The sequence below is a fragment of the Bidens hawaiensis genome, unplaced genomic scaffold (assembly GCF_021521415.1).
Source record: "Bidens hawaiensis isolate Kalapana, Puna unplaced genomic scaffold, B.hawaiensis_p1.1 tig00005179_1, whole genome shotgun sequence".
NCBI classification, from domain to species: Eukaryota; Viridiplantae; Streptophyta; class Magnoliopsida; order Asterales; family Asteraceae; genus Bidens; species Bidens hawaiensis.
In genome coordinates this window covers 178,411-239,358 of record NW_027491332.1, presented here as the reverse complement: position 1 = coordinate 239,358, position 60,948 = coordinate 178,411, and the positions used below count along the sequence as shown (strand labels likewise).

General features: G+C 38.5%; 2 protein-coding genes across 5 annotated transcripts; one reads left to right on the top strand and one right to left on the bottom strand.

Annotated features, from left to right (window-relative positions):
- The first annotated feature begins 7,767 nt into the window (after positions 1-7,767).
- On the top strand, positions 7,768-9,793 carry LOC143629187 (putative transcription factor KAN4). Of its 4 annotated transcripts, none has more exons than XM_077098526.1 (5): positions 7,768-8,273; positions 8,388-8,464; positions 8,584-8,623; positions 8,735-8,837; positions 8,915-9,793. In XM_077098526.1, exons 4-5 carry the CDS (start codon positions 8,797-8,799, stop codon positions 9,474-9,476), a joined length of 603 nt encoding a protein of 200 aa, XP_076954641.1. In that variant the 5' UTR covers positions 7,768-8,273; positions 8,388-8,464; positions 8,584-8,623; positions 8,735-8,796; the 3' UTR covers positions 9,477-9,793. The 4 variants fall into 4 exon arrangements, with proteins under 4 accessions (XP_076954641.1, XP_076954644.1, XP_076954642.1 ...); XM_077098529.1 differs by having other exon boundaries at positions 8,915-9,153; XM_077098527.1 differs by having other exon boundaries at positions 7,768-8,464.
- Positions 9,794-11,846: 2,053 nt separating this feature from the next.
- On the bottom strand, positions 11,847-24,196 carry LOC143629186 (large ribosomal subunit protein uL11c). Its single transcript, XM_077098525.1, has 4 exons — positions 23,921-24,196; positions 12,930-13,102; positions 12,778-12,841; positions 11,847-12,144 (listed from the first exon to the last, which is right to left on the bottom strand). Exons 1-4 carry the CDS (start codon positions 23,955-23,957, stop codon positions 11,936-11,938), a joined length of 483 nt encoding a protein of 160 aa, XP_076954640.1. The 5' UTR covers positions 23,958-24,196; the 3' UTR covers positions 11,847-11,935.
- Between the last annotated feature and the right edge of the window lie 36,752 nt (positions 24,197-60,948).

The following is a 60,948-nucleotide window of genomic DNA, read 5'->3' as shown; positions in this document are numbered from 1 at the left end:
ATTACAGTTTTCTTTTTTGGTTGGAAATTGACTTCCTTTTAGATGAAGGTAATGGAATGAAAGGGAAGAAGGAACTGAAGGAACAAGAGAAGGAAATGACTCATAGCTCCTTTGTCATGTTTGGTTAACTTATAGAAATGTAATGAATTATTATTTTATATTGTTTGTTAGCAAAAAAATAATTATTAATTAAAAAAATGTATGAATGAACTAGAAATGATAAAAATACTCACATCTCAAAATTAATAAATACAAAATAAAAATAAAAATCATAATGACGATGATGGCGCAGACGACAGTGATGGTGGTGACGACAGCGGTGGCGGCGACGATGATGGTGGACAATAATGGTGGCAGTGGTATGGCGGTGACAGTGGTGGTGGTCAAGTGGTGATGGTGGCAGCGGCGGTGGTGATTGTCAGGTGTTGTTATCTAGAGAGTAAGATGGAAAAGGAATAAAATGAAAAAAAAAAAGATGAGAAGAAATGGATTTGATGGAATGAGATTCCTTGTGTAATAGTTGATTTTATTATATTGATCAACCAAACACCATTTTTTTCATTACCTCATAATGACTCATTCCTGATTTTATTCTTCATTACCAAACGTTACCAAGTATTTCAATATGGTTAATTAACATCTCTTTTGTGTTCATGTCATTCATAACGTCTTCGGCTTAAACCCATGTACTAACACTGTAAATAATAAAAACCATGATATAATGAGTTAATATATGGTTAAAATTTAAAAACAACTTGTAAGTTGTAAGAAAAATGAGGGTTAGTGGGTTACTTTTAAGACAGTGACCAAACAGCAACACACTTAAATCGTATTTAAAAAAAATCAGTTTAAAAACTTGTGACACGTGTTTTAATTTTTTTAAAGGGGGCAGTTGTCATTAAATTAATACTATAATACCTAAGAATATTCGTAGAAATTCGATTTTTAATTATATTAATAATTTCATAATTGATAGTTGAGCCAAGCCATGCATGATGCACATGCATGACATGGATTATACTGTATTAGATATCTGGTGAATAAAACAAACACATTGACAAACATCCTTTGATGATGTATCCGAGAATATATATATTTTGTTGCTAGGCTTGCAATTCTTCAATAAAACCATTTTTTTAAGGTTGGCGTTCCGTCACATAAAGAATTATTTGGTTATTGAGAATAAATTCAAACGTTGTTTAAAAAAAATGTATATATTACAAGTCAAGAATTACATTTTAGAAAAAAGAGATATACTTGTTAATTGGGGACATATAAATCAAATAAGGTGGCCGGTAGTAATCTTTTTGCATCCTAAAGATTTTGTTTGATAACAATTCATGTCATTAATTCAGTTTATATATATGCATTTTAAACGTTTTATAGACAAATGCAAACTCTGTGGGCCGCCGAATTAAGATCAAGTATCTTAGACATCTTTTGATATAAAAGAGTTGAGAATGGTAAAGCGAAGAGTTTCATTTATGAAGTAAGTAAACAACGAAAACTATAGCCTAAGCATGTAAACTAACCAAGCGTTTATTGTCATAATTCCAGAAACTAATAGTCTGTGATTGTTGCAAGAGTTCACATCAATTACCTTGATAGGTTTTATTTATATAGCAATTGCAAAATTCTCGCTATTAGACTTAAAAAGTGACTGATTTGATAATTTTTGGTGTCTCTTGTTCAGGCTGTCTTTATAGAAGGACAAAACAATTTAGACACGCTTCTTATAGTAAATGAACTCATACCTTGGTTCAAGAAAACAAAGGGCAAGACGCCGGCGAGGATGATGCTTAAGTGGTCTCGATAAAGCTTATGGCTCTTTAACTTGGCCTAGCTTACACGCGAAATAGTGGTGGTGACATAAGGAAATCTTGTATCAACTTTACACATGAATAAATTGCTACATTCTAATTCCAATTGGTTTGAGTTGGTTCCAGTTAAAAAAGGTCTTGTAGGAACAATGAAAAACGTTGGCAATATCAAAAAGGTTTCTTCTAAGTTCAACATAAACATCCATGGAAATCTGAAAGGTGTATTGAGACATGGCACGAGGATAAATTTATTGTCGGAATTTTTGGGGTGGAAATAGTCTTCTATGCGGCATGTGTTGGAATAATTGGATAAAAGCACGATATTATGTGAAAACTCCTCACGACTCTTTTCAATATTATTAAAAACTAAAACCACAAATTACAATTACTCCTAGACTCTCTATTTATACTAATAAAGATGACTTGATAAACAAGTAACCCAAATCTAATTCAAACTCATATAAACAATTAAAATAAACTAAACTTTTCACCTAACCCCTTTAAGCTTTACTTTAAGCTCGTTTCAAGATTAACTTCCAATAACTTGCATGTTTCCGAAGATGTTCATTTGTCTAGAAAAAACAAAATGTAGTACGTCGAGCAAGAGAACATGGAGAGCCATGATTAGAGTGGAGCTATATGTGGTGAAGGAATCCATCAACAAATGAAAAGTTGAGAGAAAACGGGTCAAATATGAGGCTAAAGAACCAGGTGAAAATCCGCAATAGGATATAGTGGATAAATTGTTATGGGTTACTAGTGAAGTTACAGTTAAAACAATAGGTCAGATATGAAAATGGCAAGTAATACAATGGGGTTTTCTAGGGACATCACTATTTTTTACTAAAAAACCCAACAATAAGCCCTGTATAGGGCTATATGAGGTTATACGCCCCGTATAGACCTATATGGAAGGTATAAGCCCTCGTATAACACCCCCCCCCCCCCATATAACTCTACACGGGACGTATAGGGAGATGTGAGGTATCCTTAGTAGGACCCAATACAAAACTGGATGTTCGCATGGACACGGGTTTTCATTTTGGTTTTAATAACAGTCGTTAAAACTTAAAGGTTTAATAGAAGATGGTTTATATTAGGGATGGGCAAAGTAGGTACCTATTTGGTACCACCAGTATCGAATCTGTATCAAAGTTTTGAATTTCGGTATTGCTACGGTATCGGTATTTCCCGAATTTTATCTTCAATACCACTACCGTCCCAGTACTGAAATTAACGATTTTCAGTACCGGTATGGATACATTACCGATCTCATCCCTAATTTATATATTTTAGAGAATTACTTTATATATATAGATAGTGTTTTTATGTATTCTATAAATTCATCGGAGTTTGGATTTACATCCTTTTTAAAGACTACTACAAAATAAGGTTTTTATCAGCAAATATTATCCAATACAATATGTTCTTTTTTATGAACGACCAACTAAGATAAATATATTAGAACTAGCAAGAAGCTAGAAAAATACAATACCAAAATACCAAACAAGAAAGAACACCCAAATACAAAATCATCCAACTTTACAATTTAAACCGACACCAATTCTCTCAATAAGATTCTTCATCTTACCCCTATTTTTGACTCATTGGAACCCCAAAACTTTTATTTTGTTCATCATGCCCGATAGATATATGGGAACCCTGTCATGGTCAAGGGCATTTCTTTTCTTCCACGAGCACCACATCATTATTAAACAAACCCTTTGAAAAACAGTAGCTTTGTCCTTAGAAAATTCCAGAGCTTCTGAAGCTAACATGTTCTATGAACTAATGTATAAATGAATTGTATATTATCTTAAATATATATAAACGAAACATTTAAAAGCTCTCTGCTGGTTGCTTCTTACATTCTCTCAAGTAACAGATTGTTTTATTTGTATATGGAGGTTTCTCATGCATCTGACCCGAATTCACAGGTATGAGTTTTACCAAACTCAGATAACCTTTAAACGGGTTATAACATCCCAATAAATTAAAAGTTAATCTCACCAAATATTTGATGTGAAAATCCTATAAAATAGGGATATACCAAAAATTAATATATGATATTTTTTTCAAAAAGATATTATTTAAAATTAAGAAACAATTTTACAGCAAAAAAAATTAGCGGATCTTGGTTCTGCCCCAAACCCAAATAGATTTTAAACCGAGTTATAACATCTCAATATATTTGTGAACTCTTTTATAATTAAACCCTAAGTATATATTAACTCCTTACAATAAATAAAATTAAAGTCTAAAAAAATATATAAATATTATAAATAAATAATGTAAAACAATTCTTATAATATAGAGAATAAAAACTAGCATATTATGTATTGTTAACTTATTTTATTATTCAATAACAAAACAGTTTAGTAGATTATAAGCATTTTTTTTACCAATAACAGAGAAAATTAACCTCTTTTTCTAGAAAAAGAAATAAAAACGTATTCAAGGTTGACTTTGAAAGATAAGCCAAAAGTGGGTGCTGGAGACCTACCTCTTCTTTTTTAATGATATTCACAAGCAAATACTACAAACACCACACCAGGAAAATGTTTATTTATGATCATTTGTAACAAAAAAGTATATAACATATATTCAATGAAACAATATATTTATATATTACTAAATAACATATTAAATTCATGAATAAATAACCAAAGCAGAATTATTGTATATTTTATTTCAATTTCTATTAGACAAAATTACTATACTACTGCAAAACGAAACATTTTGTGTTTTGTTCTATAACGACGTAGATAGAAATTTTTTCTGTCTTTCGTATAAAATCTATTTTTCAAGTTTTTTTAACTTAGACTATTTGCTACCGGAAAACTCAGGGGATCCTGTTAATACTATGCTAACTTGCAGATCAAGTAAATCACAATTAATCATATCAGACATATATAGAGTTGGTCTTCAAGAGATTAAGGTATGCTTTTATATTTCTATAAAACATGTTACAACCAAAGAGAATCATACCATTTGACCGGTTATTTGCATTGTCCTTAAAACTATGGGTGTTCAAAACGGATATCCAGAGTTTTGATATCCGAATATTTCGGATTCAGATGCTTTTGAACACTTATGTTTACAACTTAAAACTACCGTGTTATAATATCACGTCGGTAAACCCAGAACTACCATGAGTCCCTTTTTATTCTTTTTTTTAAGTGAGTATTAATATATATATATATATATATATATATATATATATATATATATATAAGTCGAGAAGAGGCTATAGCATGTATTCAAACATGTTACAACGTTTGAGAGAAAGTTGAGGAATTAAGGTTTAACCAAGGTTTCCGGCCACTATAATAAAGGGATTGACATTGACAAAATTTAAACGTTTATTTCACTGCTAGCTAGCATGACTTGCTAATTAATTGGTTAAAAATTGTCACAAATATTTGAATTGCACAACTATTTTTCGTGAGATTTGTATTAGCTAGGTTGATTAATCACGATAAAGAAAACTAGAATTAATATTCTCAGAAAAAGAAAATACACGAATCCGTTTAACCAATCATAATTTATTGTCAAAAGGCTGAAGTATTTTGTTTATACGGCTGTGATTTAGTTGCAAGAAGCTCGTGATTTGTTCACAAAAAAGATTGCATGGAGTTGTAAAGTACATTAAACCCATCCATTTCAATGAGACCCACACGAACAAAGAATTGTTGCATAGTTGGTTGATTTCTCTATGTATTTAATATCTTCTTTTTTTTTCAGGAGACTTGAACTTCTCGACCCTTAAGTGTTTTTGTAAATTGTAATGCATGTTTGGTATTAATTTAAAAAAGAGTACATGAACCTTATTTTGAAGTGTATGGACTATTACCAAGTAAAATATAAAAAAGAATTTTTTGTTTTTACGTGTACCGACTATTCTACAACTATTAAATCCACCAAATACCATAAGAATTGAACCATCATCCCTTCGAGATAAATTGAAGACACCAATACTGCTAGACCAAAGATCGTTTTTACAACATTCGAGTTTTCATCAAACTTTTATGTAACAACGAGATTTCACCTGAAACAAAAATATTAATGTACTTAGGATAGAAAATAGGAATTGTCATGCTAACCATTTCTTTTATCTTATTCTAACCGTTTTTAATATTTTCTTACTGGTTGTTGATGTAAACTATTAGCTTATTCTAATCACTTTTGATAAATATCTTCTTACTGATTATTGAAGCGCTTTGCTTTAAAATATGATACCACAACTTTTTTAGCTCTAAAGTTATGTAGATGCTTAATGTTAGATACACAAGAATACTTATAATATATTGGATTGTTAATCAAATTTAAATTTGCAACCATTGCAATAAATTGTTCCCTAAGTTCATTCTCATCCATAAACATTTTGTATTAAAATATATTAATCAATCATACCTGGTAAAATATATTAATCAAACATTTTGCATTAAAACATTTTGAATTATAAGTAATAACTCGTTAAATTGATTTCCTAGAAATATTATTAATGAAGAGCACATGTGTGATGTTAATCTCCTTGATTTTTATATACCTTAGGAGATACCAAAAATGATTAATGACGTATTAAGGACTAGAAGTCCCAACTCCTGTTATAAGTAGGGACAAATCCGTGATTTTCTACCTATCTTAAAATGTCAATTTTCTAGTTTCCCATGACTTTAAATCCCCGTGACGTGCATCACCTCCCCTAATTAGCTAACCCCAATTAATTCTCTATGCACAGGTGGACCTTCATAAAACATGCAAACACCAAAATGAATTGAGAATTGAAGGAAAATACATGTGCAACCATCAACAAGTGCGAAGCTTAAGCCTGGGCAGGGGTGCTTATTATTTTACTCAATAGTATAGATTTACTCTTTATATCTGAAAATTTTTATACGAAGTTTTAATCCACCAATTTTCGTCCAAAAATTTGAGCACCACCTCCCTCGTTTATGACTTTTTTTCATACATATTCAGTCCGGGCTCAAATATTGATTCTTTGAAAATATTATATTAAGTATAAATTTATCATTTTCATATGAAAATTTGAGCCCGACGCCCTCATTTATAAAAATTTCCGAAAATGTCTTTTAAAATATCCTTGATTATTTGAATGGTAGTTTTTCAAAAAGAAATAATATATATTTTTCATATCATTGTCTAATTAAATAGTAAACTATAGCCATGTAATTGCTGCTAAAATGCTAATATTAATATATTAAGCAATTTAATATATATCCTTACAAATATTGAAAGTATCACATTTATCTAATCAAAACTAAATAAAAATATCATATATACACATACTTATTTAGAAGGGCATATATGATGTTTTTTTATGTTTATAATGGCATATATGATGTTTTTTTTATGTTTATAATGACAAAAGTCTTCATAAACTTAACATTTTTTTGAAAAAATAGACATCACAACTGATAATCATCACCGCATTTTTCTGTTTCATGAACATGCAAATTAATTTTAGGACGTAAGAAAAGTAGTTAGATAGATTCATACAAATTAATTATAAGACGTAAGAAAAGTAGCCAGATGAAACGTGGCACATATATATAACAAAAAAACATGCACAATTAATTATAAGACGTAAGAAAAATAATTTATATTATTTAACTCTTTTCTAATTTAGTAATAAATTATAATTATGTAAATGCTGCTAAAGTGCGAATAAAGGGAATTTTATTTTTACAAATATTTAAAATATAATATATACCGCAATCAGAGTTAAAAAATATCACACATACACAATTTTAACTATTTTAGAAGTGCATATATGATATTACTTGGGTATATATGATATTTTCAATGTTTGTATGGATATATATATATATAGAGAGAGAGAGAGAGATCGAATTTTCTAGGGCAAGGTATTTTTTCTTTCCAATTCTAGCAAACTTTTGCTTACTAGAGCTCAGCTATAAGTTGTTATTTATAAATCTTGCACAGAATAAGTTCCAACTACTTGTCCTCTCACCTTTTTTGTGTATGTGTGTGAGAAAAGAGAGCAAAACCACGTCTATATCTCTTATCACCACACACTCCCTCAAAACATATAATTATCTCTCTCTCTATATATATTTACAACTGTTTCTTGATTTTTTTTCATGGTGGATCAAAGCCCCAAATTTGAAATGAAGAGAAGTAGCAACTTTTGTAAAGAAGATGACAATTATCCCAACAATCAAAACCCTAGTTTTCATGATGTTGAACCGGCCGAAGATTACTACGATGAATCAGAAGAGGTTGACCGCAAAAATGGATCAACATCAAGCAACAGTACAGTTGAGGAGGTCAGTGATCATAAGAAGGCTAGTGGTTCGGTCACAGGATCGGTTCGACCGTATGTTCGATCAAAGAACCCGAGGCTCAGGTGGACACCTGGTCTTCATCTTCGATTTGTTCAAGCTATTGAACGATTGGGAGGTCAAGAAAGTTAGTATAATTGACTTAACTTTTATAAATTTATGTTCTTGGTTTATTTATTTTGTGATTTGATATAATATTTATTGTTTGTTTTTGTAAGTTTAACTTTGATTATGATGGTAGGAGCAACACCAAAATTAGTTCTTCAATTAATGAATGTCAAAGGCCTTAGTATCTCTCATGTCAAGAGCCATCTTCAGGTACTGAATTGATTAATTCAAGAAAAAAAATATAAATTTAGGTATCATTTAATCAATTTGGGTTTTTTTTTTTATGAAAATGATTTAAAAATTCTGAGTTATGGATCTATTTCATTCAGATGTAAAGGAGCAAGAAGACCGATGATATTCCGAATCAAGGTATAATTATTATTCAAATTCATGATACAAATATAAGTCTTAATTAGGGTTTCATATTCAAACATTTGAATGTAATTAATAAGTTCTATGATTGTTCTCTTATTGTTTCAGAACAAGGGCTTCTTAGTGAGGGTGGTGATGATCATCATATTTTCCACCTTAGCCAACTTCCAATGCTCCAAAGCTACCATCAAAGGTCACTTTATAACTCCAGGTATCATCTAAACTTAAAAACTTATTAATTTTTCACATTACAAAATATAAATTAATGTTGTATCTTTCCATTTTTAGATGTCTAGATGAATTAAGGAGTCCCCAAGCGAACCAAAACTATAACCCGCTCATGTCCGGATTAAAACATCCGTTTTGTGGTTCAGCCGCGGAGAAATTTCTCAACATCAGGAACGGTCATTCGAGTTTCGGCCAAGATCATGCTAGTTGGAAAAACATGCCAACCAATAATATTGAACAATCCCAATTGGGATTATTCAAGAGTCTTGATGGATTAACAATGCTTAATCAAAATCAAATTCAAAGACAAACCACTAGGATGGACAATGTTACAAGCAAACATCAAGAGCAAGAGAAAAAGGTACTTAAAAGAAAGGAGCTTGAGCTTGATCTTGATCATGATCAATCCGAGCTTCTTGATTTGAATCTCTCATTACAAATCAAGATCCCGAAGACGGATGATCATGCGGACAGTAAAAAGGAGAAAGATGCCCTTAATGAAAATGGTTTATCTATATCTTTGTTTTCACCAAATTGTGACTCATATTCTAGCAGTATTACAAGATCAAAGCATGCAAATACAATGGGTAGTAGCAGTGGATCTCTTGATCTGACTTTGTGAAAGAGACAAAGATTAAGTGAGATTTCGTTTGTCCAGAAAACAATGCACAGAATATTGACTGTTGTTCTACATATGTGTATGTCTGTGCATGTGTCTAGTGAGTCTGTTACTTGTAATAATTAAATGTTATATATTATCGTTGATAACCAGGGTGTAAATGTCAGATTTTATGTGTTTTTAGGATCTCATCTATCGTCTCAAGTTCTAGTAAATTATTGGCACTTTTTGGGTTGACAAGTTTTTGGATATCCTTGAAAGTATTCATCTCATTCCCATTTCAACCCTAACTTCAGGGTTTTCATCTAATTAGAATACTCATTAATTTATTTCTCAAATTCACTTTCAATATTTTATGATTGTTTATAAACCAAAGAAAAGATAGTGAGTGAGTAGTTTTTAACCGAATAAAGATAGGAATATGAAATATTAGAAAGTATGAGTCGTTTTCATAAATGTTCAAAATTTGGAATAAAGGTAAATTTTAGTTTAGTTATAGGGTTGAAATAATTAACACTGGAAGTGTAATTTATAAGTAGCAAAAACACTCTCCAAACATAAAGCTAAGACCGCCTAGCTACAACACGCGCAGGGTGAAGGAACCATCCGTAACCTATGTGGCGCATGAATGTGGGGCAACGTTGAGGGTGGGCTGCTCTTAGAGGTATGTTCTTGGCTACGTGCAGCAACGTTCGGAATCCATAATGTTAATTTAATTTTGTCTCACATACACAAATAGTTACTCGTATAACTTAAAAAATAGACAGCATGTGAAAAGAATGAGTATGGTGGTGTTGGGAGTAAAAACATGTTTTAGTAAAAAAAAACTAATGAGACATGTTAATCACTAAAGGGTCATACGGTTGTGGATAGCCTAATTGGAAAAATATAGATGTCTGGTTTTATATTTATATAGTTCAGTACTAAAAGATATATATTTATTAACTGTCCAGAAAAATGTCCATTAACAAGCTTATTTCAAGACGATTTCAAGATTTTGAATTTGATTTATATATTCTTTGATAAATTACTAAAGATTTACAATGAAATTAGCTGTTTATATATATATATATTCATGGTGTTTGTGCAATTTGCATGGCAATTGGATGGAATATTGATTAGGTTTATCTGATCTGCACTTTGTGTTAAATTTAACATGTTGTCAGGTTTTGTATTGATATATATTAATCCAACGTCCCTGCTCTCTTCCCCATTCATCATCCAGTATATTTTATTTAAATCTAACCTTGTCAATTTAGTATTCAATTAATTAATATCGTTAATGTTGTCACCAATCAATTGATTCAATCAATATATATCTTTAAACTCATAATTTTTTGCTAATACTTCAACACAATTAAAAGGGATCATATTTATCATTTAATAAAAAGGCTAAATTACCAATTAACCTTATTTCATCAACTTCTACATTATATGTCATGAATATCTTTTGAAAAAGGATTAATTTCATATATAAAAATATTAAAATAAAAATACAATTTTTTTTAAAAAGACTATCATGAAGAACATAAATTTAAAATTAAAAAACTATGTGTGCCTATTTAATTAGGAAATTATGTGAGACTCATATAGGGAAAAATTATTGAGGCTCATTTAGATAAAAAAATATTTTACACAATATCAACACATGGTTTTTTTTTCTCTTTTAAATTATTTCAATGTTATAATTTGTTTCGTTCTTTTTTTTCACATTTATTTCGTTTGAGCCTTACGACATTTGCACATTTAGATGCTATTATCGCAGTATTTTCAAAAAGATTAGCCACCAAAGGTATCTAGGTAGTAGTAGATTCTCTAGATTCAACGTCGAGTATGCTACTATCCTGAATCGTCAGTGAAGAAATTATGCAACTGTACAACAGGTTAAGCAAACTTTACAATGTTACAAAGAATTTCAAGATATTATAGCTATTGTCAAATTAGATGAATTGTCCAAAGAAGATCGTTTAGCCGTAGAATATTTGTCTATTTCTCCTCTTCATCTCGATTTCTACATCTATCTCCATCTCCATTTCTGTCTCCAAAATTAAAGATTGAGGAACAAGTTGGTGCTTTAAAACTCGGCCACTAAGTTGCTGTGAGAGAATGCGATCGGAGCAATGTCCGGTCTTAATTACGGCAATATCCGTCTGACCATAAAATAGTCTTTAATGGCCAAATATGTTACATATGCAAGAATAAAAAGCAATTGTTGGCAGTCTACATATTGTGTTTTTAAACAAACATCTAATATATTTATAACAAAATGTGAAACTAATAGAAACGATACAACAGCCATTCAAAAATAATAATAATAATAATAATAATAATAATAATAATAATAATAATAATAATAATAATAATAATAATAATAATAATAATAAAACAAATACACATTATATTTGCATTCCAGATATTTGCAGCATTAATGACACCTGAATCAATGCTTCAAGAAAAGAAAATTATAGGATTTGTTTGAATTTGCGTTCAAGAGCTGGAGGATCAACATCGATGCCCATATTAGCAGCAGTTCCTGCCATGATTCTCATTGCGGATTCGATGGTCGTGCAGTTCAAATCTGGTAGCTTTTCTGTTGCAATTGCACGTAACTGTTCGATTGTAACTTTCCCCACTTTTTCCCTCTGCGGGTCCTTGGAACCTTTCTCCACTCCTGAGACAAAAAAGAAAGTAGCACGTAACATATGAAGACTGACAACATTGTTGCGGGTTACTAGAGGGCGGGTCTAGCTACGTTTTGGTAACACTATTTGTCCCTTTGAGAAAACGTTTATAGTTATAGTATGAGCAAAGTTTATAATGGTGTATATATATTATTACAATAGTAATAATCTAGATATATATAAAAAATGATTTACAATGTGACATTTAGCTAGTAATTTGAATTGACCCCTACACAAAATTCACAATGTGTTTTTTAAACGATATTAAACTTCATGACTAAAATGCCCCTCGTGTGAGGGGCGGCACATGACCTTATTTAACAGAAAAATGTAACTGGGTTAGCATCTGGACCGAAATGGTTATAAAATTAACCTTTAGGCTCTTATTTGTTAATAGATTCTTTTTAGGACTAAAACTGTTAAGGCAAATCAGAAGAACCAAAACCGTAATTTACTCTTTTGCTTATTATATTTGTGGAATGGCATTACCTTTATTTAATTTCTAAGTATATTTTATGAATTGTTATTACTCTTTTAATTGATCATGTAGATGTTATTTATAAGCGTGTTATAAAAATTTGGTAAAATGTTTAATTGATTTTAATGTATCATAAAAATAATACCTGCAGCTTTAAGAAGCAAGACTGAAGCAGGAGGAGTCTTCAACACAAATGTGAAGCTTTTATCCTGCAAATTCAAACACCACAAACTTATTGTAAACAGAGAAATCAACAAATTCGGATAAAACTTAACACGAAAGACAGAGGAAACAAACATCATAGACAGTGATTTCGACGGGGATAATATAACCGGCTTTATCAGCAGTCCTGGCATTGTAATCCTTACAAAACGCCATAATGTTTACACCTTTAGAACCCAACGCTGGACCAACTGGTGGAACCGGTGTAGCCTTCCCTGCTTCTAGCGCCAACTTAATCATTCCGGTCACTGTATGCAAAATAATAAAAATTGTTACATACTGTTTATTGCTAGTCTAACTGTATAGAGATTAGAGATACAATAAAAATAATTAAAAATAAACTAATCAAATTACAATAGAACCTAATTATTTTAAACGGGCTGTGTTCGCGGATCCAACCTAACACGAACCTGGACATCACTCGAATCTGAATATCGCGTAAGACAGTAAACCCGAGTATGATGTGTTTGACTCTAAAGTTTTTTAATTTTTAAATTTTTTAATTTTTTTCACATATTAATATTAAAAATTTACACTTTTGCAACAAAAAAAACTTATGTCATCTTTCTTTTTAGTTCTACATAAATTCTGGCATAACAAACCCACCGTTATTTAATTTATTACACAAAACACATTTTTAAAATATAAAACAAAAAACAAATGGGTTAAATGGGTCAACATGTGAACCCAACCCATTTAGCTAAACGGGTTTGCGGGCTCAACCTGAAATTGACCCATTTCGTGTTAGGTTAGTATTGGTTTTAATGTGTCAGAAATTCACACTCCTGATATCTAGAAATATAATAACAATTATTACAAAAGAAACCTTAGGCCACCCGTAGTGGGCGCGATCTTTGGGCGATGGCCGACGAGAACACCCCCCACCCCCCACCCCCCGGGAACTGTTTGTCGCCTTCTTCCCTTTTCTTTTTATTATTATATTTGTTTGTGTTATATATATATTAATATATTATATATGGATTAGGATCATGAGAGAACTTTTTTGAAATTGAGAACTATGAGAACCATTTTAGACCACAAAAAACAAAAAAATAAAAAAAAATCATATAATAAAAAAAACACAAAAATCAAAAAAGTAAAAAAAACCAAAATTCTTATTTTATCATCCCGGTTTCATAAAAAAAATAAATAAATAAATAAAAAAAAAAACCTTGATTTAGCTAAATTATATACACATATGTATAATATATACATATACGTACATTTATATGTTTTTTTATACACATGTGTATAATTTAAGATAAATGATACTGTTCATATGTGTATATTACGTAACTAAATATTATTTAAAATTATACATATGTGTATAATACGACATTTTTTATTTTATTTTCATTTTTTTAATGAAACCGGAATGAAATATAAGAATTTTGGTTTTTTTACCTTTTTAAAATTTTTATTATATTTTGTTTTATGATTTTTTTAAATATTTTTTTAAAGGTGTTTTAGTGGTCCAAAATGGTTCTCAAAGTTCTCAATTTACAAAGGGTTCTCTTAGGATCCTTACCCTATTATATATATATATATATATATATATATATATATATATATATATTAAGCAACAACACCATTACACCTCAAAAACAAGGGTTCTCTTAGGATCCTTACCCTATTATATATATATATTGAGCAACAACACCATTACACCTCAAAAACAAAAACTCACCCTTTGCTGATTTGACGTCACATGACGCAAAACGCCACATTTTGTAGCCCTCCACTACACATAGCCTTATCAAATTACAACAAGGCTTAACTAATATTCTTCTATCTAATGTATAATAAATAATGAAAGTAAATTCTAACTAATATACTGAAGAGGTAGGTCCCAGTAGAGCCCAGTTGGACCCGCAAGACTCACCTCAAAGAGGGACGTCTGCGCAGTTGAACACGCAAGACTCACCTTCAACAGGGACGTCTGCGCAAAGGCTAAACTCGCAACTCACCTTGAAGAGACGTCTGCGCAGAAACCAACTGGATCCGCAGGACCCACCATGCTCAGAGACGTGACGTCCTTACGCGCAGTACGCAAGCTGTTCCCGCAGGAAAAGCCTCCCAATGGTCGACGTACTCCGCCTGTTCCCGCAGCAACGGATACTAGCCATCAGGGAAGGCTACCCGCGCAGCAAGGCTACACGCACAAGGCACTTAACTCTTAAATAATTCAGTAATGTCACCTGAAGAAGGAGTGAGCAAGCCGGGAACACTCCCGCACAAAGCCGGGAACACTCCCGCACAAATGAGCCAGTCCGTACGATACTGGAGGATCTTTTGTACTGTACCTGACGAGGTATGGACAAAAGATCTGACCAAAGATACGACAGCTCACTGACAACAGTATGACGAGCAGCACGCTCTTGTACTGTATGTCACTATCAGCCGCTGCCTACTCACCAACCTGTCGGAGGACGTGCATAGCCTGCAGTTGGTGGAACAAGAATAGTACACAGCCGGCATGGTCACTATCAGCCGCTGCCTACCCACCAACCACCAGCATGGCACGTGCATAGCCCACAGTTGGCAGAACAGGAATACTATTCAGCCGGCTGTACCTGCTTGGAAACCTACCTTCGGCTATAAATACTCCAACACCTTGAAATGGTATGGACACATCACATTACATTACATTACATTACCTTATCACATCTTATCTTTTCTAGCGATATCTTAATATACACTTATATTCAAGAGCAATCTAGTCTGATTCTCACGCCGGAGGGTGATCACAAGGAGGTACCCCCCCCCTTCTAAGTGACGAGCTCACGGTGTCTGTTTTGCAGGTCACCAGAAGAACCATCTTTGCCGGACATAACCCCTCGTGGGAAACATCTATTTAACCCCCAGATTATCCATAATCTGCCCGGGGTCAATTAGTGTTTCTTCATTGGCGCCATCCGTGCATGAAAGCTAGAACTAATTCTCAGTTTTTTCAAAACCTCCGAAAAGATTGTTAACGTTACTCCGGTCCCCAGGCCAGGGAGTAACCAAGAAACCCCGGTAACCACAACCCCAGCTACTGGGGGGAACACCGGCGAATACACACATTTTACGAACACTACCCCGGTTACCCAAGCCGGGGCAAGTGCAGTAAATTTTACGAACACTACCCCGGTTACCCGAGCCGGGGCAAGTGCAGTATACAATCCTCCCCTGGGATTCATTGATACCCAGGTGGAAAGACAACAGACGAGGCCCCCCCGCCAAACACTTGAACAAGTTAAAGCGTGGGCGGAAAAACGTCAAAGGGAATTCCAAGCTGAGTTGGATGAACGCTTACGTTCACTCCAACAGGCTGACGAATTCGGAAGCACTCGACAACAGCTCAACATGAGCAATGAGTGCGAGTACTTGGACGATGATTCGGAGGAATCCGACATCGACGTAAACCCTCGCCATAAGGTGAAAGGGAAGCGTAAGGAAACGGACTTCCAACCAAGAAGGAATTTTGGAGAAACTTTCAAACCAAAAAACGCGGGTGGAAACCCACGTGACTTCTCTAAAACCTTCAGACCAACCGCTGCAAATGCGGGAACCTCCAAGTTTGCAAGGGACATTGCGGAAGCAATCGCCCCAAGAAGTGCCAAACAGATGTCCAACATCGGCACCTATGATGGTATATCCGACCCAGACGATCATTTGAACAGATTCATAGCGGGGCAACCGTCAGCAACTGGACGGAACCCACGTGGTGTTATATGTTCCAGATGACGTTGGTTGGAGCAGCTAGAGCGTGGTTTGACCGTCTACCGGTCCACCACATCTACGATTGGGCAGACTTCCAACAGAAGTTCAGCCGACACTTCAGTCAACAAAGAAAGTACACTGAAGAACAATGGACAATCCTCACCTGCATCCGAGAGGAAGATGAGTCTTTACTAGACTTCATCACTCGCTTCAACTCAAAGAAGCTAAGTCTGGGCAATATTAGCGAAGATCTTGTTCGCGCTGCTTTCATCCAGGGCGCGAAAGACCCAGAGCTCATCCGCACCTTAACGGGTAAAGATGGCATGCCATCCACATGGGATGCCATAATGACAGCAGCTAAACGTTTCGCGGAAACGGAAAAGCAACTGGGTAGAGATCTTCCCCAGAGCACAAATCTCTACACCCAGAAAACAAGAGAAAACAATGTCCTTACCGCCCGACTAAACAAAAAGAGGAAGCTAAGCATTTGGCAGTCAAGGGTAAACTTTGACACCTCATCCGGCTCGCACCCTCGGTTAGGCGGAAAGGATAACATGCTGTCGTCAAACTGGAACTCCAGATGGACGCCACTCACCAAAAGCGTCACCGAGATATTCGACACCGAGAGACTCCCATGGCCAAAGGCTCCAATAATCCGAGAGCGTCACAACGCTGATCAGAGCAAATTCTGTGACTTCCACAGGACAAGAGGCCACAACACCGACGAATGCATAGACTTGAAAGACATCATCGAGACATTCGTCAGAGATGGAGAACTCACACACCTCGTGGCGTAAAGGATGCTGAGCAGGCCAACGCGTGTAGAACCCCAGTTGGGAAAAACACGAAACTACAGCTTCAATGTCGGAGACTACATACTGCGTAAACAACGAGATTCCGAACCAAGTGCATATCGGCTCGAAAGGCTCGATGACACTTCCAAGAACATGGAAGGGAGCTCAATTACACAGTCTGCATGTAGATCAATTCCAAACTTGTAAAAGAAATGGCCCAGAGCCACTTCTAATGGAAATGATTCTCCTTATCACATTGACGCTGATGGTCTTACATTTATACTTAATGAACTTTCCACACTGATATGCCGGTCTTCACCGCATACATAAGTGGGAAAACAAGTCGTTGCATGTGGAAGGCGGCAAAACCCGCATAAACACAGAACGACAAATTTCTAAAGAAAATATAAGGAAAGCCTTAACGCAGGTCAGTCATAGGTAAAGTTGGGTCATCCCACTAAATGAAAGTGCCGGTCCTACCCGCACAAATCATGATAGAGGAAACCGAACTAACCTATTGACAACCGCGCGTCGAACGGTTAATTATTCAAAACACTGATGCCGGTTTTCACCGCATAAATAAGTGTGAAGAGAAGTCGTTGCGGGTGGAAGGCGGCAAAACCCGCATAAACACAAAAAACGGCAACAATTTCTAAGGAAAAGATGAGGAAAACCTTCACGCAGGTCAGTCATAGGTAAAGTTTGGTCATCCTACTAAATGCAAGTGACGGTCTTACCCGCACAATCATGATAGAGGAAACGGAACATTAACCTATTGACAACCGCGCGTCGAAAGGTTAACTTATTCAGAACACTTAGAAAATCTCTTAAGGAAAAAATGAGGAAAACCTCCACGCAGGTCAGATAGAGGTAAAGTTTAGCCATCCTACTAAGTGAAAGTGACGGTCTTACCCGCACAATCACGAAAGAGGAAGCAAAACTTTAACCTATTATCTGCCACGTTGAAAGGTTAACTTATCCAAAGTACTTAAGAAATTGCTAAGTTAAACTAAAGTATGCACAAGCGAATCATATATTGTTTATGCGGCAAAACAAGTGCCAAATTAAACTATAATATGCATGAGCAAGTCGTATAATGTTTATAAAGCAAGAGTGACGGTCCTACCCGCACAAAAGATTTACATTCCATAAAAATTCAAGTATTACAAGAATGGCCAGGTATCTACCCGCCTACAAGAGTGTAAATCTATACAAAAACATAAACCTATCCTAACAGTGGGAAGGGATCTAAAGGTTCAAGCTTCAGGACCACTCCCTCCAAACCCACTTGTACCCGCACCATCAGTTGGCTGTGGCGGTTCAAGGAAGGTTTTGAGAATGGTTAACCCATCATCAGCAGCAGCAACTTCGTTCACCTTCTCCACCACTGGATGCGGGAAGGCAGCATACTGGTTCACTGCTTGGTCATAAGCAGCTTCAGTATCCACATCATATAAAGGGAAGTTGGAAGGCGGGATGCCCTTCTCAACGAACCCTAGACCAAGCAGGAAGCCAGCCTTTTCCCCATCCTCATGAGAAGCGTTGAGGGCTGCGCTCATGGCATCGTCATATGATGTGTCCGTGAAGACCCGATGCACAACCTACAAAACAAAAATACAAGTATCAAAACATTTTCTAAGTATAAAGAAAAAGGTGAAGACATTATGCAGCTAAGCTTACCTGCGACAACGCTTCTCGTAGAAGCCATTCCTTGGTAACCAGAGCCTCCTGGAGGGCAGCTTGAGCTTGGTTACGGGTGCGTTCGGCTTCACTTTTGTTAAGGTTGGCAAGCAACACTTCCTTAGCAGCAGCCTCTTCAACGCCCTTTAGCTTACGCTCAGTATGGTCAAGCATACCCCTCTGGTCCAAGATTTCTTGAAGCTTCTTGGCGTCTTCCATGGCCAACGCGTCATGAGCCTGCTGGAGCCTCTCTAATTTGGCTTTGAGCTTCTCATTCTCGGTGCGTAGAGGCTCAGAAACAGCTTCAGCCCTGGTGGCCCTTTCAGTTGCGTTCCGAGCGGTTTCCTTAGCTAACCGAAGCTGTTCGTTAACAGCTTGGGCAGCCTTGGAACGGGCCTCGAGACGGGCCTGAACTTCAACCTCAAGGGCCTTGAAGGCCTTCTCCTTCTCCGCAGCAACGACGGAGAGCCTCCTGTTCTCCTCCCGGACAGCCCGCGCTTGAGCTACTTCTTGGATACGAGCTGCTTTTAACTTGTCGTTTTCACGACAAAGCAGCTCGACGCGCGGCTGCATCCGGGCAAGGAGAATTCGAAGCTCGTTTGTCAGCCTTCCCTCCTGGTAGCTTGACATAGCTTCTCCCAGTGCACCACTGGGGGCGGCGTGGCGCGCCCACTCGACGCAGTCCACAGCCGTCCGAAGGGTGGTTCCCCGGCGGATGTTCCACCGCGGAACAAACACCTCATTCGAATCCGACACTGCAAAAACAAAAGGCAGTTAGGAAAAGATAAAAAAAAAAACATAACAGGCCAAAATAACCCTACGCACCTGTAGGGTCGACGACAGGCCTGTAGCCGCCAAACCCATCACCCGAACCTAACGGATATCCATCCAAGAGGTCAGGCAGATGGGAAGGAGGCAGAGATTGGCTAGACGCCGCAACCCCGGACATACCTGAAGGACCGGCCGTAGTCGTCGGCGCCGGAGGAGGCATGGCGGAGGCCGCCGTGGTAGAGACCAACGGAGGTGAACTCACCGGAGGTGAACTCACAACCGCGGTCGTTGCTGCGGAAGAGACCACAGAAAAACTCACCGCCGGCTCAGTGAAAGAATCGGTGAATATGGCACTGACAACCGGCGGAGACGTCGTCACAGTTGGAGCAGTTGCCTCAACCGAGTGAGCAACTGAACCAACTGAAGCAGGCGCAGCCGCCTAGGTCATCGCCTCAGGTAGGTTGACCAAACCTACCATCATGGGTCCGGAGGTGCTCTTCCCCGCTCCACCCTGGAATGCAGTAGCATCCACGTCTACGAAGACAAGATATATAAGTATAATTGCGGAAAGATATGAAGTTAAAAGTAAAGGAAGTTTGTACTTACGAGTCCTCTTGAGCTTGAAGGTACGAACAGGCGGGGACGAACCCGATGGAACCGGCCTCTTTACGCCGGTCACCGTCACTGTACTGGGCTGCCCGGAGGTGACAGCCGTCTCAACCTCCGGAGCAGTGATCTCAACACCACCAGGGTTCCCCGCCACCTCCTCGCTTTCGGTCTCTGAGTCAGACCGATTCACCGGATCAGCAGTGGAGGCAACCTTCGCCTTCCCCTTCCCGCCAGCAGCCTTCTTCTTCCTCACGAAGAATGGACCATCTGCGGATTCCTCATCAGAAGATGACAAGATTAGAGGAATTCCAGCAGAGGTTTGAGCATTGACAGGTCGAGGGTTAAACAACTCCTTACCTGGTCGCGTGGCGCTTAGAATCGGGTGGCCCGGCGGGTAGACCTCCACGAACCGATCCGCCGTTTGCTCAAGGATGGGCAACTCGTTCTCATCTAGAGCACGAGTACCCATCCGAGCGGGGCCATCACTCTCCCGCGGCTGCAGGAGAGACTGCAAGTCGTTTCCCTCTGAAAACAAAAAGAAAAAACGGTTAGAACAAAAACCCTAAATTAACGGATAATATGAAGCATACCGTAAGGGACAGAGTTCAAACCGTATTCGAGGACGATGGGAATCTGTGACGCCTCCTTCCACACCCGGCTCATCCCGAGCATCACCATCCCGGACTCCGCAAAGCAGTAAACCGGAGACTGGATCCGGGAAACCTTGGAGAACCATTCCGCCTCCTGGTAGTTGGAGGCGTGAAGGTTCGGGAGAGCTCTCCCGTTCTTGAACGTCATCGCTATGGGGACGACGCGAGCGGAGATATAGAAGAACTCCCGCTTCCAAGATCGAAGACTGCGCTCGGTAGCGCAGATCTTCAAACCCTTGATCCGATTGACCAAGGTATACCACCCCTGGATGCACCTCCAGGAATAGAAGGTCATCAGGCGGTCAACATGGGGCTCCACACCCAGAATGAGACACACCCACTCGAAATGGCGGATCTTGGCGATCGCCATTGGGTGTACCTCAGTCAGATGCACACCGTGTCTCTCCAGAACACGGTATACGAACTTCGTCAATGGGAACCTGAGATTCCCATAGACGAAGAATGCAGCGTACACCCCTATCTTGCCCTTGGGGGCATCGTACACCGTCTGATGAGATGCAGGAAACTCAGGCTCGAAAGGCTCGAGCATGAACTTCCTGACGACGTACTGATAGAGGTCGACCGGAAGAGCACACTGGCACTCGCCAGCAATACTCTTGTCATCCTTGTCCGACGTGGACGACGGATTCTCGAGGTATACATCGGACTCCTCGACAGTAACCTCAAGATCATGAGAAGACATGTTTTGGATGTAAAGAAGAACGATTTCAGGAGAATGCTCGACAGAAAAGTTAGAGTATTCGCCGGAAATCGCTTAGAAGAAGAAGAGAGGTGAAACTGTGAGTTGAGATGCAACCTCTCCTCCCTTTATATACTCATCGCAATGAATGCGATGAATTTAATGCGGAAGAGAGAGGAAAACACTGGTGCAATGAAACTATGACACGTGGAAAAAGCAAGCTGGCAACAGCTGTTGACAGGACGCGTGCCGTAAACTTCGCTGCCACGCGCCCGAAAACTCGCGCCCACGCGCCTGAAAAAGCGTCTGGAATGACCATATACTGTCACGTCGCCATAACTTCCTGCACGTCCTGACACTGCCAAAAGAAACCGTCGGACGACGTTTCAACAGTTTGGACTGTTCTTATCCTTTCACCAACTCTTCGAATTTCAAAAAGATTCAAAAAGATTCAAAAGTAAGCGGGACTATACCCCTTACCTTGGCAACCAAGTAACTATAAGACATGTGCGAGTATAGTGTTAAGGCAAAACCCTTCACATACTTAGCACCTGCAGGGAATTGAAGCCAGGAATACCTTGGAAGTAAAGTAACTATAAGACGAGTGCGGGTACAGTGTCAAGGCGAAACCCTTCACATACCTAGCACTCCGCAGGGAATTGAAACCAAGAAAGATCTTCTGGGCCATGCTTGCGGAAACGGAAATAACATCCCCGCATAGCGGGAACGTCGAGAACTAGATTGTTTGAAGCTCCAAGATGGAATTGGTTTTTTTAACATAATTGATCACTATGTTCAAAACTACCAAAACCTCATGGAGAATATATACAAGTGGAACTCAACGCTCCTGACTTGCGAGGAGGTTACAGACCTACCCGCATCATACCCAAAGATCAAGCAAAAAAGTCAGGAATTTCTGCACGTGACATTAGGACTTCCGCGGGAAGAATCCCCATGGAAAACCTTAAAACTAAACCCTTTTCAAAACCCTTTGCTTAAGTCCAAAAGTTCACCTCACTTATTAACAATTCATGAGAAGAACATTGGACTGGGGTGACTTGAAGAGGTAGGTCCCAGTAGAGCCCAGTTGGACCCGCAAGACTCACCTCAAAGAGGGACGTCTGCGCAGTTGAACACGCAAGACTCACCTTCAACAGGGACGTCTGCGCAAAGGCTAAACTCGCAACTCACCTTGAAGAGACGTCTGCGCAGAAACCAACTGGATCCGCAGGACCCACCATGCTCAGAGACGTGACGTCCTTACGCGCAGTACGCAAGCTGTTCCCGCAGGAAAAGCCTCCCAATGGTCGACGTACTCCGCCTGTTCCCGCAGCAACGGATACTAGCCATCAGGGAAGGCTACCCGCGCAGCAAGGCTACACGCACAAGGCACTTAACTCTTAAATAATTCAGTAATGTCACCTGAAGAAGGAGTGAGCAAGCCGGGAACACTCCCGCACAAAGCCGGGAACACTCCCGCACAAATGAGCCAGTCCGTATGATACTGGAAGATCTTTTGTACTGTACCTGACGAGGTATGGACAAAAGATCTGACCAAAGATACGACAGCTCACTGACAACAGTATGACGAGCAGCACGCTCTTGTACTGTATGTCACTATCAGCCGCTGCCTACTCACCAACCTGTCGGAGGACGTGCATAGCCTGCAGTTGGTGGAACAGGAATAGTACACAGCCGGCCTGGTCACTATCAGCCGCTGCCTACCCACCAACCACCAGCATGGCACGTGCATAGCCCACAGTTGGCAGAACAGGAATACTATTCAGCCGGCTGTACCTGCTTGGAAACCTACCTTCGGCTATAAATACTCCAACACCTTGAAATGGTATGGACACATCACATTACATTACATTACATTACCTTATCACATCTTATCTTTTCTAGCGATCTCTTAATATACACTTATATTCAAGAGCAATCTAGCCTGATTCTCACGCCGGAGGGTAGTCACAAGGAGGTATCCCCCCTTTTAAGTGACGAGCTCACGGTGTTTGTTTTGCAGGTCACCAGAAGAACCATCTTTGCCGGACATAACCCCTCGTGTGAAACAGCTATTTAACCCCCAGATTATCCGTAATCTGCCCGGGGTCAATTAGTGTTTCTTCATATACTATATCTAACAGATTAATATAATACCTTTTTTGGCTTTTCCACCAGGTTTAGGAGGAGCCATAGCTCTGATAGTAAGACATCTGGGAATTAGAGAACATAATTGCTTGTTATTGCAACCAAATTGCAACGAAATGTTTGAACCGGAAGATAATGGAATTGATGAAGGAGATGATAGGAATGAAGATGACAAATTATGGGTCTAATTTTGGTTAGCTAGATGTGAAGAAACTGAGTGATATGTGGATAAAGAAGAAGCCATTTTTTTTCTTAAGTTGGTAAGCAAACTGGAGAAGATGAGTTTGAAGAGATTAGATACAGTCCAAGTGTGTCTGGTTACCTTATCTGCTTAAATGGACTGAACCACTTTTGATCCAAATTTATATGAGCCCGTAAAGAGCCTGAGTTTAACGGATTGTGTTTAGATTGACATGTTTAACTCATTTAGCTTATTGTTTACAACTCATCAACTAGATTAATACGTCTACAACTTGATTATCACTCGTCAACCTATTTGAAGCATTTAGTAGTTTATGTATTTGTTTTAAACAATTAGACTCGTCAACCCGACTTATGACACCTCTACCCATAAGTTATATGTGATTTGTCACAATTTAGGCTGTTTTTATCTACATATAAAACAGTTATCATGTGATTTGTGGCCTTTGAATTTTCTCGAATTTGTCATAGTTTTTTATATAAAAATTAGACTTTTATTGGATTATTAATGCAATGTGTTAACAACTTAACGTTACACTCTATAAGGATAAAGCTCCTGACCTCCTATTTTACACCATCGCGTCTTATAACCCCCACCAAAGTGAGAATGGCAATGAAATGTGTTGGTATAAGAAGTTACTCTACTTTTTTGGACCGGCTTAAGTGTAATTGGTTGTTGGGGACCTCAGAAAGACTTACTATTTGCATACTCGCTTTGCCCAAGTTTGAATCCTAAAACAAGTGTATGCTCCTATATTAGTGAACCAGGACCACCCAGCAGGAGGTCCCAAAAAAAAAACTTCATACATAAGTTAATATATGTGTATATATAATGAGTATTTAATGATTGACTGTTTATGATAAGTAATAAGAGATATGTACTTATATCTGTTATTTTCTTCATTACATGGACTCAATGATAAAATTTATATTTTATAATTTATAAATGTACTTTTTGTTAATAGTACGTTTTATTATATAGAATCTAAACTTAATATAAACTGCATGTTAGCACCGTATTACTTGTTTGATATATGAATTACATGTATTCCAAAAACAAAAGTATGTGGTGAATAACATACATTTCAACATTAACAATATATAAATTATTGTATATAGTTTAATTATCGTCATGTATGAGTGATTATATTATGAAAGAAATATTGAATAAGAGGGGTTTTACACTCTTATGGGCCTAAGATTGGTCCAGACGGCTACGCCTACTAAAAGTTTTTCATAAGATCAAGTAATATAGTGGTCGTGAGCTATTGAAGGTCTTTTACACTCTGATGGGCCTAAATTTGGCCCACACGACAACACCCACTGAAGTCTTTTATAAGATCCAGTAATAATTGGTCGTGAACTCGGGTTGGGTTCACCGTTCACGTAAGCTTATAAAACATGTTATTGGTTATGTTCAAAAGATCCAGATATTTAAAAAAAAAACAAATATTATCATTACCAATTATTTTAAGTTAGATGAAAATGATTCAAAAGCTATATATTTGCTGTAAATCTTAAATTAGCGTTCACATCTAAATAGTGTTGTTATATTTTGCCATGATTGTGAAATGATGAACGAAATGCTACACAAGGTTAATAAGACCATATAAATTAGAACCGAAATCAAGCGAACTCAAAATAAATATATATTTATTTAAACTTAAAGGCACGCATACGGTTCAGTTCATCTTAAAAAGCATTAGTTTAATTATTAAAACCGCAATCAAAACAAATACGTGACGGTTTAGAAAATTCACACTTGGTTAAACAAATCCCATTTAACCAGTATATTCGGTTGAAACCGAACTATGTGCATCCTGATGCATGCATTCTTTCTTTCTAGGATGTGTTTATAGTTACTAAATGTTTTATTTAATGAGCTCAATATGTACACTTTATCCTGAAAGATATCTAACTTAGATTCATGCTTGTCTTTCTTTTTAATAAACTACCAAACATGCGCTATAAATAGTAAATAGATAAAATTTGATTTCCTAATTCCTATATAAGATTTCTCATATCTTTGATAGAGACAAAAGTTACAAAAGTTGATGTTACAACTTTGACTATGCCTTTTGCATCTGTAACACATGGCAATATTTTAAAAACTTGTCTTAAATATGAATCTACTGTTTCTAACAAAACAAAAGATGAAATCACGAGTATATCTCATTGTCACATCCTTGTTCATTAAATAACAAAAAATTATTCACGAAAGAACTTTTTAACTCAACTACTCAAGGCGAAACTACAGGCGACCCTAGACTCATGAACTATTCGGCTTGTCAGTTTTCTTAATTTTACTGATACTCGTATTCATTGTTGTCGGTTTGTTATAGTTTAATCATTCAAACTACCATAAGTAAAATTGTTATATGCAAATATATTAAAGATTGTCAAAAAGGGTTCATGCAAAATTGCAAATATATTAAGGTCCATATTACATGAGATGTGTAAACGAAAACATGTTTTTTGTATGAGTTTTAAGTGTTCTCATCGTAATGAATAACTAAGGGTGTATTATATGAAATGAATAACTAAGATTTGATGCACCTACTGAGTTAGATAATCTATTAGCTTATCAATTTGCGTATAAAAACCTATAAATATTTTATTTTTACAATTTAATGGCCGCTATGGTATATAAATATATCTTTTGTTCAATTATGGTGTTTGAGATAATTGGCTATAAGTTATTCCAGTGATTATGTCTTGTTTTTTAATGTGGCCAGTGAGATTGCATTTATAAGAACATAAAATAAATTATGTGTTTGTTACATAGTCGATTCTAAAAAAATATGTCTCATACCTAACCTAATATCTATCAATTAGTTTTTTAAACATTACCGGTAGAGATGTACATATATATTTCTAATCGGGGAATGTTCATGTACATTTTGATCTTAACATGAGTACGTATGAAATAATGCTAATTTATTTAAAAATGCGACCATAATAAACAACACAAATCTACATAAATAATGAATTATAATAATAAAGAAAAGAACCTAAAAACTACAACAAAATAATTAAAATCAAGAACAAAATAATAACATATACCAGCAAATACTTATAACAGCAAAAGAAAACATCTAATGATAACAACAAAATATAAATAAGCAAATACTTATAACGTCTCATAATCGAAAATTAACAAATGCGAACAAAAAAATAGCAGCAAACACCTATAAAATTAAACCTAATCATAACAACAAATTGTTTCTTACCGTTTCATGTTAAAAATAAAATGTATTTGATCTTGTTTCATTTCTAGTCACTTTAATTATTGTATAATTTTATTATTTAAAATAGAAGGTAAAAAACAAAATTTTAATATTAGATATTTCTATTATCTAAATCAAAAGATAAATGAGGAATAAAAGAAAGTGTTTGTTTATAGTATGCATGGTTCGATAAAACAAGCATCCATACTCGTCACAGCTCTCATGCATGTGAAATCTTTTAAAACTAATCTTATATTCGGTCTCGTACCCAAATATTCATCTCTAGAATTGACAATAGGCAAAGTGAACTCAAAGTTAAATATTGGTTTGGTAGTAAACTTGTTTGCTCTTTAGCTATAGGTTAAATATTGGTATGGTAGTAAACTTGTTTGCTCTTTAGCTATAGGTCAAGAGTTTGAGTCTGAGACCATTTCCAAGTAGGGATGAGCATTTTCGGTACCGGTACCGAATCGGTGTCAAGTTTTTAGTTTCGGTACCAGTACAGTACCGGTACCAAATATTTCTATTTTTCGGGGTTAGTACTAGTACCAACCAAGCTCATCCCTAATTCCTTGCGCTTTTTTCCCTTAAAAGGACCATAAAACCTCATTTTCCAAAATTATTCAGTTGGTCCCGGAAATAAAGCAATGACTTTAGACACCTATTTCTCTACAACCCCCAAAATTTCTATCATAACAAATTGTATGTAAGTAAATTTGGTTTTGAGATTGTTTAATGATAAGTTTTGTGGTCTATAGTTAGCATACACATACATGACAAATGTTCTTTCGAAAGCGCTTCAATATTATTATTCGCTTTGAGCTCTCAAATACATTGAGACGGCCCTGTTTGACCCATTACTCATCTCACATGTTTCGCATATCACGTTTGCCCCTGTCAGGCCCAGCTTCCTTCCCATCCTTACTACTGCATTATCCGATTTTCCCTTCTTCGGCCACGTCCATCGACCACCATCTCCTGCATCTTCTTCTTCGGCCATGACTTTAGAAATATTCCCACCGACACCCTCCCTACAAGCACCACCAAAACCGGTGAAACACCTTTATTATATAACACAAATTAACAAACATATCCATTTCTTTTTATATTTGGTGACCCTTTTCAACCCTGTCACAAGTGGGGTCAACTTACACAAATAAGAGTTCATTGGACGGTCCGTAGGGTCAGGTCTATTTGACTAAACTTGTGATGAAGGTAAACCAGACCAGCAGCTGCTTCTTCTTTCCCTATCTAGCACGAATCACGACTTTGATTTGGTGGAAGTTTTTGCCACCTTCCTTTATTGCCTTTAAATTTGGGAAAATTCACATAATAGCCTATTTAGAGAATGCGTTTCCAAGATTATTCTCACTAATTCAAGTTTTCAACTTTGTCCCTTTGGTATCTCGTCACCGACGACATGATAGCGAACACCGACAATGCGTTACTGGAAACAAATAGGATAACGACACGTGGCCGGAATCTGTGTTGACGATACGTTATGTTGCTAACGTAGGGTAGCAGACTAGCAGCGATGCGTTATGTTGCTAACGTAGGGTAGCAGCGATGCGTTAGTTGATAACGCATCGCTGCTACCCTATGTTAGTAACATAAACGCATCATCAACCCTAGTTATGTTAACACATCGTCGGTGTTCGCTAACATGTCGCCGATGACGAGATACGTTTATGTTGCTAACATAGGCTAGCAGCGATGCGTTATCAGCTAACGCATCGTGGAACCCCTGCTTTAAACATTAACGCATCGCTGCTACCCTATGTTAGCAACATAACGCATTGTCAACCCTATGTTATGTTAACACATCGTCGGTGTTCGCTAACATGTCGCCGGCGATGAGATACCAAAGAGACGAAGTTGGAAACTTGAATTTAGTGGGACAAACTTGGAACCACCACATTATATAAATGGGCCTATTTTGGTAATTTTCTCTTTAAATTTTCCTTCTACGCGAATAAGATTATTATACCATATTTTTTCAACTTAATCATTACATTATAAAGTTGTTGTTAATATTATATTTTGATGTTGCATTCATATCAATCATATTGTCTTTGTATAATATTAATCATGCAAGTTGTAATTTTCATTTGCTTCATGTTTTTAGTTTGAAAAGGTTTATGTGACCCAGAAAGCATGTTTTCAACTAAAAATCTTGGTCAAGGAAACCATAATTTAAGTGGTTTGGTATAAGTTGATAAATGTCTACATGCTACAACTAGAATATAGTATTATTGTTCTATGCTCTCATGATGAGCAATTACAAGTAGAATGCGTCATATTTAAAATGCAAGGCTATTGTTTACTACTTCAACCCAAGAAAGGTAGTTATGGGGCTAAAAAATAAAAGAAATAATAAAGAGAAGGGCTAACCCATGTCTTCAATTCGCTACTGCTTTAATTGTCTTCTAAGCGGGTCCAATAAGAAAATCGAGCCTCTATAAATCCGACAGGATAAATATACAACGTCAAATTGTTGAAGAACTAAGATCTCAAAAGTTGAAATGAATTGAAATATTTCTATAGGCTAGCATATCTTGTCAATACTAAATTTTATCAATGCTGGTTTCTACCGACATCCAGTTGTTACCGAACACATCGACATCAACCCGTAACTCCAGTTGACTTTATGTTTGACTTTAGCATTACATTTCAAATAATACTTTCTTTGTCTTGAACGTACTAATCATTTCTCTTTTCTAAAAGAAAAACTTATGAAAGGACAAGTAAATGAAGATTGATGACTGGGGTGGAGCTAGGCTTTGGCTGTCGGTTTTGCACGACACCAATCTTTAACGCGTTTTTAGTAAAACGTATAGTATGATATTTTCGTACGAACCCATCTTTTTTGACGATTGAACCTATTTGTATTTTAAAAAAGTTGAACCACTTCCTATGATAATTTTAGTAAATAACATTTTTTTTGTAATTATTTGTACTAAATGTCTAAATATAAAGATTATAAAAAAATTTTGAAGCTCAATGAGAATGGCCCAATTAAATACACGGACAGTGACCCATTAGTTTTTAGTCCAAGTATTTTTTAAAAAGTTGGAAAATTGGATTTTAATAATCCCAACTATCAACTATTGGCCAATAATAATTCCAACTAATAATGTGACCGGTAATAATCCCAACTATCAATTTTGTTACCAATAACAATCTCAGTTAAATAAAACAGTTAACTCCGTTAATTATTGATGACATGGCGTGTGACGTGGTGATTACTTGGCGGGTGAGGTGCACTTTTTCATTTTATTTTAAATCTTAAATATACAGATCAAATTCTGATATTCTCTCAAAGAAAATTAAGCTAGTCCGTTTCTACAGCCAGCTTTTCTAATCGTTCTGTATCTTTCAATCCCCTCAAAGAAAATTAGTCTGGTAATTTGTATTTATATTTTTCAACCCGTCCAGAAGTTTCAGGCTCGACCCAGTTTGAACAATAACCAACTTGTTTAACAATCACATGCCACGTCACGCGCCATGTCATCAATAATTAACGGAGTTAACTATTTTATTTAACTGAGATTGTTATTGGTAACAAAACTGATAGTTAGGATTATTACCGATCACATTGTTAGTTGAGATTATTATTGACTAATAGTTGATAGTTGGGGTTATTAATATCCAATTTTCCTAAGAAGTTGCACATGCACTTCTTTCGGGTATTTAATTCTAAATATTTGGTGTCAATTATTATTATTATTATTATTATTATGAAATTCGATTCTTGTTGCTCTTTCATTTTTTAGAGGTTTCCGTAAACCACCCGCTTGGTTTATTTATTACATAAACACATTTTATAAAGATAATATAATAAGTATAAATTTAAGCATGTAGGCCTAAACATGACCCACTTAAATAAAGGACTTGATGGCAAGGGTAGGACTTGATGGCAAGAGTAGCCCAACCACCTAAGCCAAGCAAGTATAAACTTCATCTTATCGGATTCAACGTTTCAACGCGTTGACGCTCCGTGATAACGTGAACAGTAATTCTTAGTTATCCACTACGTTTATCTAAAAAGAGAGTAACCATTTTGCGTACTCAACTATAGAGAATTCCTCAAGAAAAGTAAGACAGCACCTTTTTTACTAAAAAAGTAAATGCCAAACTTTCAGCATAGAAAGAGTATATAAGATATTCTCGTTCAAGCAATTGAGTTGGCTTAATAGCTCAGCTTGAACAGTAATTTTCCATTATAATAGAAGGACTACGAGCATTCTCAACCTATCCCTTGAAATTATGTGAGAGGAATTTACAAATTATAGGGTGTGGTTGTTATTGTGAGTTACAGGAGATGTCACACCCTCAAAATCCACTAACGGAGTTTTACCGTCAGAGGATGTGAACTGGCAGGATCGGAATCATCAGTTATAATCAAACCATAAATTAAAGTTTCAAAACCATGAAAACGTTTACGAGTAATTTAAATGCGGAAGCGTAAAAACCGTTAATCAAAAGTTGCGTCACGCAGGACGACTTAAAACCAAAGATACTCGTTAAAAATAAGTTTGCAGGACAAAAGCGTTTTCAATCAATGCATGTTCCTAAACCGCGCGCTCGCCTCGGCTACCTGAGAATAACATACTAAAAGTGTCAACACAGGATTGGTGAGTTCACAAGTTATATAAAATAAATCGTTTTGCGTTTTGCGTAACCACGTTACGGCGTTTTGCGTTAAGCGTTTTGCGTAACCACGTTACGGCGTTTTGCGTTAAGCGTTTTGCGTTACCAGATAGTGTTATGTCAAATTATATATCGATAGGTAGCTAGTCTATACAACAAGTATTACTAAGTGTTCGACACCGAAGCTGACTCGTTTAGTAAGTGCCTTGTCACCAGGTCCTCCAGACCATGGTACGTGTTAGCCAAAATTACACCCGCTCGACCTCCAGTCGAGTTTAGCGTTGGGTGGGGTTTGTCTAACCCAGTAGTACTACTCAACAGTGACTCGCTATTCTAAATATTAACCGGTTCGATGTGTAGGACTTCAAATGTTTCGTTTGCCACTTAGCCTTTACAAGTGATATATAATTTATAACAAAATCTTAAATGCGTTGTGGAGTATGTTATCTCCCCCAAGTGAAAAACGTTTGAAAACAGTTTAAAGAGGGGAAAGTGAAACTCACTGTTTGCGAAGAATTTCCCAAAATAAATCACCAAGATGCGCGTCACCGAAAAACTCTCTCTAACGTTCTAAAACAACAAAGAGATTTTTCTAAGTGTCGGAATATTATCGAGTCTCTAGACCCGGCACATAATACCTATGCACATAACATGTTTCGTGTTTCGTTCGTGAATCGTGTGTGACTTTAACAAGTGTTTTTGTGACACATCACATGTGTAAGCAATCATATACGTGTCATGTATTCATAACGTACATTACTTAGCAGTTTTTCCCCGTAAGGGCATTTTGGTCAACAAATAACAATTAGCTAGCCATTATTCCCCGTAAGGGCATTTTGGTCAAATTATGACAATCAATTAGCAGTTATTCCCCGCAAGGGCATTTTAGTCAAAACACGTCAATTATCTTGCAATCATTCCCCTCAAGGGCATTTTGGTCAAAACACGATAATAAATTAGCAAGTATCATATTTCATGCATTTTCACAAAACTCAGCAGCTAGTTTCACCGAGACAGAAATCCTACTAGAAAGATTGTACTACTTCACCGATCATAGCATCTCAATTAATTTACCAAAAATCATCACAGAAGCACATATGTCTTAGGTTTCCAGAACATATTTTATTACATTTTTATTCCTCATAGTTTTCTCACAATCATCAAATCATTACAGCAAACTCATAACAGTCAGATTCATGCACAACAGAATGTTATTTGCAATTCCCGTTAAACGAAAAATCCAATAAATGCAAGACCACTTGGGTTAGGTTCCTAACTCAATAAGTCAACTTCCAGAAGTGGAACCAACCCAATTGGTCTCGTAGTTCATGAGATATAACATTTACAACACAACCTAACAGCAGGTCTAACAGCTCAGCTTTGCACAACGTTTTTGTAAATTCATAAAAGTTAACTTCTACTGGTCCAAAAATTACAAATTTATACTTTATAGAAACTAGACTCAACCTAGTTTACTGTAGTACCCACAATCTCAACCAACTTTCACGTTTACACTTCGTTATAGTCACTTAAACATCGTATACACATTCTGTCCAGAATCTGTTTGCATCCAAACTCAACATAATAACAATCTATGAACTATCATGCATCCATATAACCCTCTAAACTCCATAAACACCATCCATGCACATCAATTTCACATTACATACAAGATTAGGGTTTTTGTTTGAACTCAAATCATAGACACAACAATCAACATGTAACAACATCAATACTAGTTATCAATCATCATTAATTCAACAACAATCATGTTAGCTATGTACATACTCAAAATCGGCAGCCTAGGGTTTGTGGTTAACCCAACAAACATCAAAATCAAGCAACAAGATTGTAAAGGATGATCAATTATACCTTCCTAGCACCTAGTTCTTCAATCAAACACTTGATTTGATGGTTGAATGTGTGTATAGAGTGGACGGCAGCCAAGGGTTCACAAGGGAAGGAGGCCGATCGGACTTGAGGTTAATAATAAGGAGTTAGGGTTAAGTTATTAAGGTTATATTTATAGACATACAAGTTACACTCAAGTCCCTCCACTTCCAATTGTTGTTTTTCTAACTTAACTAACTTAGTTCTTGTTTCTTGTCTAGCATTACACACCATATAATCAAGTAACACATATGTTAACACATAATTATCCCATAATTATTATGTTGACGTTTTTCGTTTATTCCTCAATCGTTTGCGTCAACTCGTTTGCGTTTCGGTGCAAATCCCGAAAGACTACACATGTAGTAAGTGTTAAGCGTCATTTAAACCCTATTTTAAATGTAATGAAGTGTGCGTTATAGATTCAATGATCTTTAAGTTTGAATTGACGGAGTTGAGTTAACGGAGTTAACCTGAAATTGACGATTGTCACAAAAGAGAAAATGTAATTATTTTTTGTAAATTTAGGAAAACTTTGTTTGTCTCTATTTATTTATTAGTATTTGTTGAATTGATTGTGAGTAAATGAGAGATAAACTATAATAATAAAAATATAAAAAATTATTATTTAATTGAATACGAAAGGAAAATATTGTGTCTTTTATTGTAATGATAGAAATAGAGATGAGGGATGAGCTGGTAATACTCTAAGGTTTTGCTATTCAAAAAGGCTTGCGGCGTACTTTTTACCCGTTTAACTTATGTTTTGATACACACGCCATCTTTAATTTGTGTAACAATACACTTAACACCCATACTCACTCTTTACACTAACAATCTCTATGTTATCCCCTTTAAAAAACATACTAACTTACCATCACGCTAGAGGTTAATCGTATGAGACATTCTCCTACTATAAGCTAACTGTTGTTCGTCTTTGTAGGAACCATTCAAGCTATCAAGATCCGGAGTTATCTAAACCGCTCTTATCCACTTATTTGTTATAGCAACAAGTTGGCATGAGAATTTTTAAAATGTCATGATCCAGTTTGTAATCTATACTATATATAAAACCTGAGTCAGAGAACTCTTAAATTTTAAGAGGTACAAAACTAATTGCTTTATATACAACACCTAATGCATCAAAATTTAAAAAACTAGGGGTAATTAAGTCTTTACTCACAAATCTTACATAACTTTCATTATTTCAAAATATACTTACAACTTTGGTCCCTCAACTTCACCACTTTTTTTTGTAAAGTTTAATAATTGTTACACTTATGCCCCTTAATTCAAAACCAATAACCCCACGAATTTTTAACGGGCATAACTTTTTCACACGTTGATACTTTTTCAAAAAAAATTACGTCATAAAAACGAGCATCTTATTCTCTTTAATTTGGGTATACTATTGCTATAAGTTTTTAGTTTTAAAAAGTTAGCATGTTACGCGCTTACCATTTACAACAGGGTCGGAATGAGTCGATACAAAAAAATGGTTATGGTTCGGGTTCGAGTAGAAATGGGCCAGGTCAGAACGTTGTCGAGTCGGAATGGGTTTGGGGCCAAAATGGGTTGGTTTAAAAATGATTTATTTCAAGTTACTATATATTGGTTAAGCATGTTTTAATATCGGTAACGTGCATTCTCGTCCGGTTACGCGTGTTCAATCTTCGATTACATGCAACTGGCTTTGCACGAGTTGCGCGCCCAATTTTAGGCTATGTGGTCACTGTCAACAAATGACGTATGTACCAACACAGACTATGCGTTCAATTTTGAGTTGCACGCGTGCCCCGCTGCATTGTGCGGGCACCATGCTAGTAAATTTAAACACACGAATTTGAATTTCATATTAGATCATTTGTTATTCTTAAACCATGCGTAGTCAAAATTAGACACATTCAAGCATTTTACATCATGTGACGTCTAGTAAGCTTTTAATCATTTTGCAAAACATGAATGTTGTTGAAAAATGCCCCCAAACTTCTCCTCTCCTCTCCTCTCCTCTCCTCTCCTCTCCTCTTTCTCACAAGTCACAAATAACCTCAAATTGTGAGCCACTACAACGTTACGTAACAACATTTCTCACCATAATGTCACTTTAATGACATTTGACTCCTGTGTTAATATATAATAAATAGTAGTGAACAGGTAATAGCAAAGTTCTTATTTTTTTTAAATACGTTGTAGGCTGTAAACACTGTTAAAATAGGAGTATAATATAAGCGTAGATATTAATTCTAGTATAAAATATATAGATAAATGAAAATAAAAAACGTGGTCCATTGAAAATGAGTTATATACGGTTTTAAAATCTGACAAAATTCAGAATATGAACCCGTATTTATCTCGGCATTAATGAAAGCCAGCAACGAAACATCCAAACCAATCTAGCACCCTACAACTAATATTTTATTATAAGCAAAATAACGAATTAAAATTAAAAGACTATAATATATTTAGAAAATAATACAGAAAATTATTTTGAGCTTAAGCAGAAGCTGTGATGGGGACTTTTGGAGCATTGACGAATGCAATCGTACATTCTAAAAACTTTCAAAAGACATTAAGATGTTTAACTGTACACTTTTTTATGCCAGCTGTACAATATAGAAAAATTTTCAAAAATTGTGTGTTTGTTAAAGTTATTTCACAAATAGTATGATTTTGAGAGGTATTTCAATAATGATGTAACCGTGGTTTGAAACCACGGTTTGGCTATTTATTTTTTAGAGTGTGTCAGATGTGAATTATACAAAATAATATTTTGAATAAAATAAGGCAAGCTGTGACATTCATCAATTTCGGGTCTCGTTTGTATTCGTTTTTTTTTCGTTTATCATGTAAATCGACCCATTTTGTAAACCAAAGCTTATGATATAATCAAAATGATGGATTTTATGTTACACTATTGTTTTACACTTGTTGGGTCTTGAAAACATTCTTTTTGGTCCTTAAAACTCCTTAAAATGACTTTAACCAAACTTTGGGAACTATTATTGCCATTTACCAAAAACTTGTTTGACCATTTCAACCATCACATGCATCTTTACCCTATTTGTATGAACCATACTCTTACCATTATAAAAGCAAGGCTCCATACACCATTTTGGTTGTTCATCTTCTCCAAAATCTCTCTCAAATCCAAGTATTCATCTTCAATATTTTGTTATTTTGATTTCTTAATGTCAACTAACTATAGTCTTTCATTTTAACTTGTTCATCTAATATTACTAACACTTGAATATGGTGGTACAACATATATATAATACACACCCCTTGTTTCCTTTATTTGTTACTTCACCGACTCTGGTTGATTAAGTTTCGAATGTTATAAGGCAATGCTTCATGGAGGACTTCGTGTTCTTGATATATATACACACACACATAAATTTTTATACATATCACTTATGACTAACTTCTAACCCTTTTAGTTTGTTCATCTTATTTACAAGTTCCATGGTGTGGGTTTGTATAAGACTAACCTCGGTTTAACCGAAACTAGTCAAACCGGAAACCGAACTTTTGTTTACTAGTTTTGTTAAAATAGTTGTTTAAACATGTTTATTTCTAGATTTGAGTTTCAAAAATCATTTTTACAAGTTCTTTGATATTAAGCATATGGAATCCATCTATGAACTCGTTGGGAGATGGAAACCGAACTAAATCGAAACTTTTGCTTAAAAGACTTGTAGTTAACTTTTTAGTTGTAAAATTTAAGTTTTCTTCATTTATAAACTAATATACAAGTTCTATGATATTTGGACATGTAGAAACCATCTATGAACTATTTGTGAGATGGAGACAGAACCAAACCGAACTATACCGCCTTTTACTCCCTTAAGACACACAAGTGTGTTTTTAGTTATTAAGACTTGTATATTTCTTTAAAAATAGTTTACAAACTGATTTTAATTATTTTCTTAAGTACTTTGAATTGTTGGATCCAACTTTATCTCATCACATAGTTTGGACCGACAAAACCGAACACTCGCTTAACGTGCGTGGTTAGTTCTAAACAATAGATCTACATACTTGGTTAAGTGTTAGTATATTTTAATGAGTTATCTCATAACAATTAATATGTTGGAAAGTTGACTTTGGGTTTGACCATTTGTCAAGACCCGAATCGACAACCCGAACACTCGTTAAAAACCCGTTTTAGTATCTCTGTCCCAAAGGAATTTGCATTTTAGCATTTTTCCCACCTTATTACTTAACATTGGTTAAGTATATATTAAGGAATAGATACTTTAACCCGGTTTCGAGCAAACTTACATTTTTAAATGATTGTTATTATAAATTCTTAAATAGTTACATTTTAAACATTGAACTTTAATTATTTACTTTTTGCAACAATTATTTTATTTAAAGATATTCAAGACAACCATTATAAATCCAAGATTTTATTGTCATTTAAGCCTTGCTCGTTAAACTTCATCCATCCGGTTATTCATCTTTTACCGATCAAGTTTTATACTTGAACGTGAGTAACTTCATACCCCGTTTTCTATCTTTTGTTTTGGGGCGACATTTCATACTTATTCAAATCAAATGCTTTATACTTGAGTCTTAAACCACAAACGTTGTTGTATACTTTACTTGAATAATTGCTCGATTTGGTGTTCTATGCTTATATGCCTATGTGTTTATTGCTTTCGGTTGGTGGAATCCATAAATCCTAGACTACTTGGCATCCCCTTGTAGCAAGGTGTCGTTAACGTAATGCAATTAACGATATTCTATTAAATCCTAGACTACCTGGCAATCCCTTGTAGCTAGGTGGCGCTAACGTAATTCTATTAGCGATTGTCAATTTATCCAAGTTTATAGCTATTATTTATGGTTTTGTATACTAGTTTTGTGGCTTTTCATACTATATATCTATTGTTCAAACTTATGAATTGCTCACCAACCATTGTGTTGACAACTTTATTTTATGAAATGTTACAGGTTTGCATCTAGGTTGATTATGGAGTTCGGTGAAAAAAATGACACAAATACCGTTAGGATATTAGCAAAAATGAACAATATTTGATTTGCTATATTTTGTTGTATTTGACTTATGAATATTTGGTTATGTGACATTTTCGATGTTGTGAAATGAAATGAGTTAGTTAAATATTGTCGCTTTAAATAGTGTCATGCGCTTATGGGCAATCGTTGCACCTCGGCATGTTCCGCCGCCTTTGGTCGGGGTGTGAAACAAGCCGTGGTTTTAAACCACGGATTGCATAAAATATTAACCTAATACCACATATTGAGACCACAAATTTGGCTACAATCCGTGGTTTCAAACCACAGTTTGTATTATTTTAATCAAAATGTATTGTTTTATGAAATTCTATCTGACATGCTAAAATAAAAGAAGACAAACCGTGGTTTCAAACCACGGTTACACTATTTGTGAAAAGGTTAATTTGTGTAAAAAACACCATTTATGTAAAATTTTCGTACAATATACGCATTTTCTCTAGATTTGATATATATGAGTCCTTTTTTTGTTACAAATTTTGTAACATGTGACGATAAGACAAGACCAATATATAGGACCAACACTGCATGTTCCAAACGACGTTTCTATTAAATGTTTTTCTTTTTCTCTTATGATAACTGAAGAGGTATGTACCCACCTCAACACCGAGCAAGGCGGGTCAACCCACAAGATAAAGACATTATGAAGGCACAAAGCCAAAACCTATGCGCATGGCGCATACAAAACATGCTCAGGCATCATATGCCCAGGCACACATATGCTCGCGCATCACATCAGCGCGCGGCGCATATCACATGCCCGTGCATATCACATCTGCCCAGGCACACATATGCTCGCGCATCACATATGCGCGCAGCGCATCAGCGCGCGGCGCATATCACATGCTCGTGCATATCACATCTGCGCATGAAATATCTGCGCGTGAGAATAAAGAGAAGACCTCGCGCATCCTCAGGGTGGGCGCATATCATACGTGCACATAATCAACCTCGTCCTTATCCAAATCAGGATTAGGGCAACCTTGAGTGTGCACATCAGACAACCTTCCAGAAGGCATCTTTTTAAGGAGTAAGAATATGCTGATGTTGACAGATGCCAAATGAAAGGTCGACAACTCAGCATGACACATGTGTTACCACGTGATTACAACCAACGAGAAAGCGCCAGGTGTCCCAGAGGACACGTGGCGCAGTGCGATTGGAGGAGGCCAACGAGGTTGAGCCCAATCAGTGGAAACCCTAGCATTATAAATACAGCATCAACTGCACTTTGATGACACATTCATACTCAATCATTGACAGTTACAGGCAGTGATATCACATTCAATCATATTGAATTACATTCACTCACAATCAGTTACATACAAACACACAGTCTCACAATCAGAGGGTATTTCAGCTATTAAGCAATACTCTTGAGATTCCCTTACACACGTTATCATCTTCTCCACAATATACTGATTCTCACGCCGGAGGGTTACCCCAAAGAGGACCCCTCTGTCCCTTTCTGAGGGGTAAGTAACGGCGCTGTTCATTTTGTAGGTGGAAGAGCACGGATCCAGAAGAACCATCGGTGAAATAGTATAATCACACCCGAGGAAAGTAGATCTGCTACCAGTGAGTAGATCCACGTTTCTTCATTGGCGCCATCCGTGGGACCGAGCAAGGCGGGTCAACCCACAAGATAAAGACATTATGAAGGCACAAAGCCAAAACCTATGCGCATGGCGCATACAAAACATGCTCAGGCATCATATGCCCAGGCACACATATGCTCGCGCATCACATATGCGCGCGGCGCATCAGCGCGCGGCGCATATCACATGCCCGTGCATATCACATCTGCCCAGGCACACATATGCTCGCGCATCACATATGCGCGCAGCGCATCAGCGCGCGGCGCATATCACATGCTCGTGCATATCACATCTGCGCATGAAATATCTGCGCGTGAGAATAAAGAGAAGACCTCGCGCATCCTCAGGGTGGGCGCATATCATACGTGCACATAATCAACCTCGTTCTTATCCAAATCAGGATTAGGGCAACCTTGAGTGTGCACATCAGACAACCTTCCAGAAGGCATCTTTTTAAGGAGTAAGAATATGCTGATGTTGACAGCTGCCAAATGAAAGGTCGACAACTCAGCATGACACATGTGTTACCACGTGATTACAACCAACGAGAAAGCGCCAGGTGTCCCAGAGGACACGTGGCGCAGTGCGATTGGAGGAGGCCAACGAGGTTGAGCCCAATCAGTGGAAACCCTAGCATTATAAATACAGCATCAACTCCACTTTGATGACACATTCATACTCAATCATTGACAGTTACAGGCAGTGATATCACATTCAATCATATTGAATTACATTCACTCACAATCAGTTACATACAAACACACAGTCTCACAATCAGAGGGTATTTCAGCTATTAAGCAATACTCTTGAGATTCCCTTACACACGTTATCATCTTCTCCACAATATACTGATTCTCACGCCGGAGGGTTACCCCAAAGAGGACCCCTCTGTCCCTTTCTGAGGGGTAAGTAACGGCGCTGTTCATTTTGTAGGTGGAAGAGCACGGATCCAGAAGAACCATCGGTGAAATAGTATAATCACACCCGAGGAAAGTAGATCTGCTACCAGTGAGTAGATCCACGTTTCTTCATTGGCGCCATCCACTGTTACAAACGGCAATCAGATCTCATCAGATCTATAAAAAAAAAAAATCAATCACCATGGTTTCTGGCGTTCGTAACGTTGATCAAGCTCTGGAGGATATTGAACGTGAGGGTGTTAACGACGGACAGCAGGTTCTGAGGGTTCCGCGTGATTCTACGCGTACCACCAGCAACCGTCCCTTCGTCACAACCCCTCACGGCCAGACTGAAACTCCTCCAGACGATCTCACGTTACAAAATATGGCCGGCGCGAAACTGAAAGGACCAATGGGTCCAGAAGAAGAAACAAATGATCCCAATGAATGGCTCATAAACGAGCAGCGGCGTCTGATGGAAAAGTACAATGAAATGGTCAAGCAGAAGAAGCTAGCCGACCAAACACAAAGGCAAGCTTTTGATAAGCAGACTACAAAAAGACCGCGCGCGCCGGAAGAAGGACATTCTGTTCACACTGCACACACTGAGTTCAGTGATGAAGAAGTGCATAGCATGAGGAAGACACGGGATACTCATGCAGGAGGCTCACAGCTCCGCGCGCCTTTGAACATGGCGCCTGGAGCCAGAGCAGATCTGGATCTGCACATGCCGTACAGCCCACCGGTCAGAGGGCAAGTGGACGTAACCACGCCCTACAGACCAGCCATCCTGGTAAAACACTCAAAGTTTACTGCGCGCATCGCGCAGGCTCCCATCCAGCACAAGACCAAGATGCCAAGTGGTCTGGGCAAATATGATGGCACAACAGATCCAGATGACTTTTTACAAGGTTTCTATAACACGGGAAACCTAGAGAGCTGGACGATGCCAACATGGTGTCATATGTTTGCTCGCTGCCTCACGGGCGCAGCGCGGGTATGGTTCGAGAGCTTGCCGACAGGGCAAATTGATGGGTTCGAGGAACTATTAGAAAAGTTCCAAGCCCACTTCGTACAGCAGCGCAGGCACACGCGCGATCCTGATGACATCATGCACTGCGTACGCAGGAATGATGAGACGATTGAAGATTACATCACTCGGTTCAATCAGGAGTCTTTGGCAATCGGAGGTATAACCGAGCAACTCCTGCGCGTGGCCTTTATACAAGGCGCGCGCAGTGATCAATTACGAAGAGCTCTCGTGAGCAAAGATGGCATGCCCACCACGTGGGCCAAGTTAATGGAGGCATCGCGAGTTTTCGCGAGAAATGAAAAACAGATTGCCCAAGATAGGGCAAGAGAAAGAGCGCATCAGGCTGAATCACCGCGCAGCAAAGAGAAGAGGGCCAAACAGAACTCTGTATGGTCCAGGTTGCAGCCAACAAGTTTTTCTTCCGCGGAAAAACAAGCGCAACCAAGCTCACCCCAGCCCCAAAAAGATGTTCGTAATCGCGGGGAGGGTGACAAGAGGGAGGGCGGCAGAGATCCTAGCAGACCTCTGCCAAGAATATGGACACCCCTCACTAAAACACCTTCACAGGTGTTAAGTACTGAGAATGTCCAATTCAAGCCCCCCAAGCAACTACACTACAAGGGACCGCAAAACAGTGGCAAATATTGTGAATTTCACAGGTCCCCGGGCCACAACACCGACGCATGCCATCATTTAAAGGATGCGATCGAGAAGGATGTAAAGTCAGGCAGGCTGGCTCACTTGGTGAAAAACCAAAGAATAGAAGATGAGCAACCAGAAGGAGCCTCTGCCAGCAAGAAATACAAAAGAATCTGTGTGGCTGAGGGGGGACGACAAGGGCAGACGTCAAAAAAGAGAAGCGCGCAAATCCACGGGGATTGGCGCGAGCAGCAAGTCATCTTCCCAAGAATCAGGGGAGGCCCTTCAATAAGCAGTCCTCTCGTCATCACTACACACATTGCTAATTATGAAGTGTCAAAAGTCCTGGTGGACACTGGAAGCGAATCTGACATTATGTATGAGCAATGTTTCAGAAAGTTAGACCCGGCAGACCAAGCGCGGCTCGAAATTGTGAACGCACCAATCTGTGGTGTTTCAAATGAAATCATCCATCCCCTAGGCCAGATTCAGTTTGAATTAACTATGGGGGATGATGAGCACAAGCGAGCCGAAGTTGTCAACTTCTTGGTCTTGCCCACCACGTCATGCCACAATATGATCCTGGGTAGGGGAACGATTGCCCAATTTAATGCTGTACCGTCGCCAGCGCACGGCGCATTGGGGTTCCCTACACAAACAGGCGTAACATTTGTTTACCGCGATCATTTGTGCGCAGTGACAAGTACGCCGCGGGAAGGGAGAATGAAACTTCCAATGGCGGACAATGCGCCAGAGAAGTGGATTTTAAACCCAAAATTCTCAGAGCAAACGGTCACAATTGGCGCTACCATTTCAGACGAAACGAGATTGAGAATGAAAAGGTTGCTCACAAAATACACGTCGGTTTTCGCGTGGCAGCACTCCGATATGACGGGGGTCCCGCGAAACATGGCGCAACATTCTCTTAACACGTTCAAGTCGGTGGAGCCAATTGCTCAGAAAAAGAGAATCATGGGGGATGAAAAGGCGAAGGCCATGAATGAGCAAGTGGAGGACCTGTTGCGCGCAAACATCATCCGCCCGATCCGATACCAGACGTGGGTAGCCAATCCTGTGATGGTAAAGAAAAGCAACGGGTCATGGAGGATGTGTATTGACTTCAAGGACCTCAACAAAGCATGTCCGAAAGACTGTTACCCCCTCCCAAACATCGACGCAAAGGTGGACTCCGTGGCGCCATTCAAGTTCAAATGTTTCCTGGATGCCTACAAAGGCTATCACCAGATTCAAATGGCACCACAAGACGAAGACAAGACGGCCTTCAGGACCGACAAGGGTGTTTTTTGTTACACAAAAATGCCCTTTGGTCTAAAAAATGCGGGCGCCACCTATCAGAGACTTATGGATTCGGTTTTCAGTGAACAGATCGGAAGAAATCTAGAAGTCTATGTTGATGATTTGGTGATCAAGAGCAGGGAGGAGAGACAAATGCTCAAAGACATCGAGGAAACTCTTCAGCGCCTAACGGAAGTTAACATGAAGCTCAACCCGAGCAAATGTACTTTCGGCGAGGAAGAGGGGAAATTTCTTGGTGTAATGGTCACTAAGGATGGTTTCAAGGTGAACCCTGAAAAGGTGGAAGCCATCCTTGACATGCCTTCACCATCCACCATGAAAGAGGTTCAGAAGCTGAATGGTAGACTGGTGTCAATCAACAGGTTCCTAGCGAACCACGCCAGCAAATCTACTCCATTCGTTAACACTTTGAGGAACTGCTTGAAGAAGAGCCAATTCAAGTGGACGCCTGAGGCTGAGCAAGCATTCACTGAGATAAAAGAATGTCTCATAAAGCTGCCCGCGGTCACAGCTCCACTTCCTGGCGAAACCCTTACATTGTACTTGTCAGCTGGAGATCGCGCCATCGGCGCAGTATTATTGGTGGATCGCAAGGGGATCCAAACGCCAATCTACTATGTGAGTCGGGTGCTCACAGACCCTGAGACGCGCTATTCCATCATGGAAAAGTTAGTTTTGTCACTAACACACGCGTCGCGCAAGCTACATAGATACTTCAATGGTCATCCTATTGAAGTTCTGACTGGTTACAACATCCAGCAACTCTTGCGACGCCCTGCGCTCTCCGGAAGGCTGACAAAGTGGGCGCTGGAATTAGGTGAACACACGATCACCTATAAGCCCCGTCCAGCAATAAAGGGTTAAGTTTTAGCGGATTTCATCACGGAAATCCCAGAGGGAAAGATTGAAGAAGCTCAGCGCGAGGTAGACCCTCCGCAAGCAAATGATGAAGAAGATGTTTGGAGGCTATTCACTGATGGAGCCTCCAACAGCGAAGGGTCCGGCGCAGGCCTCAAACTGGTGGACCCTGATAATCATGAATATACTTATGCTATTAGGTTGGACTTCAAGAGTACCAACAATGAGGCTGAGTATGAAGCCCTGCTGGCTGGTCTGCGCATTGCGCGCAAGTTTGGAGTTAAAAGGCAAGAGGCACATGTTGATTCTTACTTGGTAGCTGCTCAGGTCAACGGCCTATATGATGCCAAGGAGAACACAATGCCTCTATATCTAGAGCAGGCAAAAAAGCTTGTTGAGCAGTTTGACTTCTTCAGAATCATACACATCTCGCGCAGCGAAAACAAGTCCGCGGACGCGTTGAGTAAAATGGCGTCAACTAATTTTGATCACTTTGGTAAAGATGTCAGGGTGGAAGTAATGAGCAGCCCGTCAGTGCAAACGCAATCGGTCCTTGTAATTCATACAACCCCTTCATCCTGGATAACTCCAATAATGGAATTCCTGAAGGAGGGGAAATTACCAGACGATCGCGCACAGGCGAGGAAGATAAGACACAAGGCGCAGAACTATGAACTACTTGAGGGTACATTATATCGACGCTCTTATCTTGGACCGCTCATGAAATGCCTGGATGCTGAAGAAGCAAGCTATGTGATTAGGGAGATTCACGAAGGGATCTGTGGAATACACGCTGGCCCGCGCATGGTGGTTGCCAAGGCAATGAGCGCAGGCTACTATTGGCCAGGCATGTACTTGGATGCGCTAAAAGAAATCCAAAAATGCAAGGCATGTCAGAGCCACGCGCCAAACACCATGCGGCCAAAGAACAACTTGATTCCAGTGACCTCCGCATGGCCTTTCCACAAATGGGCCATTGATATTGTGGGGCCCCTGCCGCAAGCGCAAGGGCGAGTGAAATTTTTGGTAGTGGCAGTAGACTATTTCACAAAATGGGTTGAAGCCAAGCCACTAGCAAAAATCACAGCTGAGGCGATGAGGCAATTTATCTGGAGCCACATCATTTGCCGTTTTGGCCTTCCTATGGAAATTGTGAGCGACAATGGCAAACAATTCACTGACAGGAAGATATTCAGCTGGCTCAAAGAATTGCACATCAACCAAATCTTCACTTCGGTCTACCACCCTCAGGGGAATGGCCAAGTGGAGCGCGCGAATCAAAGTTTGTTAAATGGGCTGAAGAAAAGGTTGGAGGGAGAATCCCATTCTTGGGTCGAAGAGTTACCTAATGTCCTGTGGGCGCACAGGACATTAAGCAAAACTAGCAATGGCGAATCCCCGTTCAGCCTAACCTATGGGACAGAGGCTATGATCCCAGCAGAAATTGGATGCCCATCCCATAGGGTACTCATGATGAGCAAGACTGATAACGAGCGCGAAAGAAGATTGGACCTCAACTTGCTTGAAGGGCGCAGAGAAGCGGCTATCATCAATGAAGCCAAATACAAGAAAAAGCTGGAAAAATATTATAATCAGCGCGTTAAAGAATGCCACTTCAAGAAAAATGATTTTGTCCTTCGAAACAATGAAGCTAGCCGCGCGATACCCCTAGGAAAAATGTCTCCCAATTGGGAGGGACCTTATCAAATTTCAGAAGATTTGGGGAAAGGCGCGTACACTTTAAAAGATTTGAATGGAAAAAAGATACCGCACGCGTGGAACGCGGCACAGCTTAGAAAATGCTTCATGTAAAAGTTCAAATATGTAATCAAGGCTTTTAAGCCATCATGAATGATGATTCGCGCAATCTTTCAATATTTGTTCTATTACCTTTGCATACATGTTTCACACTTCCTTTATTAATTTGGAGCAATATGACAACACTATATTGACTTCAAAACAAAATAAAACGAAGTAAAACATACATGCGCGAGCCTTAGCTCAAACGCGTTAACGAGTCTTAACTCTAAAACGTCAGGGCCTTAGCCCAAACCTACGAGCCTTAGCTCAAACACGTTAATGAGTCTTAACTCTAAAACGTCAGGGCCTTAGCCCAAAACAAAGAGCCTTAGCTCAAAACACTCACAAACATCCATCATGCATCCCGCGCAGCCTGATCATAAAAATCCTTAAACATAAGTAAGGCAAAGTACATGCCATATCATAGTTGTTAAGGTCTCAGGTCGAGGTCGCGCTCGGAATCATAGTGGGTATCTGAGTAACACATGCTGACATGTAATGGCTAAAACTCATACTTCCATATAAAAACCGCGCGACAACGACGCGCGAAAAAGGAATTGTGAAAAGTTATCGCGCATGTCAGCATAAACAAGATACTGCGAAACCACTTACAAAATAGGACTATGGTTAAGTGAATAATTTCCTTACAACCTTGTTCTTATTTTAACGTGCAAGCATATCTTATATCTATACAAGCAAACATGAAGAGATGATTGGAAATGCGCAAGATGTAAAAAAGAGAAAACAAGTTTCATTCCATAGCATTGAAATTTACAAGTATGATGAGTTACAAATTACAAGTATAAAAAAAAAAATTATAAAATTTGATGAAGGGCTTCTCAAGTCTCCACGTCGACGTCAGCCACTTCATCACCCTCATCATCTCCCGCAGCATCTGGCGCGGCCTGCTCCTCATCTCCGAACTGACCATAGTCAAGTTCTTCCTCCTCATTGGAGTCTTCAATCACGACGGTGTCAGGAGCAGATTCTTTCGCAGCGCCAGAGCCGCTGGCAGGGGCAACATCCCCCGCGCCACCATCATCGCTACCAGCCCTCTCGCATTCATCGAGCAACTGCTTTAGCGCGCCGAGGTCGGGCTGGTCAGCAAGCGCAGCTATCTGCAAAATCATTGGAAAGTATTGAGTACAAAACACTTGGAAAAATTAGTCAAGTAAAGCTCATTAAGGTTAAGGTACCTGCATAAGGATGGGGATGGGAGTATTCATATACTTTTCCCCCACCGCGGCCATGTCCGCGCAGGCCGCGTCGCTCTTGTAAGGGTACTCGGATGGGTTCTTCTTCAACATGCCATATTCATACCCATCCGTAAACCCTTCAGCTCGGCCCACCAAGCGCGCGGCGGCATTGCAGTCCATCACAAGGGCCTGAAACTCGGCGGAATATTTCATCGCCAAAGCGCAACGAGTCATGCCCTGTGACACCAGCCATTGGCGATCCTGCGCGAGGCCAGCAACAGATGTCTCGAGGGCAGGAACCTGGGAGTTTAATAACTCAACAGTTTCCTTGGTCTTTTTTAGCTCCTCCTTATCAGACGCTGCTGCCGCCAAAATTTTTTCTTTCTCCGCCTGCGCAGCACCAAGTGCTTCCTGGCTGGACGCCGCCGTCGCCAAGGCCTCATCTCTATCGGCCTGCGCGGCCGCCAACTCCCTCTTCAGGCGCGCAACCTCGCTCTCCAGTGATGATTTCTCAGTGATACTCTGGACGATAGCTTGGTCACGCGCCTCAGCCTGCTGTTCCAAGACACGCACTCTACGCGCGTACTTGGCAACTTCGGCCTCCGCCACCTGCTGCTTCTCCCGCGCAGCTTGGAGCTCATGCCCGCGCTTAATATAGGCGGTGTTGGCACTTGCTCGGTTTTCGCTGAGCTCCGCCTGGAGTTTCTCAGCTCGTGTGCGAGCATCAGAAAGGTTCCAGGCGGCCACCTTAGCCTCTCGCTGGGCTTCCACAAGAGCATCGCGTACTTTAATATAATCACGACGAAGCTCCTGGGAGGCAGCAAAGAAAGCCGACCCAGCGAAAATATGGTCATTCAGCAAGTCCGCGCGGGTGCGCTCCTCCTGATACCTCCTTTCAGTAGGAGGCACGGCATGAGCCCAGAAGTCCTCGCATACGCCCAAGGATTGGAAGGAGCTGTCTTCATTAATACTCCATCTCGGGCGGTAAACGTGGTCATCTCCCTGCAAAACACAAGAAATGTTCTAAGTCATAAAACATACTTATATGGAGGTACGCGCGGCGGAGCAACAAATTAAAACATACCTGCGGGGATGAAGCAGAAACGTCAGCGCCAGCCCCACCAGAAGTCTGCGCTGCGAACTCTTGTGGCATCGCAGGGCTGGCGCGGTCTCCCAAGGAGTCTTCAGCTTGAGCCCCCTCATCCTCCTCATCTTCTTCAATAGGCCTCTTCTCCGGCGACCGGGAGGGCTCCAAACCAGTCTCGCGGGGAAGGCTGCGTGTAGGAGGAGGCGAGGGAGGTCTCGGCGCCGCCAGTTCGGAGCGCAATACGGTTTCCTGCTCCTTGGTAATCCCAATAAGGGGAGACTCAGCAGCAGGAACAGAACCAGCGGCGCCGGCAACGGCGCCAGGAGTGTCACCAGCAACTTGTGCGCCAGCTACAACTCCTATGAACAAATCAACAAGGAAAAATGGTTTATGACTGAATCCAAAAGGAAAAATTCAGAAGACAAATGTGCAAAACTTACCTTGGCGCAATTCTGTTCGCGAGGCGAACATCGCCATAAAGTTCATTCTACCCTTTTCAGAGGGTAGAACAGGGGACTCCGAAGCAGCCCCCGGCGCAGCCTTAGCACCTTGTGGCGCCTGCGGCTGATCTGCTACCGTCGCCGGTTCTGCAAACATTCAAAGGAGCAAAGGTTTAATAACAATTCAACCAGATGAAGACAAGCAAAGTATACCTGTTGCAGGCGCGGCACTGCTTCTCTCTTCAGCCGCGCGAACGGAGGAGGTGACGCCACCATACCTCAAGTGGACAGGAGGTCTGCCCACTCTCACAGGCAGGGAAGCTAAAGAAACTTTGGTAGTAAACACCTGGGTTTCCTTAGGTCCCATAGTTTGAGCATGGGGATGAGCGACAGGGGTGTCATCTTTCTTTTGTTTCTTACTGGCCCCTGCGCCAGATTTCCCCTTAGCTTTGCGCTTTAGTAGGGGCGCCTCCTCTTCCTCCTCCTCCTCTTCCGCGAGCTCTAGCTCGTAGTTTTCAAGCGCATCTGCAAAAACAAGCAACAGAACTGTTAATAAACTTGGGTATTCTAAAGGAATGAGCATAAGTGCGAAGGTTTACCAGGCGCGTCACTGTCAAAGTCAAAATCCAGATCCACTGGGATGAACATGTCATCGAAGCGATCTGGGAAACCAACCTCCCCAGCGCCAAGCGCGACGGAGCCACCCTCCACTTGATCATCATAAGCGGCAAGGATATAATCCTTGGTGACTGCGCAAAAACAAGTCAAGTGATATCAGCAAAAGAATTATGTTCGCGCAGAAAAAATAAATAAAGCAATGAAATAAACTTACACAACCCGTCGACTTGGATAACGGGCTCAAGCGCGCTGTCGGCCCATAGCTTACTCATGCCGACCCCCACCAGCGCCTCCTTGCAAATTTTCTTCGTGGGGGATGGTTCGGCGGTCAGTTTCTTAACCCAGGCGCCAGTTGGGTTCTTGAGGACACCCACATCCGCAGGCGCAGAAGAGATGGAGCGCATGGTCATACGGATGGGTATCACACCAGCCCTAATGTAGAAGAACCTCTCAGACCAGTCATGAAGGCTCTTGAATGAAACAGTGGAGCACTTCACCTTCTGACTGCGAGGAATAAAGGAGAACCAATTGTCTTGGATCTTGGCCTTATAAAAATACTGAAAGCGCCGAGGGGTAGGCTCCTCGCGCTGGGATTTGCACATGAACTCAAAGTGAGTCATGCGCACAAGTCCAAAAGGATGGACTTGGGATATATGAATCCCATAGAACTTCAGCAGTGCACCCACAAACCTTGTTATCGGGAGACGAAGGTTGCAGTGGGTGAAAAAGTGGCTATATAGGGATATATAGCCGGCAGGCGGGTCCGCCGCCGTTTGCCCGGCCCCAGGCAACATGCAGCCAAACAGGGGGAGAAAGCCCTGAGAGGCGATGAGGCTGTCGAGATCGGCCTGCTTCAATTTGCAGGGGATTTCATTCCACCTTTTGGTGGCCTTGGTCCTCCCTACTTCCTCCGATGTGGTCTCAACAACCCTCTTCCCCTTCCCCTTTTGTTTCAATGTCGACATCACCACAGATTTCACACGGCGTCTTCGAGAGGCAATAGAGGTGATTGAGGGCCTAGACGAGTCTGAACTATCAGACATACAACTGCAGCAGCAGATATTCGAAAAATCGAAAAGATGAAAACTCTCAAATCAGAATGTGAAAGGCAGAAACTCGAAAATTAGCAACAATGAAGATGAAGATAAAAAAATTTCCTAAGGGCCTGCTTTTATAGGCCCAGGAGAGAGAAATGTGGCAACTGATCGGATCTCACGCGCCCCCACTCGCAGGTGCAAGCCAACGAGGGCGCGACACGTGTCCCTAACACTGTTGAGGGGACATAAAAATGTAACCGACCTGCCACGGAACAGAGACGCGCCCCCACTCGCAGGTGCTAACCAATGCGAGCGCGACACGTGTTCAAGACAGCTGTGTGAGGGGACATGAAAGGCAACTGTAGCACCTCGAGCACACGAAACGTCTGACATGTTTACGGCGCACGTCACCACCAACTAACCACGTGTTTGGACCCTTCGTTTTCAACCAAATGGATAGAACTTCGCGCAACGATGGAAACAACCAATAAAACGACAAAACCCCCTTTAAAAGACCAAATCAGTAAGTCTAATATCTATCTTACCGCGCTCGCGCGAGATAAGACACACATTAGACTGGGGGGGCTTGAAGAGGTATGTACCCACCTCAACACCGAGCAAGGCGGGTCAACCCACAAGATAAAGACATTATGAAGGCACAAAGCCAAAACCTATGCGCATGGCGCATACAAAACATGCTCAGGCATCATATGCCCAGGCACACATATGCTCGCGCATCACATATGCGCGCGGCGCATCAGCGCGCGGTGCATATCACATGCCCGTGCATATCACATCTGCCCAGGCACACATATGCTCGCGCATCACATATGCGCGCAGCGCATCAGCGCGCGGCGCATATCACATGCTCGTGCATATCACATCTGCGCATGAAATATCTGCGCGTGAGAATAAAGAGAAGACCTCGCGCATCCTCAGGGTGGGCGCATATCATACGTGCACATAATCAACCTCGTCCTTATCCAAATCAGGATTAGGGCAACCTTGAGTGTGCACATCAGACAACCTTCCAGAAGGCATCTTTTTAAGGAGTAAGAATATGCTGATGTTGACAGCTGCCAAATGAAAGGTCGACAACTCAGCATGACACATGTGTTACCACGTGATTACAACCAACGAGAAAGCGCCAGGTGTCCCAGAGGACACGTGGCGCAGTGCGATTGGAGGAGGCCAACGAGGTTGAGCCCAATCAGTGGAAACCCTAGCATTATAAATACAGCATCAACTCCACTTTGATGACACATTCATACTCAATCATTGACAGTTACAGGCAGTGATATCACATTCAATCATATTGAATTACATTCACTCACAATCAGTTACATACAAACACACAGTCTCACAATCAGAGGGTATTTCAGCTATTAAGCAATACTCTTGAGATTCCCTTACACACGTTATCATCTTCTCCACAATATACTGATTCTCACGCCGGAGGATTACCCCAAAGAGGACCCCTCTGTCCCTTTCTGAGGGGTAAGTAACGGCGCTGTTCATTTTGTAGGTGGAAGAGCACGGATCCAGAAGAACCATCGGTAAAATAGTATAATCACACCCGAGGAAAGTAGATCTGCTACCAGTGAGTAGATCCACGTTTCTTCAATAACTTTGTATTGAAATAAAGTTGGTGATTCATAACACTCCACATTGGCGGATTATAAGTCTATATCATAAGACTTACGATCTCTAATAGTTGCTTAATAAAACCTAGTTATGTCACCACTTGTTTGAATTGCCTCTTGTTTGAATTGCCTCTTTAACTGTGAAATAACACAAGTTAAGATTTCCTTCTCTCACATGAGTATACGAATCTACACGGGCACCTCAAATCAGTGGCGGATCCAGAAAATTTAGCCAGTGGGTGCAAAAAAAATTCAACCTAGAACTCGTCAATTCAAACTAAAACAAGTCAAACCAAAATGGGTCGGGTCAAACCGAAACGGGTCAAGTTAAAAATTACATTAAACAAACTACGTATAGAAATGTAGACAAAATTTCGTTAAAGATAAATAAAATACATATTACAATTGACTTCACGTGATTTCATTTTATGAAAAACAATCAATTACAGCTTCATTCGTAATACTTAAAAGTGCTTATTTTTCAACACTACAAATTACACTATACTCTAACCAATTACCGTATTTATCATACTAATCCGTGCTGAAATGTCGTTCTGTAGACCCTGTCTTTCTATATGGAAAGACATGACCATGTCCACCGGGTTGGCAAGGTCTATTAAGCCAATACTTTCTCCGTATCTCGTCTCTTTGATTAGGGTGGTAATCTAAAATTATTTTTCTATCGACAAGATCCCAAGGAAGATTATGTAGATCAACTAAACTGGGTCTGACAGATGGTGTTTGTCGTTTCAATAACAAAAACCTTTTCATAGTTGTCATAGCTAAAAGCTCTTACTGTACAAAACACTAAAAATAGCAATAATAATAAACGGTACACTCATACAATGAATAAATTAGAAAACTAGAAACCAGATAATCATTCATCATAAGACAATAAAAATCACCCTAATTTGTTCGTCTTTTGAATTTCAAGAAAAGGGCATTATTTTTTTTAACAAAATATTGACACCGGTTACCGCCTTGTAGTTGTAGAATTCAAATACGAAAGAAATAAATTAACAAGTGATGAAGCATGAATCATGAATGTTTGTTTTATATCAAGAATTTGGAATCACAATTTACAAAATAAATCTAACCTAAGATCATGTGAAGCCGTCATCAACCTAATTTATTCGTCTCCCACTAATTCCAATTTTTCAATTAAAGTGGTTGAGTAATTAAACTAATATGAGCGTAATTCTTATCATTCATAACAAAATTACATTTGGGCTTAAAATTTGGCTTAAAATTTATAAAATTAATTTTGGGGCACTGAAAAAATCATGAATGGGTCACTAATTTTTTTTTTGATGGGTCACTAAAATTTTTTTAAATGGGTCACTTGGAACTTTGGATCTAATATATTACAAATTTATAAAGGAAACTATAGACTTTAGTAGGTGTAAACGCTCCTCTGGCAAACACCGGATCCGCCCCTGCCTCAAATAGCACAGGAGTGCCACATTGGGGTGGCCCAAACCAAAAGCAAGTGAAACAAATGGTTTGAGCTTATGAGCTTTCCTTTACATCAGACGTATCTTTTTCTATTTAGCATTAGGGCATTGGTTTCCATTAATATTTGCATATTCCTTTTAAGTGAAATCTAATCTTACCAATAGACTAATCTGCCACCTAATTTCCCACCGCTCATATCATATGAAGTAACCGCCAAAACCTCCTAGATCTCTATGATAACGCGATCTACTAGAATGAGATGCCTCAACCCTACAAAAATCAGTTTTCCAATCTTACGATTGAATTTTTGTTTTGTTAATGAATGCAAGATTATCTTTAATGTTTGATTTATGTTGATCATGAACAGTATGTAGTTGGACAGTGTTGTCTTGATTCTCTTGGACCAAATAACATTGGTACTTTGTATTACAAATTGCTGTGCCATTTCTTCTTTTGATGAAGAACTTCTCCAATAGGAATTGGTCTACCATGAATTCCCATACATATTCATTATGATTGGTTTGGTTTCAGTAGTGGTATAAAGTATAAACTGTTGGCCATTTAAGGTTCCAATGGGCTATTTTAAAGATTAGTAACAGGTCTTTCATTTTATTAATTTAGTAATGTATTGAAAGTATTATGTGCTTTCTTAGCCGATTCTAATTTATATAAACAATCATATCATATTTGATTAATTAACAAGAACGTGTAATATAAAAGAAGACATGCATGGCACTAGTAGCCCTGTTTTGACATGCATCTTTTAGTGATGAATTAGATTTTAAAAAATCATTATTCTGTTTTTTTTAATCCTTCTAGATACATAAGTAGCACATCGTGGCGTGGTTGTTTTAAGTCATTTTTGTAAATGTAATTATGCTAATAATAATATAATGTGTGCATAATAGCCTAAGGCAGTTCGGTTAATTAGGAGTTGTTAGTAGTCTCTAAATGATTACATTAAAATAATATCTATATTAGTTAGAGATAAAATATGTTTTGTTTACTTGAAACCACATCTTAATGGTTCATTGAGTCATTTATTGAAAAACGTTATAACCAACTAAGATACTACATCTTAATTAGTTTGACCTCTTAGTGGTTCAAAATAATATTGCCAAACAGTCCCTAATTTGATAGTCTCCATGACTTTCGCTCTATTTCCATTGCATCCGCAACATTGGAAATCTATCTCTTCCATATTTCTTTCCCTTCCATACCATACTTACAAGTTCACCATATCCGCCCTTAGGATCGTTGTTGTCTAACTTGACATAACTTTCTTTAGCTGGCTTTCTAACGAAGGTTAGTATTAGAAATCGGAGGTTAGTATTAGAAATCAGTTTGTTACAAAATGAAAACGACATATAGTTTTATATATTTTGACACAATGACTGGTGTTAGGTCAAATAAAAATGAACAATTGTGTAATTAACTTTATAATATTGAAGAAAGTTGGCCTATTGTACTCTTGTACATCTAAGATGATTTTATGTGACGAAGGATTTGCAATATGTTCTTTTAAGGACACCTTTATAAGTTGATTGAAAACGAAAAGTATTGTATTATTTTATACTGATTTTTAATATAACATGAAATATACAAATTCATATAAATAAAATATAATGAGAGACCCATCAACTCAAATTTTTTGCCCATCCTAAAATCCACAAGCCAAACTTAATTTGTCTTGTTATTTAACTTGTACAATACGTCTATTTACGAAATATAAAAACAATAATTTTAACGGAAACATTAATATAATAGGAGAAATTCAAAATTACGCAACGGTACAAGGCTACAGGTGGTGGTGGGTCCCAAAGAATAATATTGTGGAGCCCGTGGTCACTGATTACACCATCTTACCTCTGGATCAAATTGATTTTTTGCCCACCAGTTTTGTCCACTTTACTGTGCAAGATATGGTATCCAAACCTCATAAAACAACAATTATATGTTTTTAAAATTACATGTAATCCATAGGCTTATAAAACAACAATTATATGTTTTTAAAATTATTTTATAGGTAGACTTTAGTCTTTGAATTGCATATTATATTGCAATTAGATTTACACCATGTAAACATAATCATGAAACAGTTAGATATGGTTGTTGATAAAAAAAAATCAAGAGTAAAATTGAATAATAATAATAATAATAATAATAATAATAATAAGCTCGCATATATTTAGTTGACCGATTATACTTCAATTGATAATTATCGGCCAACTGCAAAAATATAAAATTATTAGAACCCAATTTTTAAACGATTAAATACATATGTATCAACTTTCAAGGGTCTTTGAAGGTCTTATTTGCGAGTGCCCAATATCCTTGTCGGTGTGGTCTGGCCATGAGCAAGTGTTAATGTAGATATGAGACAATAAAAACAAAATGTTCGATATCAAAATATATGACAAGCTTTCATATATTTTTCATAAAAAATATTAGATATCTACAATAAAATCAAAATCTATGATAAGCCATACATTCACATAAACTTTTGAACCTTTCCAAGTAATATTGAAATCATGGGCTATGGGGTTTTCTTTATCATAATAGCTCAAATAATTATATACGACATAGCCTCATCATCTATCACCACATTATGAATTATGTTACATTTATACATTATATCGCTTGTTACTTTAAACCTCCAAGCTCATATTAAGACTGTTAAGTCTTGTACAGTTGTCCGTTAAGCTTGGAGGACACTCGAGGCTTCCTCGACATCCTTTTCAATTAGCCTCGCGTCATTGTTTAATATCCAAAACTATTTATCGCAATTATTCAAGATATTAACTTTTTGTGTATGTCTCATTCAATGTAAAGTTTTACAAAGGAGCATCACCTTTTACACTTGGTTGAATAATTACGTTTGATAATATACATTGATGTTATTTAAGACCCCTGCTGTTTCAAAATAAGAATATCAAGTCCATAGGTTAATGGACAATTGTCCCATCTTCATAATTTTATTTGTTCACACCTATGTTTTCTCATTGGACGACAAGAACTTAATGACTCTACACATCCTTAAATAGGTCAAGGAAATGGCCAAAGATCATTTTGTTAATCTGTAAATGATGGTTTCATGAGAAGTGTAGTAGGTTGAGTTTCATTATCACAATGAAAACAAGAAAGAAATATAAGTTGTTAATGGGTCAACGATCAAACTTAAACCCCTTGGTTATGCCGCATGTTGCTTATGTTTAATACAATATTGTCTTTCAATGTTTTTTTTTCAATTTTGTTTCATTGAGTTTAAAATTGTTAATGATCTTTATAAATCGGTGATATAAATAAAATTAATTATTAAATCTTTTACAACGTATAGACAAACAAAAAAAATTAAATAAGAGCATGAGGGCATAGTTAGCATACCAAAATACCATTAAACTAATATCAAATGAATATTTTCATTAGTCATTTTATCTTTTGTTTATTGATAAAGAATCATTTGAAATTAACATGATAAATATCTAAATATGGATATAGAAAAGTTAAATGGATATTCTTTAACTTTATCACATCTGGTTAGTCTGAAATATTCTTTAGATTTTTGTTTCAAACATGGCTAATATTAATTTGAAATTGTTACGTTATTTGAAAATGAGATTTTTGAATTAAAAATAAAACCACACTATTGAATTCACAATAATTAATGGTCTTTGTTTTAATTTTCAAATTAAAACTAGTGGGGGTTTGAATCCACGTGATACTAGAGGTGTATATGAGTCGAGTTAAGTTATAGTTCGATTAAACTCGAGCTCGAGCTAAGCTTGTTACAATTTATGACTTACAAGAGCTCTGCTCATGATTCGGTTTTTTTCAGACTTAAGCTCTTCTCGTTTATAATTTATATATATTTGTTATTACCTTTATATACTTTGAAAAATGTTAATGAAGAGGTAGGTCCCAGCAGAGCTCAGTTGGACCCGCAAGACTCACCTCAAACAGAGACGTCTGCGCAGTCGGACCCGCAAGACTCACCTCAAAGAGGGACGTTTGCGCGGTTGGACCCGCAAGACTCACCTTAGAGGGACGTCTGCGCAAAGACCAACTGGATCCGCAGGACTCACCATGCTCAGAGACGCGACGTCCTTACGCGCAGTACACAAGCTGCTCCCGCAGGAAACGCCTCCCAATGGTCGACGTACTCCGCCTGTTCCCGCAGCTACGGATACTAGCCATCAGGGAAGGCTACCCGCACAGCAAGGCTACACGCACAAGGCACTAACTTTTAAATAATTCAGTAATGTCACCTGAAGAATGAATGAGCAAGCCGGGAACACTCCCGCCCAAAGCCGGGAATACTCCCGCCTAAATGAGCCAGTCCGTACGATACTGGAGGATCTTTTGTACTGTACCTGCCAAGGTATGGACAAAAGATCTGACCAAAGCTGCGACAGCTCACTGACAACGGTACGACGGGCAGCACGCTCTAGTACTTAAAGTCACTATCAGCCGCTGCCTACTCACCAACCCCTGTCGAGGCACGTCCATAGCCTGCAGTTGGTGGAAAAGGAATAGTACACAGCCGGCCTGGTCACTATCAGCCGCTGCCTACCCACCAACCATCAGCATGGCACGTGCGTAGCCCACAGTTGGTAGAACAGGAATACTATTCAGCCGGCTGTACCTGCTTGGAAACCTACCTTCGGCTATAAATACTCCAACACCTTGGAACGGTATCATTATCTTATATCTTCATATATTATCTGATATCTTCTCTCTAGCTATTCCTCTTAATATACACTTATATTCAAGAGCAATCTAGTCTGATTCTCATGCCGGAGGGTGGTCACAAGGAGGTACCCCCCCTTCTCAGTGACGAGCTCACGGTGTCTGTTTTGAAGGTCATCAGAAGAATAACCATCTTGCCGGACCTAACCCTCGTGGGAAACATCTATTTAACCCCCAGATTATCCGTAATCTGCCCGGGGTCACTTAGTGTTTCTTCAGTTAATGAGGCCAAGCTCGGATCGAGTTCATGTATAGGGCCTTAAACGAGCCAATGCTCAGTTGTATAGTGTAAAGTTAATACACCAAAAGACAAAAGGAGTTAAAAACTTAAAAATGCATTACACTCACTAAGGGTTGATGAACCCAAATGATCCTCCCATACAACTGGTACAAGGCTCAAACTCAGGCTCATAATCGATAACTAAACGAGTTTTATTCGAGGCTTGCGCTTGGCATTGGCTTGATATGGTTCGGCTCGTTTCAATCGTTTTATTGATCTTTCTAGGGTAAACAAAATCTTGAGTCTACCATTAATTATTGTATTATATATTTGAACTACGGGAAACCAGTTATACTATATTGGTAGTTGGTTTGCAGTAATACCGAATTACCAACTCGGACAAAATCCGAAAGAAAGTCAAAATTGGTCTAACGTATACGTCATGCAGCAGAGTGTCCTGCGCTTTTTTCACATGAAACCTTTCCCCCGAATATTTTTCGGTATTTTAGATGTAAATTTAATGTGAGCTATTTAAAATAAATAAAAGAAAATAAATTGCTTGTAAGTCCGTAAGTTATGATTATTATTTTTTTTTTCAAAGACTTTGTTGTTCTTAAAGTAATTGCATGTCATAAGTTTTGTTTTTTTATTTATGATAGGCAAATTAAAGTACCAAACAAAATAGGAAAAGATTTTATAAGATTTTGTTATCATTTTTAAAAATTTTCTCTCCAAAGATTTATTTCAACGTATACAAGACAAATGAAAATAACAAACAAGGTAGGAGAACTAATTTTACTGTTTCTATTATTAACTTTAAATAAATATTGTGGTACAAAACCTAGTAGGAATGAAAAAAACACACGAACAAATTAGTTAAATGTTTTTTTAAGATACATAACATAGACATCTGTATGTGAGTTTTATAAAATATGAATTACTGATTCATAAATTTAATCGATTTAAATTTGTTCATTTTGTTTTCGTAATATTTTATCTTTTCGAATGAACCTATTGGCCGTTACACACAAGTGTATATATACCATACAATACTAACCCAAACTATCCAACAGTATCACACAATACCAAGAGTTTAGGAAGGGTGAGAAAAAGACTAATGTTTATTAACTTTCGTTAGATAATGTTACTGTATTAAACTCCAGTTGGCTGGCTTTGAAAAATTTATTCGTTTTACAACATAGAAACACATGTAGCATTAAAAAAATTAGAGAACTACCTACTAGCATGAAGTACCGATAAAAAAAACATAATCAGAAGAAAGAAGATCATAAAAAGAATCATGAAAACTTAAAAAGTCAGTAACACCTAGAAACTTAAATTTACATTGTATTCTAATACGCTTCCTAACAAGAATCGTAAACTAACGCTATGGAATTTTCGAAAACGCACATATGTATTTAATTAACAATCAAATTTAGTAAGCTT

What these genes read in the sequence shown, in the direction of transcription:
- LOC143629187 (XM_077098526.1), top strand. Translation starts at nt 8,797, where the DNA reads ATGCTCCAAAGCTACCATCAAAGGTCACTTTATAACTCCAG. An exon ending in AGGTCACTTTATAACTCCAG is followed by an intron (nt 8,838 to 8,914) that starts GTATCATCTAAA and finishes TTCCATTTTTAG; the next exon opens with ATGTCTAGATGAATTAAGGA.
- LOC143629186 (XM_077098525.1), bottom strand. Translation starts at nt 23,957, where the DNA reads ATGGCTCCTCCTAAACCTGGTGGAAAAGCCAAAAAAG. An exon ending in TGGTGGAAAAGCCAAAAAAG is followed by an intron (nt 13,103 to 23,920) that starts GTATTATATTAA and finishes TTTTGCATACAG; the next exon opens with TGACCGGAATGATTAAGTTG. An exon ending in CTTGCTTCTTAAAGCTGCAG is followed by an intron (nt 12,145 to 12,777) that starts GTATTATTTTTA and finishes TTTTTGTCTCAG; the next exon opens with GAGTGGAGAAAGGTTCCAAG.